Source organism: Pinus tabuliformis, chromosome 2_2 (genome assembly GCF_031772625.1).
Source record: "Pinus tabuliformis cultivar Carrire ecotype Pingquan chromosome 2_2, CPIR1, whole genome shotgun sequence".
Lineage (NCBI taxonomy): Eukaryota > Viridiplantae > Streptophyta > Pinopsida > Pinales > Pinaceae > Pinus > Pinus tabuliformis.
Window position 1 is genome coordinate 636,030,951 of NC_142300.1, and position 72,089 is coordinate 636,103,039.

A 72,089-nucleotide genomic window follows, 5' to 3' on the forward strand; every position below is an offset into this window, starting at 1 on the left:
TTTTTCCCCAAAACTAATCTAAGGGACCCATCACAACGGGCCCCCAACTCAAAGGTCATGACTCACCCTTGAGTCACTCAACTAGCGTGGTGATCTTGCTGTGAAGATCCTTCAGCTCTATCTATAAAACTGCTACTTGAGCGCGCTCTATGCAGCTTCCTGCTTTACTTGCTCCACAAAATGCTTTATGGCTGGTCCTTCACCGACTCACTTGATCTTTTGATGTGTAAGCTGCAAGTACACCAAATTTTCCTCAATTTTGGCCGAGACTAGATAGCCTTCATCCAACCAAGGACCCAACCTAGCCTTAAGGACTGCTTCCTTTCTCTGCACTTCTTTCACTTGTGCAAGGATTTGTTGTGGCCCCTGCAACTTGGCAAGGCGCTGTGCTGTAGCAATGGTGCGTGTCATCGCCCCTACTTCATTGTTATGTTGTTGGAGCTCGCGGATCACAGTATTCAATATCTGCAGTGTGGGATCTTCCTGGAGGCTCATCACCACTTCCATGGCATGTTCAAACAAAGTTGTACAATCAGAAACCACGACATCCACAATAGTTATCCCTTCCTTCATGGTAGCTTCGCACTGTTCCCAGACTTCGAGCAGAGTGGAAGGTTGTGACTTGAGTTCCAGCTCTGTGATTTTCATGTTGAGTTCAAACTGAACTCTGGCCACCTCTGCCTTAGCATCGCAGATGCCCGCAGTGAGTTTCTGGATCTTGGCCTCTAGTTGCACTTCCTCAGGGATGTGAAACTCTGGCACTGTTAGGCAAGCCTCTGCAACTATTTCCGCCAACAGGGCATTTTTCTCCTTGATTGTATCTCTTTCTCTCAGAGCCTCCATATTCTCAATGAACATTTGTTCATTGTTTACCTTTTACTCACTGATTAAATTGAGAGCACGCTACTCCCATGCTCTCAACTCCATTGTCACACCTGCCTGCAATGCGTGAAGATATTTGCTGGGGAGCGCTACAATGTTGAGGCCGATGTTCTTCAGAGTACTCATGATGACCTTCTCATCGACCGATTTCGTGCTCAAGGATCCTTTTGGTAGCTCGATTGTCCTGAGATCGATTGTCTTGACCCACTCTACAGCCTGACTGGTCCCTAGTGCCAGGCTCGTCTGCACAGTACTGCCTTGTCCTGCGCCCACATGAATTTGGCTAGTCTAGATCTATAGTTCGTGTAAATCCTTCTGAATATTGCCTAAGGACTGCAAGTGTTGTTGCTCAAACTATTGTATTAGTTTGATGGTAGTTTCGCGCACCTTGTCTCTAATCTTGTCGAGATTGCCTTCCGTCAGTGTAATGGGATCCAGCAGTGGCTTAGTCGTCTTTGACTTCTTCTGGGGCCCCTCCTTCTATTGTTCTTTGTACCTCTTTACCCAGAATGGAGTGCTCTATCCTTCATCATTGCCACCGCTCTGTGCGACTGTTCTTCCTCCTCAATCTGGGGCGAAGGGGATTTACTGCTTCGCTCGGAGTCACGTTGCTCTTATTTAGCTTGCTGCTTTGTAGCACACTCCTTTTCTAGTCAAGCCTTCTCCTCGGCCTCCTTCCTTCACTGCATGGCCAACTTAGGTACTACCTGTTGCGCTACATCCTTCCTCTTTTTCTCTACCAAACTCCCCATGCCTTTGCTGGTACCCACGGCCAAGTAAGACGGAGAGTGCCAATCTATTGACTAGCGCTTGATGACTTCCTGAATCACATCATCCGTGGCAAGATATGGTAGATCAAACCACTTCTACTTTGTGTCCTTCTGCGCATGGATATACACATGGTGGAAGTCTCCCTTGAACTCTGGGTACTCTGATAACTGCTCATACATGGGTGGGGAAAACCATTACCGCTGGTTGATAGCCATGCGAATGATTGTCTCCATCAAAACCCAGAATATTTTTGTTTCTATGACCCAGGCGGGGTCCTTCATTTCCCAAAGGGAGGCAAACTGTGCAGCCTCTGACAAACCTGCCTCCAGTGGGGGGGACTAACTTTCCTTTGGGAGCTCCCAAGCAACCAGTAGAATAGAGAGCAACAACCACGCATAGTGGAAGGTATTGCTCTCATCTTGAGCCTCATGACAATTCGCAAGGAACTCACTACATAGATATCACGACTAGTTAAATAACACACCCTTTGTGCATTGTGAAAGTAACGAGATCATGGGCGCCAGAACCTCATCCATGTGGTACTTCCTCATGACCTTACAAGCTAGTATATACATGGAAATTTTCACCGTGGGGTCGATGATGGATGTTATGGAGTACCCACATGACTTCTTGATAAGTTCAAATTTCTTCTTCATCTTTTCTGCCAAGTCGTGCTCACTTGTCTTTCCGCCAAACTCCTTGGCCAGATTCAAGCCTTCATGCGGTAGGAGTGTGATTTTGTGGACAAGCATGTATGTGATGGGGATAGGCGCGCCAAGCCATAAACACCCATCATGCACCAGAGTCAGCAGTTGCCTTATACATGTGGTATTGATATTGGAGCGGTGGTAGTGGGGCACCCACAGTAGGTTCAACAACCCTGATTTATTTACTCCATGGATCCACTCAACTGGCTCCAACACAGTGACACCAGATTTTTTGTAATACACCTGTTTCATGTAATTCTCCATTGCGATGTGGGGGAGCCTCTCATGGTTAGCCAAATCTCAATCCTCCACCTTTAAAAGGGAAACCCGCACCAAGTGTGGACCTTAAAAGGTGATATTTTTTGGAAATAAGGGCGTATGAATGACGAATTTCTTCGTGTCTGGGTCCTTGGTGACCTTCACCTTTCCTTTACGCGGAAGGATATACTATAGAAACTTGGAAATGGGCTCCACGCCCTTAGCATCTATATCTTTTGCACCCTCTTCGGCCTCCAAATCAAAAACCTTCTCAGTATGTTCCTTCTTTTGTGCTTGGCTAGCAGAGCACTTTCTAGGTGACTCGCACACTAGCACTGGCCTCTTCTGCTTGGATTTCTTCCGCTTTTGGGTCTCGCGTACTGGCGTAGGCTTCTGCCTAGGTGACCTTGGTGTCGTAGGAATAGGAGTTGGAGCCTCCATGCTCACCACTTCTGGGGCCGCTCCTTCGGAGGCAATAGTTCCTCTGATGCTTGTAGTCTCACCTATTCTTAACATAGTGCTACAAATGAACTATGGGGTTTCCTTGGGTAAAGTATCAAACACAAAGATTGTGACCAAATCCTCGAAAAACTTTTGATTCATAAGCGACGGACATCACAACTCAAAAGCTCTAAGGGTGCAAAGTGTTCTCTGTTGGATTTGCGTGTGTAATTTATAGGAGAATTTGAATTCAAATCCGACTTCTCCCCCAAAAATCCATCCATTAACTTTGAATTAGAGGTAGGTCTCCAAATATTTCAGCCTTAAATGCTGCCCCCTCGCTCCTCTTAACCATCTCATGGCTGTCAAATCGTGAACAATGACCCTAATGGTCATTTTCTAGCTATGTTGTGCGGTATCTCCCTCAATAGCACAACTCCCTTCGTGCTTCTAATACTGTGACATCAACCTTTTTCAGACAGCCAACCCTGTCGTGTAGTTCTACAAACTAGGTAGTGTAGTTTATAGTCCCCTGCTCCCTGCAGCTGCTTGGAGCACTAAGAATGTCCTGCCATCATGTAGTCATTAAAATGGATCTCCTTGATATTGCTTCAATCTCCTTCCATTCAACTTTTCAAGATGAATCGTGCCTCCATCTGTGATTTCTTTGATGACATATGGCCCCAACCAGTGCAGCTGAAACTTTCCGAGAAACTTATCGAACTTACTATCATATAATAATACCAAATCATTTACCTTGAATGTGCATAGCTTGATGTGTCGATCGTGCCATGATTTTTCACATTCCTTTCATACTTGCTGATGAAATCCAGCCAAGAATCTGTCCTCTTCAAGCTCCATTAACTACGCGAGTTGTTCTTCCAAGGCTCCGTGGTCTGCCATCCCTATGAAATTTGCTATGCGTAGACTAGGCATGATATATTCCATAGGCATCACCACTTCTACGGCATAGACCAACCGGAAAGGTGTCTGAGCTCTTAGTTTTTTGCAAGTAGTCTTGAATGCCCACAATACGACTAGTATGCACACGTCCCAATCATTCCACTGTGCATTGCGAATCTTCGTCAGCGCATTCTTCAAAATCTTATTAAAGGCCTCAACTGTTCGATTAGCCTGGGGGTGATATGGAAAACTCTTATGATGATAAACCTAAAACTCTTTTGTTAGCGCATTGATCGTTTTGTTAAGAAAGTGTGTACCATGATCACTCATCAACACTTTTGGGTAGCCAAACCTGGTCAACAAGAATTCAAATAAGAATTTAGTTGTTGTCGCTCATGTATCCTTCACAGGTCGTGCCTCTAACCATCTAGTCAGATACTCTGTCGTGGTGATGATATAATGTGCACCTATTTTCTTGCTTGGGGGCTGAATTGGTCCTACAAAGTCAATAGCCCATTTCTCAAATGGCTGTAATGACACCTGAGGATTCAGAGGCAGCTCATCCCTTCGTGATGGTATGTCCGTTCTTTGACATGCATCACACACCCTACAATATGCTTTGGTATCCTTGTGTAATGTAGGCCACCACAACCCAACATGTAGAATATTCTACACTTTTTCCTTTCCTATATAATGCCCTCCTGAAGCCCCTCCATGAGCCTCCACAAGGATGTTGTTTCTTTCAAAATCTGGCACATACTGTTAGAGTATCTCATCAAATCCCATCTTGTATAAATGTCCTGCAATTACCGAGAAATCAATCGTGCATACTACCAACTCTTTCTTCTGCTGATTGGTGTAGACTTCTAAAGCCGTCCCTGTGGTCAAAAAGTGGATAATATCTGCAAAGTGGTTATCCGCTACACGCACCGTGAAGAGCTGCACGTCGGGCAATCCTTCCTCCAAATTAGTAGGCTCCTCCCTTGTTTCAATTTGTGACAAATGGTTAGGTCCTACATTCAACCTTCTGAGCTTCACAATTACCTCAAAGTCATATTCTTGAAACAACTTCAGCCATCTGCATATATTCCCCCCCAACATAGGCTTATTGACTAGGTACTTCAATGAATAATCATCTATGTACACCTTGAAATTCCCACCCAACAGATAGTGTCTGAACTTTTGGAGTGTGTACACCATTGCCAATCCTTCGCGCTCTGTTGTGGAATAATTCTTCTCAGCCTTTGACAATTTTTTGCTCGCTAATGCTATAGGATGATCTATCTCTCCTTCACCAACTTGCGTCATCAATTCTCACAACACAACGCACGAGGCATCAATGTGCACATGGAATTCTTTCTTCCAATATGGGAAGACAAATATCAGCACGATGACCATCTTCTCTTTTAATACATCTAGACTGTGCTGACATTCTTCATCCCAATAGAATGTAGATTCCTTCTTTAGTAGCTTCTCCATAGGCACGGTAATCTGGGCATAATCCTTAATGAACTTTTGATAATACCCAGTATGGCCCAACATTGCAGACAACTGTTTGACACTCCTTGGGGCCTCCAAATTGACTATCACCATGATCTTGGCGGGATCCACAATTAGTCCTTGCTTGCTCACCACATGACCCAGCAAAATTCCAAAGGGGACACAGAATAAGAATTTTTTCAAGTTCAGAGGGATTTGATATCCTCAACATGTATCCAACATTAATTGTAGACTGGCTACATGGCACTTTACTAACCCAAACACTGTCCAGTCATCAAAATATACATCCAAGAATTTGGGAACGAACTCTTTGAATTTCGCGATGATTACGCGGGAGAATATCGTCAGCACATGCTTAAGTCCAAAAGGCATCACCATGTACTGAAAGCACCCCCATTCTGTCGCAAAGGTCATTTTTCTCCTCTCTTATGATGCGATCTCAATTTGATGGTACCCAGAGAACCCATTAGTGAAGGAGTAGGCCTCCTATCCTCCGACATTCTCCAGAACCTCATCAGTAAATGGCGTCAAGAAAGGATCATGGATGCAGGGATCGTTAAGATTTTTTAGATCTACGCAAATCCTTATTTCTCTGTTTTGATTCTTTTCCTGAACTACCATCGTGCTCACCCACTCAAACTCCTCCACTGGTTCGATAATGCTTGCTTCAAGCATCTTGTCCAATTCTAAGAGGAACTTTTCCTTATATTTTGGATTAAGGCGATATGGCCTCTACTTAACGGGCTTCGCGTCTAGTTTCAAAGTTATTTTCATCACACCCAAATTGCCTATGTTGCGTTTCAAGTCTAAACATTTTGTAGGGAAAATATATTAGTACTCGTAGAGTAACTCAACAAATTTATCCACCATGGCATCATCCCAATAATCTCCAATATTTGCAAATTTTGGCTCCCCTTCAGTACCAATGTTTACTTGCCTAGTCTTCAACAGCGTGGTGATATCCAAGTTCTCTATCTGCAGACCTTCGACCTCGCAGTGACCCTCCATCTCTGGGATATTGATATTCCTTGGATCCTCATCCTCCTCTTCAGCAGTCACATTATAACATTTCAGTGCATGGCACAGTTAGGTGCTCCAATCTAGTTGAACCAATTCCAAAGGGTTCCACTGAAATTCTAAAGATTGCTTCCTTAACCTCCTACAGAACCTCATCAATGTGTTTGAATCTGTCTTTAAAACTAAATATCATCAGAAAAGCCTTTCCTTAAGATATCCCACTTTGTGGTATTGTGGCAGAGCTCTGTTTCCAGGTACCAATTCATAGGGATTATATCCAAAGCGTGAAAGAATAAGTGCGGCCACTCTGGCTATGTTCCATAAAATTTAGTCCACTTTGCTAAATGATCGTGTGGATCATTCCTCCCATCATATTTCTTAGTTAACCGTGCTTTAGGACAACCAAATCGCATCCCCATCATCGTCCTGTAATTGTGCCATTCATCAAAGTTGTCTTTCTGCGTACCCCACCATCGAGCGGGCGTAGCGCGCAGTGCCAAATCAAATCCCTGAAAATGATGATCCTCTAGGCCTTCTCTTTCAAAACCATCCAAAAATGTATCAAAATCAGTTAAACCATCGTAATAAGGTAAATTTCTTACGTCCGATGACACCACATAGTGATTTAGTCATCATATTGCAGCGCAGCGTAGATACTTCATGCAGCTTATTCTTCCAATGCTCCAATTCTTCATCTGAGTTTGAGGTACAAGATCTTTTGCGGTCCCATGAAATCTATCCATTAGCTGTTGGATTAACCCAGTCTTGGTCTCATGCTATTATTTTATAGATCTGATCAAAATTTTCATCGCTTTTTTCATAGTCGCAGACTGGTTCAGTATAGTACGATCCTTCTGTAGGGTCCAAGGTTACTATAATGCGGAGAGAATTCCTTTAAAATGACATTGTATGCTTCTTCAAATTGATGACCCCATTCATGTCGATAGCCCAATCAATTCCAAGGAGTGTGGGGTATGGATTTTTGTCATCAACAATTTCTATCACTTTAAAATCAGCCAGCGTGCTTGCACCTTGTATATCTACGATCACCCCATGCAATCGTCCCATAGCGATAATCCTCTAATGGTTCGCCATCCTTAGTTGAATCGGAGACCATTGTAGCACTGGTCTCCCCATTCTCTCCCATGTCTATTTAATAAAGGCGTTTGCATCAGATCCCAGATCTAAAATAACCTAGTACATCTCATGGTCTCCTATTTGCGGAGTGATCCTCATCGCTTGTCCTGTCCTTGTCTTATGTTTGCCAATCTTTCTGACTACATAGTGTCCTTTAAGATAATTTTCCTTCTCAATGCACTTATTTTTCCATTCTTGTAGCGCTTTCACAACCTTGTTATCACACAGTAGTTTCATAAAAGTCTCCAATAAAGTGGTAAGCACAAATTGGTCAACCTCTGTAGGTGCACTGATTGCTAGCAGTTTGTCCTAACTTCTTGAGGTAGAGGCCTCAACAAAGCTTTTCTTCACCTTCATAAGCGTTTCCTTCGTGTGCTCTAAATCAAAACCAGTCTCCTTTTCCAAGGCCTCGCGGATCCATTCACCTTCTTTAGGTTGTTTTCCCTTATCATCGCCAGTCGTGATCTCGCTTCGCAACACGATATCCACATTTGGATCCTCTTCGCAGGGCTTGAACCCCATCATCTGTAAGTTCTAGGTAGGATGCTCAGGTAGCCCCTTCTTCTCCTACATCTTGGCCATTAGCACAAGACATTATTCAATTATGTGGTCAAACTGAGTGCAGTATTGACATGACAGGCATGTTTTATTCGCACAATCCCGCACGTAGTGTCCTAGAGTCCCGTAATTGTAGAAAATGACCTGTCCACGACCTCTACCAGGTCCTCCTCCTCGTTGATCTCATACACAGCCCTGATATCCTCTGCGTGCTCCCCCAATGCCATGATCTGGAGGCCGAGCTTTTGCTTGTATTTGATATGTAAGCATCATCTCCATCATTAATTCATAGTTATGGAAATGGTGTTCATTGTGGCCCACAGATTTGTAGAAATCATAAAACAATTGTTGTGGTGTCTGCACAAATTTTTGCAGCAAGTGACAATTATCTGTGACATGTTTTTTGGCCACCAGAAAAATAGCGAACCATAGCACGGGCCCCATACTTGGTCCTGCTGGGGCTTCCTGCCTCAAGGGCATTGGCCCCCCTCTTGAGATATGGTTCGCAAAGACAAGGAAATGATCCTTATCATGCCCTTGGCTCTTACACTTGAGGCACCAAACTTCTTCGCGCACCTCTGTCCTAGCCTCCTCTTTTTTCAAGCTCTACAATTCCAAACAAAGGTTCTGCAACTGCGAGTGAATTTATTGGACTCCCAAAGATGCGTCCTGAATAGGTGTTTCATGCAATCTCATCATGATTTCCAGAGCTTCTGCCTGAGTTCCTATCTTTTACTGCAATAAACCAATCCTTAGGTGGGGCACGAGTGCGGATGTTATGAAACCAGCTCACAAAAAGATAGAAAAGAGAGATCCACGCCTTAGGATTCAGCCTCTTCGAGGGGGCAACCTCCTTTACATTACATAAATGAACAATTCTTGGATGATACAAATGACAAAACCTCCTTTCTACATATAAGAGTCTAAGGAGTCACAATATAATCTAGCCGACCTAACAATAATAATATAAAGCCACAAAAATAATAATAGAGGGATTCTAAGGGGCACAAAAATAACAATATGGGGGTAATAGGGGCACAACAATATAAATAAGGGGTATAACTACAATAGTAATGGGGTAATCACTAGTATTATAGGGACCCAACATGCCCCTCTCCTTCAAAAAAGTGTTGTCCTCAACGCTTGAGTAGTTCTGGATACTTCTGCATAAAATTCTCATCCTCCCATGTGGAATCTTCAGCGGATAAGTTCTTCCACTTGATAAGATACTCTGAAATTGATCGATTTCGTAGCTGTCGAGTTCTTGTTTCTGTGACTGCTTCCGGTTCCAATATAATTTTTCCTTCCTCGTCAAGTTCTGGCAATATTGTTTGAATTGGGAGCTTGTCACCTATAACCTTCTTTAAACATGAAACATGGAAAACTGGGTGCAATCGAGAAGCTGCAGGAAGCTCCAATTTGTATGCCATAGTACCAATCTTTTGCAACACCTTGTACGGACCATAATACTTTGGTGATAATTTATTATCCTTCTTAGCTTGCTTTAGGGACATTTGCTTATATGGTTGTAGCCGTAGGAATACCCAATCACCTACATCAAAACTTCTTTCACTGCGATGTTGATCTGCCTGTTGTTTCATTCTATTTTGTGCCAACACGAGGTTATCCTTTAAGAGTTGGAGGACTTGTTGTTGATGTTCGATGTGATGTTCCACTGCCTGAACCTTAGAATTTTCTCTTAAATATGATGTGATGGATGGTGGTTGATACCCATAAAGTGCCATAAATGGGGTCATTTTTGTTGCTGTATGGAAGGAAGTGTTATACCACCATTCAGCCAGAGGCAACCATTTGACCCATTGTGTCTGTTTATCAGATACAAAGCAACGAAGATATCCTTCCAAACATTTGTTTACTATCTCAGTTTGCCCATCAGATTGAGGATGATAAGATGAGCTATGAGCTAACTGAGTACCAAGACAAGAAAATAATTCTGTCCAAAAATTTCCAGTGAAAATGGGATCTCTGTCACTTACAATAATCTTTGGGTTTCCATGTAGCTTTTGAACTGTTTCCATAAATGCAGTAGAAACTGTACTGGCTTTAAATGGATGTGATAATGCACAAAAGTGTGCATACTTGGTAAGTCTGTCAACTACCACCATGATGACACTCTTTCCCTCAGACTTGGGTAAACCTGTGATAAAATCCATTGAAACCTCCTCCCAACGTTGGCTTGGAATGGATAAAGGTTGTAATAGACCCGGTGTCTTAATTGTTTCAACTTTATTTTGTTGGCAAACCAAACATTCCGCCACAAACTTTTGAATATCTGATTTAAGGCCATCCCAAAAAAATTCCTTCTTAACCCTGTGGTAAGTTTTTAAAAATCCTGAGTGCCCTCCTAAGGGAGAAGTGTGCAATTCCATAAGAATCTTTTGTTTTAGCTGGGAATTCTTACAGAGGTATAAGCGATCTTTGTACCATAACGAATCATTTTGCCAGCTAAATGTATCAGAAGTACTGGAATCTTGTTGTAGCTTTCGAATAAGTGCCCACACTTCTTCGTCATTCTTCCATTCCTCCCTTGCTTCGTTTATCCAATCTGGTTGGATAATAGAAATGGCACACAACAATGCTTCCACATCCTCATCCTTTCTTGAGAGTGCATCTGCCACCACATTTTGCTTCCCTTTTTTGTAGATGATTTCAAAGTCATAACCCAACATCTTTGTGACCCACTTTTGTTGCTCTTCAGAGGATAATCTTTGTTCTAAAAAGTATTTAAGGCTATCATGATCCGTTTTTACCTTGAAGTGTCTTCCCATTAGGTAGGGTCGCCATTTCTTAAGTGCATGGAGTATTGCCAACATTTCCTTCTCATAAATAGCTTTGCTTAAAAACTTTCCCTTGATTGGACGACTTTCAAAAGCAATGGGTCTTTCATCTTGCATTAGAACAACACCAATTCCATTTCCTGAAGCATCACATTCCACAATAAAGGTTTTTGTGAAGTCCGGTGTAGCTAAGACCGGTGCTTGGCACATTGCCTCTTTAAGATGTTCAAAGGCCTTTGTTGCTTCCGAAGTCCATGAAAATGAATCTTTCTTCAATAATGTTGTTAGAGGTGCTGCTATTCTCCCATAATTCTTAACAAACTTGCGATAATACCCTGTCAACCCAAGAAATCCTCGCAGATGCTTTATGGATGTGGGGATTTTCCATTCCTTAATGGCTTTAATTTTGCTAGGGTCTACCTTAACTCCTTCATGAGATACAATATGACCCAAATATTCCACCTCCTGGACTCCAAAGAAACATTTGGATCTTTTTGCATATAATTGTTTCTCCTCCAATAGTTGTAGCACCCTGTCAACATGTTCAACATGATCCTTCCAAGACTTGCTGTAGATTAGTATATCATCAAAAAATACTAACACAAATTTTCTAAGGAATGGTTTGAAAATTGAATTCATCAAACCTTGAAATGTTGAAGGTGCATTGGTAAGGCCAAAAGGCATGACCAAAAATTCATAATGACCCTCATGAGTTCTAAATGCTGTTTTCGGAATGTCTTCAATCTTCATTCTGATTTGATGATATCCCGAACGAAGATCCAACTTGGTGAAGTAAATTGATCCATGCAATTCATCCAGTAATTCATCAATAACAGGAATGGGGAACTTATCTTTAATAGTGAGCTTGTTGAGCTCCCTATAATCTGGACACATGCGCCATGATCCATCCTTCTTGTGCACCAATACTACTGGAGCTGAGAAAGAACTTTGACTCGGTTGAATTATACCAGCCTCTAGCATTTCTGCAACCATACGTTCAATTTCACTTTTTTGGACATATGGATATCTGTACGGCCTGATGTTTGGAGGAACACTTCCTGGAATCAGATGAATAGCATGATCATGATCACGCATAGGTGGGAGACCTTTGGGAGTCTCAAATACCTTGGAATGATTGTCCAGGACTTTTTGGAGATCTGGAGAAATAGATGATTCCAATGTGGAAACATCTAGCGAACATAATTGTGCAATTACACCTCTTTGCTCCTTTTTTAGAAGCTTTGTCATGCCATTAGAGCTGATTATCTTTCCTGGTTTCCCTGCAATACCCCTTAATTCAACTTCCTTTCCTTCCACAGAAAATTTCATGAAAAGTTCTTGAAAATTAAAAGCTATTGTACCCAAGGATTGTAGCCATTGGACTCCTAGTACAACATCAGCACCTCCCATTGGAATGGAAAGCATTGGGCTAGTCAATACATATTCTCCCATGGATAGCTTGATATTATGGCACTTTCCAGAACAATTTATTGTTCCTCCATTTGCAATCATCACTTGACACTCTGGTGCTGGATATAGGAAGCAATTCAATTCTTTTGCTACCCTACAATGAATAAAATTGTGGGTGCTTCCTGAATCAATCAACACTATTACCTTTTTCTTCTTGATTTGTCCTTCTATCTTGATGGTTTGAGGAGTGGTAATTCCCGCCAATGCATTACAAGATATGGTCGGATTTATTTGTTCTTCATCTAGGCTTTGTTCCTGGAATATATCCTCTTCTTTTGACCTTTCTTGCTCCTTTTCTTCTTCCTCTTCACAATCTATGTAGAATAATTTCTTCTCAGCACACTTATGACCTTTTGTGTATTTGCTATCACAATTGTAACAAAGCCCTTTTGCTCTTTTTTCTTCCAATTGTTGTGGTGTCAACCTTGTAGGTTGTGGAAGACTATGGGCAACAACACTTCCGTCTTTATAGTTGTGAATGGTATGCTTCCTAGTTGCCATAATTTTGCTTTCCATTTTTCTTGCTAACCTGAATGCCTTCTCTAATGAATCAGGTTCCCAAAGGCGCACATCATGTTGGATATTATCCTTTAAAGACCCTATGAACACATCAATCCTATGCTCCTCTGGAATATCTTTTACCCTTATGTTCAATTTTTGGAACTCCTCAATGTGCTCCATTATTGAACCCTTTTGTTTGAGACTTATCAATTGGCTAAAAAAAGTGTTGCTTTTTGTATCCTCATAATGTGCTATCAATTCTTCCGTAAAAATTGCCCAAGTGATAAATTGTTTACGAGAACAAAGCCATTGATACCATACAAACTGATTTGGTTCCAAATATAAAGTTGCCATACGTACCTTTTGTGTGTTTTGCACATTATTGAGATCGAAGAATTGCTCCATCTGTAATATCCATGTGGCGGGATCCTTGCCATCAAACTTCCTCATATCGATTTTTGGAACATGGTGAGTCTTCGATCCAACATTAGAGTCTATGGAATCATGATTAACATTTCTTTTGTTCTCATCATGAGTTTCCTTTACTACCTTTTCACCATTAGTGACCCTTTCTTGTAGCAACTTCTTCAATTCTTCCATGTTTGTATTCAAATCTATCTTCAAATTTGCCATCGAATCCTCCATCTTAGCTTCCATGCCCTTTATCTTAGATTCCACGCCATTTACCTTAGATTCCACGCCACTTATCTTAGCTTCTGTTAGCTTTTGTGAGCGTGACATTTGTTGCACTTGTTCTTGTAATTTTGATATATCATGTAGCATTTCTTCCTCTTCTTCATGAGTCATGCTAGAGCTTTCAGGTTCCTTACTAGGTGTTTGCATTTTCTTTCCTCGGGGCATCAGTTACCGATAATAATGCTTTACTATGCCCTTTGAATTCCATTAAACCAAGCTTACACAAAAATTTAAAAAAAAAAACTACACACCTTTTTTCACTTTATAGAAGCCTGATATTGAATCTGATGTATCTCTGTAATTTCGGATCATCCAATTCTGAAATTGCTACCTGTAGTAGCCTTCTGCGTCCTCTTTCCAATGCCACAAGTCTGAGCCAAATTGGATTCTCCAAGGAAGAGTTATGTGAAATCTCCCACAGTGACTTGCTTTTAGACTGGTTCAGTAGAGCGAACTTGTACGACGTGCCACGAGTCACTGTTTCAACCTTTGAATCTGAAACACACATACAAGAAACTACAGTCCGTCCTCTTTCTGTACCTTCTTACGAAATTTCAATCCGATCCCCAGAGAGAAAGTTATGACGATTTTCCCCAGGTCACCTGTTTTGAATGTAATTCAGGAGTCTGCAAAAAGACCAACTTCCTCAGATCATATCTCCGCAAATATCACGCGAAAAGCTCTGAAATTCGGACCCAAGGTTCAGCGTGATTTCTTCTCAAATGGGTTTTTTTTGCGACTTCTGAAACGTCACAAAAAAAAATTTATAGCGAAAATTCCACGATGACCTGTTTGGAGCAGCGAAACCCTAGAATCCAAAGCTCTGATACCAAATGTTATGAAACCAGCTCACAAAAAGATAGAAAAGAGAGATCCACGCCTTAGAATTCAGCCTCTTCGAGGGGGAAACCTCCTTTACATTACATAAATGAACAATTCTTGGATGATACAAATGACAAAACCTCCTTTCTATATATAGGAGTCTAAGGAGTCACAATATAATCCAGCCAACCTAACAATAATAATATAAAGCCACAAAAATAACAATAGAGGGATTCTAAGGGGCACAGAAATAACAATATGGGGGTAATAGGGGCACAAAAATATAAATAGGGGGTATAACTACAATAGTAATGGGGTAATCACTAGTATTATAGGGACCCAACAGCGGATATAAACCAATAGCGGATCCCGCACTTCAGTCTTTGATATAACTCCTAGTGTGTTTCTCCAGGCCTCATCATGATTTCCTTAAATCCAATTACTAATTGCAAGGCAGACTTAGGCTTACCAAATTCTCTGTTCAAAGCGATCTGAGTATCTGTTAATGATGCCAACAGATTATCAATGCAGTACTTAACGTAACATGTCAATGTGCGATCCTGCAAAGTGGTAACCAACTACGCCTTCTTTATATTATCATCCATGATCTGTTGTGGTATCCACACAACCTTTGCAACAAAACAAAATTGATCTGGATCCTCACTTCCTAAGGCCTTGAATACTGGCAACTTCATTGTATTTGACACATTGAATGGTAGCGGGGGCAGTGGTGGTGAAGGTGGAGGTGGAGTGGATGTATCTGCAGAAAACCCTATCTTATCAACTAGATAGAGCTGTGCGGTGAAGCCTGTGCTGCCCCCTCGTCATCACTCACAGGAGGTCCAATCAATGGGCTATATGCAGGGCATGTTCTTCGCCTATCTTTGAAGAGGTTCCCACTTCACGTAGCTCTAAACATTAAGGTAGTGGCATAACCCGTTTCTCACACAACAACATCTTAATCCAAGAATTCAAAGATCTTAGATACTTACCTCGCAGTCCCTTGAAGAAGTGTCGCTCTGCTTCACTATAACTAACTGAGGTGTCAACTGTGAACTCTGTAACAAATTGTCCTATCACTAGATCAAGCCAATTCTCAATAGCACATGCGATCTTATCTTCAGAAGCTTCCAACCTCCGCACTAGCTCTAGACTCCACACTATTAGACTGTCAAGCCTCCACCTTCCTTGGTTATCTGCCAATTTAGCTATCAACTTGTATAGTTCAATCGGGAAGGTACAGAAGAAAATTTTGTATATTTCTTTGTAAAAATATCTGGCAAACCATTGTTCTCTTGTCAGGTGCAGATTCTTATTTTCCTGCGCCACGAATTCGTGGATATTTCTATCCAACCACTTCTCAATTTCCTTTTTTGTCAGATTCCAATGATGCGACATCACACATTTGTTTATGCAGATCTCGATCCCGGAAAAAGAAACATTTGTTGGCCTAGGGGGTCCTAACCCAGGTTTAGAGTTAGTTGCGCCAAACAAATCCCTACACTACTAACTCTTTCGGCATCAATCCGCGGTGTGCAGACTGAAGTCTCACCAGAAGCAGTATGTGAGGATGCTGGAACCAAGTTTCCGTAACCAGAGATTAGTTTGATGTCCCTTTCCTATCCTATATCTACCTGTTTAGTCAATTTAGTGTCATAAATTGATTGCATAAATTATCAACCAAGGTTTGCAAACTAATGAAGTGTGGTGCACTATATGTGCTTAGTTAACCTTTCTCTTACTTCATTGTTTTATATTTTATGTTTGCTTTTGGGGGTTTCTGTTCTTTGATGTCTAAGAATGTATAACCTGAAACTATGAGAAAATTTAAGTGCATCTAATGAATTTTAAAGGAAAGGACATGTTCCTAAGTTAATCTAATTTCCTAAAAATGGACCAAGAACTGTTGGCTAGTTAGAACCTAATAAGAAAACAAAGAATCTACCTTATCTTATCATTAGTCCTAATCTATGGATCCATTTCTTAAAACCAAGAGTGAAATTGATGCATAAGGTAACTCAGTAATTGCATTCATTAAACATTCAACCATTCAATTTTGGAATGTGATTAAATCAATCTCCATGAAATGATTTTTTGTAATATCAGTGCAACTAAGTAAGGATATTAAAACAAAAAGGTAAAATCATGTAAAGCTAACAATGTATTGAGTAAATTCAATCATTGTATGAAGTAGACATTTAACCATTTAGTTTAGGATCATCATCACCTTGAAATGGCTTTTGAAAACATCCATTAGCACAGTTAATTGACAATTCTATTCTAAGAGAATGAATGACAAAACAGTAAGAAATCTAAGCAACTGTGTATTCTTATTGCTTCAATCTTAATTTAGTTTGGAAACAAAGCCATTTTTCTCCACGAAATATCTTAGAAGAACAAGGCTGCATAGTTGTGATTTTATCCTTACACCATTGGTTAAAAACTGAAATAAAATATCATTCTAAATTAGAAAACAAATTCGCTGAAAACAGCGTAATAGAAATTAAACTGAAAACGAAAAATTAAAAAACTCCTTCAGTGTAGGGGCCCTCTGCAATTGATGTGGCTGGAATGCTAGCTACTTAAGGATGCACTTTAAACGATCATTGGCCACATGAAATTTGTATTATGAACAAAACAAAGTCTAAATAAAAAGTATCAACAAAAAGCATGAACGCAATTCCTTCTAACTTCTACTACTTCTCGGTTCCATGCAAACGATATTTATAGGAAAATAACATAACTGTTTATGAGATAAACTTGCTACAGGTGGCTAATTCAAATTGTTGTAGGAATGTTTAAACTCCTGATCAGCTACAGGTGGCTAATTCAAATTAAATCTACAACAGAACTATTAGACTCTTGATTTGCTATGAAAGAGCAAATCAAGAGTCCTACTGCTTCCGAATAACGTATTTTGACTCCATCTTTGACCATGACCTTAGGCTTGCTTTTCCGTCGATCTGGACCGAGTGAATAGGATAGAATCCATGTGGATATGATTCTAGAAATGCCCATGTGGCCCAATTCTTCATTTGACACCTGGAACCTACCAAACCATGAGAGTAGCTACGGAATCCATAGTTAGTTGTAGAATAGGCTGTGTTCTGTAGCTAATTTGCAAAAATCTATTTAAATAGAAAGAACATGAAAATATAATATGGTGATCATTTTAATGCTTTCCTTAAGACAAAACCTAACATTTATCATTGATTGGGTCTGTAATCCTATGAGAAAGTGAGAGAAAAACGTGAGAAAAATGTCAATGAGAGGGTAATTCTGAGGTTCAACACTAGCTTCGTGTAGATCTCTAAGCCGTTATGGCTTATCACTGTAACTTCCCTTAATCGACCTCTAGACCTCTGCTAAGTTCTATAACTAGATTTTTCATACCCTAAATAGGAAAATTATCTACTTACCCGCACCATAGCTTCTCCTTAGATCATTATTTACTCAGATCTATCTAAGTGTTCAATAACTTTAACAAAAAGTGTTATGGTCTTCATGTAATCACTTAGCATTAATTGGGTTCAGATAATAAGACAGTTAAGGTAAATTCGCGCATCAATACATCATTATTTCATAAAGACATTATTCATCACAACATATATCACATTCATACATGAAAACACAGGAATTTCTGCAACAGTCCTCTTTATTGATCTTCAATACAACCTTACAGACTCAAAAATTCCCTGCGCAATCAGCTGCAGGGGTCCTCACACTCAGCTGCGGACACAACCCTAAGCCTCTGCGCACTCAGCTGCAGAGCCTTTTCCTCCTCTAAGACTGCTATCTAAATCTTTCTTCTATTGACCCATTACCTTCATCCTCATAGATTATACCTTAGACTTTTTAAGACACTCTTATTTATACAATTTCATGGTCTGCAGACCATGGGTAGATCTTCAAAAACTGACTCAAGTTTACATAAAGGAGGGTAAAAACCCTTTTTGACTCTTAGCTAGTTACACACTCTACGACCACAATTTGTGGAGACTTTACATCTTTTTACATCAAATCTTGGGCTTTTGCCCCAAAACTAACCAAGGGGACCCCATCCCAGCACAACTCGTATTTTCAACTAATCTCCCTATGGGTTTTCTCAAATTTCGAGAAAAAACACTCGTTTGCTGCAAAATTTGATTCATCATCTAAGGAGTACCCATGTTGCATACGTTTTATGGACCCTATTACTCAAAAAATGATAAATACATGAAAAACGTGATTGCAGTCACATTTTTCATGTATTTCTGATTTTTCGTGTAGCAGGGTTCATCGAAAGTATGCAACATGGGTATTCCTTGGGTGACGAATTAAAATTTTCATTCAATGTGTACCTGCAATTGAAATTTTAGTAAAAACTTAGAGAGATAAGTTGAAAATACGAGTTGAAAAAGTAGTTTTATTATTTTATTATTTTTTTAGGTTTTTACTTTTTTACTCCAAAAATGGTGAATCGTCCCCCATGGTTGACATCATCATTTTGAATCTTATTGGTTCTTATAAAGTTTATTTTGGTTGTATATTTTTCTTAGGAGGCCCATTTTAGACCTTAAAATTCTTGTAATGAGAGTGCTCATCCTAGAACGGTGCCTTTGATGTTGGTGTTGCTTCTAGTACCAACTCAATAGAAAAGACTACTTCCCTATGAGGAGGGAATTCTGAAATATCTTCTAGAAATACATCTTGAAAATGTCAGAAAAATAGATATCTCTTCAAGGTTTCTGTATCCTTAACATCTTTACCTTTGTCACTAGAAACATGCACTACAAACAATACACACCCATTCCTACAACTGCAAACAATACACACATATTCTTGCAACTACGTTTTTCCTGCATAGATGTAACCATTCTCACTGACGTATTCGTCTTCTTACCCTGCAATATTATCTTCTCTCCATCATCATCTAAGCACTCTATAGTCTTCTCATAATAATCTACCTTTTTCCTATGAAGGTACAACCAATCCATACCCAAAAGCATACTATACGAACCCAACAAAAGCAGATTTAGATGTGTTCAATTAGACATACCATTCAACTCAAATTCACAAGCTCTTACCCAATGATGAACACCTTTCTTAGTACCTGTATCCAACTGCACCAACCAAGACTCTACATGCACTTCTTTTCTCAAACCACACTTATCCATTGGGTGTGGATTAACATAACTATAATTAGGTATTGGGTCAATCAAAATGGAAATAAATTAATCAAAGATCTTATCTTCCATCTCAATAATAGATTCCTTGTGATCAGCTTGATTGTTATAAAATGATGCATATATCCAAGGAATTCTCTGGCTAACATGCCCAACTTTCTATGCCTCATGAGCACTATAGGTATAAGGCCCTCCACTTTGATACAACGGAAAATCATTCCTGCGATGATCTTTTCCACATATCCAACAATGCAATGGTTCCCTACCACTACCTTTATTTTGATGCTCTCTAGGCTGAGATCCATGTCAATTCTCTGATATAGTGAACTTCTTGTAAGGAGAAATTTTTTCCCTCTTAGCTACATCCTGAGGTATTTCTCGGTTTCATGGCCACTTTCCTTTAGTCTTATCATTCCCTTTCCAATATCGCTTAGGCTCAGACTTACACTTTGATTTCTCATAACAATGCTTCACCTTCTCAATGACTTTCTTGAGTGACTGAGGCTCATCATACACGATTTTCTGTTTAAATGTTAATGGAAGTCCACTGATGAACCTTTGAAATTTTGTCTTCTCGTCCTTAAGAGATGGGACATACGTCAAAAAATCCAAGAAATTAGTCGTATACACTTCGTCTGTTATAGATCACACATGTAGCTCATAGGGCTCCTCAGCCTTACCATCGTAGTATATCTCTGACAAGTACTTCTTCCTGAAGAATCTCTTTAACTCATGCCAACTCAACACGTCTATCGTGATGATTGTTACACGTTTCACATCTTCCCACTAAATTTCTGCCTTTCCCTTGAGACTAAAAATAGCTATTCGAGCCTTCATATTCCTTGTATAATCATGCAACTTGAAAAACTTCTTCATTCCAAGAAACCATGCCTCTACATCCTCTAGTTTCTTTAGCTATCCATCAAATGTAGGAGTTTTGGTTTTCTTGAACTCATATGGCAAGTATCCTCTATCACTCATCCTATAAGGATGATAACGATGATGACCATGATACTTGTCTAAACCAGAACTAGGATAGAACCCATAACCAATACCTCTCCTATCAGGTGTATCAAAGAACCTACAATCGCTTACTGTATCATCCATGTCCAACATGTCCCCACCATGAGGCATACTACCATGTGCCCCATTAGTCTTATCCTCTTGTTCATAACTAACCTTTGGCTATCCCTATCTCTGCGAACTTGACAAAATCTGAAGGATAACCATATTAACCTCTATTTGTTTTTCTTGTGCCCTAGCAAGTCTTTCCTGTGACTGAACGATTCTATCATTTTTTGCCTTGAAACTCTTGATTTCTTTCTATGTCTCGAGAGTACTCATCTCTATGTTTCTCTATGGAAAGTCACATGAACTGAAATCCACCATTCTCTAATCATATTTGAGATTCTTCTTCCTACAAGCATATTGTATGCGATAATAAAATATAAACATAATCAACATACCTCAATGAAGTTTAGGGGGGGTTATTTCATATGGATAAGCATTCCATATTAACAAAACACACACACACACACAAACACATGTATCGACATCGTCCATGATAACATTAATTACACATAATTACATCATGCATGATAACCATAACCATCACAATGTATGCACAACAACATGCATCTAGCCATCCAGTCCAAGTGTTTGAACCATGCTCTGATACCACTCTGTAATGCCCCCTCCCTAGATTTACCCGATTCTACAAGCCCTCCAAGTAAATGTGAAACAGAGTACTACTATGACATGACCTGGCCTCCTAGCTCTAGCTAAGGTCATGGGGCATAGAATAGATACTTACTAACCACAAACTAAAAACCTAGAAGGACTACAGATCACCGAGGAGCTGAAGAAACACTCGAGGTGGTCAATACCTAAGATCGAACTTTGTTTCAGTGACCTAAACTCCCAACTGCACCCTTGAAACTACTTCCATGTGGTTCAAGGCCTTTAACCACACTCAAAAGCCTTGATCCATGCATTTGTGACCTAAATTGCTCAGTTCAATACTTGCAGTTCCGATATCTGAGCCACAATTCCATGTTAGCCTCAAGACCCTTGGCCATAACTTCCTAAGACTTCTCAGAATGAGAAATGACATTTGGGCGATGGTAATCATACAAAACATGAACAATAAATTAACCTAACCAAACCTAACCATGACAACCATTTTGACAAAGACTTGGTAAACATGTAAGATACAGGTCATGAATGCATATCTGATCATAGGAATCTAAAAAATATCTTAGAATCACCAAGAATTTATAATTCCTTCTCATAATAGCTTTAATAGCACTTGTTAACCATGCATTCATTAACCATCAAATACTTATCAAATCATGAATAAGTATAACCAACATATAACTAGATTATTAACCATGAAATAACAACCATCAAATCACCATAATAACAAATACAAGTGCTCATAGAATAAAACTGGAAAATACCTCTTCTTAATTGATGCAAAATCTAACCAAGTGAGGGAATTCCACATACCATCCAAACATAGATTAGGCTAAACCAAATTTATTTAAGCCAAACACCCTCATGCCATATTCCAAGCATGAATTTTGTATCTCAAGACATAAACCAACCAGGGCTTCCTAGAGATTCAACCACCTCCACCCTTAGGCTACTGCAATCTCGCCAAAACCAGTCACGGTACCATAAAACCCAAACAAGCTTGGATGCCTAAGAGTTTCTTCATAATTACCTTGAGTATTTTTGATGTCTCCATGCACTTGTTGAGGGCTTTCCAGAGATAAAACCACATCCACCCCCAACCCTTGGGAGTTTTCTAGAGACCACCTTGCTCAACTCGAAAACCTTTCGGCAATCCAAGTACCAAATAGAAAATAATCCCATCACACCATGGCTATCTAAGAAATGGAAAGGCAAGGATGAAACCACTATCAAACCTAGAAAATCCCATGCCAATGACGGTAAATGAACCAAATAAAAAAACACATGTACCATGCATTCACACCTCAGCTACAAAACCACACATACAATCTATTACCTGCAAATTCCTCCTCCTAAAGTTGTTTGATCAAATCTTCCTTGCATGTTCTTTGTCTTCCTTGTCCTTACTTTTCATTCCTTTCTCCAATGCTAGAATGCTCCAAGAATTCTCTAAGTGTGCAAGAGCATGAGATAATAGAATAGAGCTCCAAAACTGAACTGAAAAATGTTATGAAGTGATCCTCAGAACATTTCTTATCATTGATGCCTCAATTTTCTTCATTTTCCTTTAACTTCCCTTTCATGAAAATTTGTGACCTTTCACCTTCCTTTTCTCCTATTTTCCTTTATTTCATAAATAAAATACCAATTAATGTCTCTTTGCCTTTACCAATTTCCTTAGCCATAAATAAACCTAAAGTGACACCTGCTAGGATGTTTTTCCCAACATTTAGGTTGGAATACGTGTCCCATGACCTTGGTCTTATTTTTCCTTTATTAACCTTTATAACATGAACTTTTAACCCAGGGTTGTTACATGGATTTTACATCTTACTCATGTAAAGTGTTTGATTTATCTTCAAACACAAAGGAAAATATCATGTTATTAATTAGATGGCATATTGGTTGCGTTGGTTTTATGATTTCACTTCTTAATTTCATCTTCCTATGGTATAGTAGGATAGTAAAAATAATCTCAATTTTTACATGTCATAGGCTTCATTTATAAGTTCTCTTCGAAATTTTGATCTTGTGTCTTTACTTTTAATGGCCATTGAGAATGAATATTGATATTGGCATTCTGAAGCATTTTTTAATGAGTTGGGATTAAAAATATTTATATTGTGTGGTGAAGAAGTCAAATTCTAGATCTAACTCATTATGGATAGTGAGCACTTTGATTCACCTTGTAGACATTGTAGAAATTATAGATATATTTTTAATCCTATAAAAGAATATGATACCATAATGAGCACTTTAATTATTACATGTTCTAAATATAAGTTTCATTTTTTCATTGGAATGATTCTTTCACTTCTACATTTGGGGTCAAAATGCAATGTAAAATTTACATTTATAAAATTGAATAAATTTCAACATGAAAAAACTTAACATCAAATAGATTACAAGCTCATGGCATTACCTATTTTACATTTGTAACACCAACTACGTATTACAAACATAACAATAACTACAAGTAAAAAAACGAAATATTCAATTCATTACCATTATTTGTTCAATAACCAACATGAATTCAACATTAGATTGATGTTTGAAACATCCTTGTTATGTGAAATAACCCATAATTAGTATATCAAAGTTTTTCATTTCAAAATACATTTTGTGGTGGTTTTACATCAATTTGATTGATGTCATTGTACAATGGAATTTCATATGTTTAAGTTATTTATGAAACCTTATAGATTGAATATTTAAGGCCTATTTAATGAAAATATTGAACATTCGGTGTATATCCAACATTGAATTTTTTTTTTCAAAACATCAAGTTTACTCATTTTAAGAATTAATATCACAACTTTTTTTTATAAATATATCCGGTACAATGTTCATATCAACTAAGTGTAGATATACTACATTACATAGTTAAATTAAGAGGCTCAGTGCGGGCCCATGTGTCTCCTAATTTGAACTATGCAATATTGTGCATGAAAGACTAGCATAATTAAATCATTTTTTTAAACTAAATTTGGAAGACTCAATCAATCAATATAAATTTAACTATTATTTATATCAAATAGAAAATAACTGGTGTGTATTACCTCATTTATTAAAGGAATTCCAACCACTATATATATATATATATATATATAAAATAACAAATAACTAGTGTGTTGGCATTATAATACAGGTGTTGTCTTTGATGGCAACTCACTCAGATGAAATATCACAGTGTAGCGGGTCAACAACAAAGAATTACAGATCAGACTCCAAAGAATGAAGAAAGAGAGGTATACACAGGTTCACCTTGTCCAAGCTGCGTATACACGCAAGTTTACTTAACAAAAGGCGTGTATACGTACACACACACTTTCACAAAAGGAAAAGCGCGTATATCTTGGAAAACCAAAGTTTTTGGTCCAAGGTATTTGACCCAAGGTAATTAGTCCGAGGTATTTGGTCCAAGGTATTGGTCCTAAGTAGTTTTGGTCCATGGTATTGAGAAAGGCCTAAAACTATATAAGGAGGAGAAGATCATTAGGCCTAAGTGTGCAAGGGATTTGAATATCTTATGAAGTGTTGGATTATATATGCAGGTTAATGAGCTTCTGATGGTTCGCTTGATCTGATCTAAGGATGCACCTATATGGCTGATGAAGGTTGATGGATCGGGATCATAAAGCCTGAAATGAATTATCATTATGTGGTTTGATCATGGACAGTCTAGATCTAAATACTGACGCATGTTTTATTCCATAAATATTATGATCTGAGTGTGACTGAAGTCTGGAATGTCTGTGAAGTTTCAAGTTAGTATTTGCAGATGTGTACGTTGTTTCGCTTTGGTAAAGGCGCATATACATGCTGGTTCGACACATGGAAGTAGCGTATACCTTATGAAGTATGATGTTTAAAGTTTCAGTTGTTTTTGTTTGCTATTACAGAGTTCTGGGTTCTACTTTGTGTTCTGGTGACTGTATTCTGGTGATAGTATTCTGTATATTCAGATTGATTGATTGTGATTTGCTTCAGTGATGATGGATGAGAACTAATGATGGATCGGGATCATAATTATGTGATATGATAATGGATGGGCTAGATCTGATTTCTAACACATGTTTTATCCTTTATATGTGATGATCTGGGTATGTCTGAAGTTGGGAAATGCAACGGAGTTATAAGTAAGTATTTGCTAATATATACATTGATTCGCTTTGGTGAAGTTGTGTATACACGCTGGTTTGGCTCTTCCAAGTAGCGTATACACTCTGATGCATGGTTTTTGAGGTTACATCTAGTTCTGAATGATGATGCAATGTTCTGGGTTCAAATCTGTGTACTGGTTATAGTGATCTATCTATTCCAGTTGATTGGTTGATTTGATGGTTGCTTTGCAATGGTGATTGATTCTAAAGCTTCAATATTGTTGATGGGTCCAGTATGAAAATTGGATGAAACGAGGCCTTCATGTGTATTGTTGTGTACCAGGAGCATCTAGTCTGAAAATTTATGAAACGTGGTCCCTAGAGGAAGAAAGAAGGCCGTAACCTTCTGTAGGTCGACGCCTATGTACTAATAAACATATTGACTAGTACAAGAGCTAGGGGGTTGTAGCTCCTTTCTAGTAGAAACTGGAGAACGAGAGAAGGTAGTAATCTTCTGTAGGTAGAAGCTTACGTACTGGTATGAATCTGCACCAATACAATGTTGTAAACAGAGTTTCTTATTATTAAAAGAAGACAGAGACGACAACAACAGGTGGCTTTCACTCACATTGGGTTTCCACCTTAAATCTTGGTGTTCATGTGTGTTGCTTTTGTGTGATGGTTCATTATGTTATTAATTGCACATGGTTACTGTTTAATGTTTAATAAAGTACTGATGCATAGATTAAAGATCAACATATGATGAATTAACTGAATCATAAGTTCACTAGATATACGTCGGTTGCCTTAAGAACAGTTGCATGCACACGCGAGTTCCCTTCACTAAAGTAGCGTATATAAATCTGATTATGACAAGAAAAAGTTATTGATTTACAAATACTGATTCACCCCCCCTCTCAGTATTATTTCCAACATGGTGTGTATTACCTCATTCATTAAGGGAATTCCAACGACCTATAACCTTTAAATAAGTAAAGGAAGAATTTAAGTACATTTAATCAATAAACACACATTTCATACTAGGGATACCTAAATATTAAAAAATGTTTCATAATATAAATGTTATAATGTTCTTGAAGAACAACTTAAGGATCCTTCTCATTTAGGAAAACATACCAGCGTTATATTTGAGCTCAATTTGGTGGAATTGTGAAGGTGGAAATTGTTTTCTCTAGTGAAACTATTAACTAGGTATTTCCACCTATTCAATGGTTGATATACATAAAAACTTCAAATGAACCAAATTTATTGTAGAAAGTTTGAGGTTTATACTGGATCTTTTAAGGAAAATATTAAAATAACAAAATAAAAGTTATGGATTTTAAAATAGAAAGAAACAAAATTATAATTTTTAGTCATATTTTCAACTTACGTTTTTATAGGTTTACTCAAATTTAAGCCCCAAGGGTTAGCTTAGTTAGTTGAGTTCCTGTTGCTAAGTATCTCTCTTTTTGGGATGTCACGAGGTCAAATCTCTTTGATGCTTTTGCGGTGAGGCCCTGCTTGTTTCGCCGACCAATAGATGTATTTGGGTTGATCTGCTTAGATTTTCCCATGGATGTAGCGGCCACCCAGTATCTGTCAACCAGCTTAAAAAAATGTTTACTCAAATTTCAATGTGTACATAATTGTTGGATGTAGAATTAAATTTCGCATCCAACAAATACCACATTAGTATATGTTTTATATATTCATAATGAGATAAATCCTAAACACATAAAAAAGAGAGTATATTTTTATGTATTTTGTGCTTATCGTAGTAATGGTGTTTCAAGAGCGTGCAAAGAAGGTATTTATGGGATGCATACTTCAAATTTTCATCCAATAATTATTTACACTTAGAATTTGAGTAAACATATAAAGTGATAAGTTGAAAATATGATCTAAAAAAACTAGTTTTTCTTTCTTTCCCTCTAAAAATATTTACTCTTATATTTGACATCATCATTTTTAATCCTATTAATTTTTTATCATTTAATTTTCATAATAAAAAAAAATTTAGAACTATTTTTTAATCTAAACTCTCAATTGAGTGACAATTAACCTAAATAATCAAATCAACCTACAACAAGTGTGTCAAAACGTTATTTGTGAATATGTTAATTATATAAAATATTTTTAGGATAAAACTTGTAGATGATGTTTAAATCTAATTAATAAATAAATACTATAAGTTATAAAACATAATTACCTCGTTATTTATTTGATTATATTGAGACTCATTTGTTAAAAATATTAGGTTTATTGGAAAGACTCGTTTGCTAAAAACATTAGTTTTATTGCAAAAGCCACTACTTTATTTCCATCAAACCCCTCAAAATCAAGGTTCGCTATTCTTTTTTTTGTGGCTTCTAGGAATTGCATTACTTACAAACCTTGTCACATTTCATGAAGTTTTTAGCATTTCATCGTTAATATTCTTTTCTTTTATTTTGTCATAATTTTCATAAAAAATTGTATGTGCACATACTCGGAAAATACTAGGTCAACTATATCCAATATTTATATTTGTATGTTTCACGAACATACTCCATTAATTAATTTTTTTCTATTGTACGGAACATTTCCACAATCCATAGAAAAATAGCGTTAGCCCATGCAAACTATATGGAGTAATCTGGTACATTCTCTCGTTAATAAAAGAATCAATGTCTCACTCAATGTCTACAAACTATATGGAGCCATTTGATATTACATATATTAATTGTGTCACATAATAATTGTGTCACAATGACAATTCGTTTCCTCCATCAATCTGACTACCATGGGAGAAACTACCTTCTTTGGAAAGTAACAAATACATACAATTTAATAATTTACTTCTAATATTACCCACTCTTATTTGATTCCCCCCTCTCTCTTTCTTTAGAACTAATATCATACAAAGATCTAATCCAAACCTCTTATTTGATTCGCCCCTCTCTTTCTTTAGAACTAATATCATACAAAGATCTAATGGTTTATCCATGCCCATGATTAAAAGATAATCAATAATGTTTTAACATTTCGTTGGTCAAAAAACATTTTTAGTACAAATTAATATTACCATATCCCTCTTTAAGGGTGGGATTAATGCAAAGGCACTTTATGATTTTATCTCATATGCATATACAATATTGCTTTAAGATCCATTAATAATTTAAGTTTTAGAAAAATAAAATATTTTTTGAGTGAGCACCCATTTTCATATTAATTCATCACAAACTAGTTGGTATCACCACTTTTTTTACTTCACCAAACGCACTGAATTAAATATGAGTGGGTAGATATGTCATTGGAACTTTTATGTAAGGTATTCGTAAAATAGAATACTAAACTAATGTCACATTGCATGCTCTACCTTATGAAATGTGTCTCCATCCATATTCTCAAATTCAATTGGCTCAAATTTTCAACAACTATATGTGTTGGTAGTTTTCTAAATTACTGCAAGGCATGTTATTTGATATGGTTTCCTATTCCTTTTAAGTCTTATTATAAAAGGAAGTTAGGTGACTCATTTCTCAAAAGAATAAGCTTATAATTCTATTTAAACAAGGCTTACTGGCGTAGCAGCAGTCCTTGCCGATGTGCAAGATGTGTAATTTCAAAACAAAAATGTAATTTGAAAACAAAAATGCAATTTCAAAACATAATTTTTTGTTGCTTGAATGTAGTGATGAAATTGATAAACAAATAATTTGGTAAATTATTTGAAATGTTTTGTTGCTCGGATGTAGAGATGAAATTGATAAATAAATAAGTTGGTAAATCAATGTTCAAAACAGTTTTAAGTTGATTTCTTTAATTTGTATTTAAGATTTAAATTTCAATGTGCTATATATACATTGCACACAGCTTAATGGTACCAAATCAACGTTTCAAAATAATAATAAGTACACTTTACCTTTACCTTGTATTAAATATTTAACAACGTTTCAAAACAATAATAAATATGTTATCGTTTTCCATATTACGAAATATGACTCTACGAGACAGTGTCAGCGCATTGGAAAATGTCTATGAACGCGGGTCCATATGTGAAGAAAAAGATAACCACGTGGTCATTCATTTGCATGTACCCAACAATTGTCTTCGCATGGCACTTACATGAAACAAACAGTGTTGTCGGATGCCATTTCCATGAAATGGCAAGAATGAAGATAACAACATCCATTATTATTGACAATCTTTTGCTCTCGGCCTTTCGAATCTTTTTCTCTTGGCGTTTCGCCTCTGTGTGCAACGGCCATTATTGACAATCCTTTATGGCTACGTGCCCTTCACCTCTGTGCGTGTCTGGTGTTCATCTTTCGCCTCTCTCCACTGTTGAAGTTCGTGTTTAGGTTATAGTTAGCATTTTGTACCCAAGATCTCCATATTGTCCTAGTGTTTCAAATTTTGTTTCATTTTATTCAGTCTGATGAATACAATTATCATAAATGCCTCCAAGATTGACAGCTTGTAGCCTAGGCTTAAACATGTAAATTTCTTCAATCTTTTCGAGGTTTTCATGTTCATTTTGGCTTGTTAATGCATTATTTTTGTACCACTAGAATTTCCTGGTAAATAGTTTGAAAGGATTTGATGGTTAGATGGTAAATAGTTTGAAAGGATTTGATGGTCAGATGTCTCTAAGAACTTTTGCGCTTGCAGATTTTAAGGACATTGAGATTTAATAACACTGAGTGGCATATAATGACTTTTAGTTTTAAAAACAATTTGAATACAAGCTACCCTTCAATGGATCTTGGAAGAAAGATCTTGATATTTCTTCCAGCAACAACATTTCTGGACCTGTACACCTTCCTTAGCTTAGTGTTCTTAGTTGAACACTAAAATCTTGGGCATGACTGATTCGTTCTGCAAACACAAAAAAAACCCATTTATAAACTTAATTACGTGTGATAGAATAAGAATGAAATTACCTCCAACGGGTCCATGGTTTTGTCGTTTGTAATTTCCTTTTGAGAATGTTACCGTCAAGAAACTTAATTCTCTTTATTATGGATTATGGTTCAAGCTGCGAGTGATAGAAGAAAAATGTGAAATTAGGATATTTTATAAATTATGTTCCTGACTTTATGGTTTGAAGATCTTACCTCTACTCTGCTGGATCTTTCCTGCCCTATGCGTTGCTAGATATGTTATGCTTTGTTGGATATGTCTTGCCTGAGTTGGTTGATCTGCTCTAACTGATTGATAGACCGAACTGCCTTATTTGCCTGAGGTGAGTGACCTGCATTACCCACCAGACTTGACATCTGCCAAGCAAAGGGGTGTCGTTGCTTTACGAGAAAGCTTCATTCTCCCTCGCTTCTAGTGTTTGAACAAGGGGGTGCTTACATTGACACTCGAACTGAATATGCTACAGAATCTGTTCGAATTCCAACTTGGTCCACTACTACTAGCTATTGAACTGGAAGAGAGGCTTCAGGCTTTGCTCGGTAAATTGAATCAATAGGTGATGTGACCACCTTAGCTACGTATTGTGCTGCTAGTAATTATGTGCCAGGCGAAGCTAGTCGCAGAGACACCAATTGAAAAAGGAAGCCCTAGGATGGATGATCCTGAGTGGTTTACTCTTGGGATTCCCGAGCTATGTGGATCTGCAACTCTCGCCTTCACTCTGGAGTATAGTTTCCCATAAAAAAAGAGAGATTATAATATCTATCCCTCTCTTCTCCTTTCTTTTAATGGAGCCTTTGAGCGAGTTGAGCTACAACAAGAGAAGGAAAAGGAGCTACAAGAGTAGAAGGAAAAGGAGAGGCAATTTTGTCCCCAATCTCAAATGAATCAGGCCTTTGTTTGGATTTACGCTAAGGATATAAGCCATAGTAGAAGATTGGAGGTATTCAAATACAAGGCAAGGTGTTGAGGTGACAGGCGAGGCAGGTTAAGGTGTTGAGTGGTAGGCGAGGCAGGTTAAGGTGTTGAGCGGTAGGCGAGGCAAGTGTTGAGGCGGTAGGGACGCCTGCAGATGTAGGCATAAGTCTGTATATAAAAGAAAAAAAGAAAAACAATCACATTAAATGTTTCAAAGTAATGCTAACTTTCAAGTTAGCATTAGTTCAATTTCGTAAAGGTTTAAACTCAAATCAATGCGGGTTCTCCTAAGTTTTAATAAAAATCACAAAAACCATACATTATGGCTGGTAATACACTATGGCTGGTAATAAGAGGTCCAAACTAAAACTTTGCCTTAAATTTTGTTTTATAGAATCATTTTGTTAAAACTTAGGTTAAAATATTGAACATTCCGGTTGTCAACATGAATTAATGTTGGGTCAACCGTTACCGATCGCTATAATCCCTGCTATGCTGAAGGTAGGGACTAATAAGGAGAGAGGTAGTATTCACGTTAGTTATAGGCATATTCATCATTTTATCATATACCTATCATAAAAATTAAAGCCACAAAATGTATTTGAATATATTGGAAGTCCCTCATGGTTAGCTTACTCATTTGATTATGCAACTCATGCTTCAAATTATTCGCATTACCCTGGGTGGCTTCCAATTTTCCATGCATTATACTAATTGAAACTTTCTCTTCTCTCACGCAAATATTTTATGTGAATATTCTTGTCTTTAGTAAGGAGGGAAGGTTTTGTAATTATTTTATATAACAGTAATAGTAGTTCGTAAGGTCTATGGAGAAGAGAATGCTATATTAATGCTACATTGAATGGTCTACCTTATAAACAGGGTCTCCAACGATGATATCAAATTCATTTGCACGAAATTTGAACAACCATTTATGCGAGTAGTTCTCTAAATTACCCAAGAGATGTCATTTAATATGTTTTTCTATTATTTTGTGTCTTATTATACAAGTGGATCTACATGCACGGATTATTCCTCTACAAAATAGGCTTGCTATTTTAGTTATATGATGGGCATCGTGGGGAGGGGGTTTATTTGTTGTTATATTGAACATATTTTCATATATATATATATATATCACAATAATTAGATAACTTCAATGTTAGTCCTGAGGGTTAGTGCTATAGTTTTAAGACAGGGCCCTTAGCGGTGGAAACAGTGAGTGCATCTGAGCCATTGGAGCTGGCTAATCAATGGCCCAAATCCATAGGCCAAGCCATATGCTAGAGTACCCGGGCCCGATGGGATTTGTGAAGAAAGTTGCATAACTTTTGAAATCCGGTGGGAGCCTTTTTCCCGCGGCAATGTGCACGATCACCCACAACCGTTGATCCGCCCCGCCTAGATTGATGGTTATTATACATATCGGGCAAGCAAAAAGTACGAGGAATACCCACTCGATAAAGGCAATTTTTCTCTCTCCTTCGCCGCTACGTGTCAATCGCTGAATGTCATCGGGGGGGTTCTGACAATTCCCACTTACCACCTGGTCCCTGCCTGATGGAAACCACTTCTGCCTCCAAAACTACCCATGGCTGTTAACCACCACATACCTCCTTTGCCCGATAACCATCCGATCTGCCTGTAGGTGATCTAACGGCCCCGATTTGGTCCGCCCCTCACTGCGACTCCATGCCTCCGGTGATCAATCACCACCATTGATTCCACCAATCCGACGACCCTCATCCACAACCACCCTAACCTGTTCTCCGCCACCCTGCCATTACTCTATTCATCCGATTTGATACACCCAACGACCCATACACCCCTACTGGCCACTTCCCATCATCCACTCCCTGTCAGTTGTGTGAGGAGGATAGCCATTGGCTCTGCCAACCTTTATGACAGTGGGACAGTTAAGCCAAATAAAGGAATGCAGAGCCAAGAGGAGGAAAGGACACGAGCACGAGGCCGCCAAGTACCAGAAACAGTTATAGACATTATTCACACGAGCCATCAACCTGACAGTGCAACGTGGTACAGAAATGGTTACTGTTTTGGTTATGAAAGGAGACCTGTGTCCTTATTGTTTGTTGAGATATGTAATCAGGCAGTTAAAGGCAGAGGTGATGGGTTAGGATAGTTGGAGGTCTCTGAAACCCCCAGAGCATTGTAAATGGCCTATAAATGGCCCAAAATAAGAAGAAACAATGGTTTAACTTCTGGAGATTGTAGATACTCTATTCCTTGCAACTTCTCATCTTCATTCTAGTAATACAAGCTTCTTTTGTTGTTACATGTTCAATGTCCATTTCTCTTCTGTTCTAAGCGTGCACTTGGATAAGTCTATTCATGATTTCCTCTATGTCTAATGCCAGATAACTGTCATCTTATCTTTGCATTGATAAATTGGACTTGCAATTGAATAGGTTATTCATGTTTCTTCTGTGTCTAATTCCAAATAACTGTCATCTTATCTCTGTGTTGATAAATTAGATTTGGAAGTTTCTTTTACTTCCTGTAGATAGCCATTCATATATGTTTATGTATGTATCTGCTAGCACAGTCAATATTCTCCATCTATCCATTAAATCTATAAACTATTGAGCATTAGTGGTCTAAAGCCTTGTCAAGCTGAGGGTGTTCATGTATGTCTAGAGTAAAATAGAGTTGAAGAGGTTATCTGGCTTGATCCAAACCTTCATCCATTCCAATAGTTCTGAGAATAATATTGAATATTATATGTTACCAGGCATCTCCGATCTACAACCTAGGAGAGTTTCCTGGAGTTCTAACATAATTGGCACTGTTGCCGGGGAGAGGAGATTGAAGCTCAGCTTCCCTAGGAGACAACATAGATCCAACTTTGATGATAGACAAAGTCTAGACACTATTTTGGTTGTAATCATCTATTTAGTGACTCTACTGGAGGCCGAACCTCTTGGTGACTCCACTTCATAGTTCTGGCTCAGTTTGGGAGGCATACTCGGAGAAATCCTCAGAAGCCACAAGCTGATCCAGTACCTGACCCTGAAAAAATCATCAAAGAAAGAAAGGTATTGCAGAAAGGAGCATCAGGTTCAGGTAAATCTAAACAATATTCTATATCTCTTCAAGAAAGGCCTGTAATAGAACAAATACATGTTGAGAGTATAGCATCTAACACTAGCAGTGAAGAAAAAATCTCAGAGATTCATAAAGCTCCTTATTCCTTAGGTTCTCCTTTTGTTGTAAGCCCAAAGGAAACCTCACCTCTTATCCATCATACCCCTTTAGTCCTATCAGTCACTCCTCAGCCTTCTGTCATTTATACTGCCAGTACTCCTATAGCCACCACAGCTATGGCAGGTCCAAAAGAACCTACCAAAATGGAAAGAATCATAGCTGTTAGGTATGGACCTTTAGCACTTCCCACCCCTTTGAATGCCATGCCTATTGGAGAATATCAGAAGTATATGCGTAAGTTCACTAGGACTGAAGGTGTTACAGCTGAAGAACATCTTGAATCATTCTATAGCTATGCTGATAACCTAGACATTAGTGAAGATGATGTATGGATGAGAGTCTTTGTCCAAAGCCTAGATGGAGAGGCTAGAAAATGGTTCAGAGAACTAACCCCAAGGTCTATAGCAGATATTGAGGCTTTATATGATTCGTTTCTAAAGCATCGGGGGGATAAGAAGGATCTACTTTACTACCACACCGAGTTTGGCAACTTAAAGAGGGAAAATGGTGAGTTGTTATCTGATTTCAATAAGATGTTTAACCGAATGTACAACGAGATACCAGCTGAAGTAAAACCCACCACCACCTTTGCTAAACTCACCTATGCCAGTGCTTTTGACTCTAACTTCTGCCTACTATTGAGGGAGAGGCGATGTGCTACTTTGGCTGATATGTAGGATGTAGCCTTGGAAGTAGAATCAAACATCATGGTTACATAGAAGCTCAGAGGTAATGTTGATAGAAAGATACAGAGGGGAAAATCTTCATCATCTTCAAGCCCCAAGATAGATAAAATGACCAAGATTATAGAGTCACTAGCCTTTGAAATCTCCAAATTAAAGGTTGAGCAGCACCCTAGGAAAGGAAGAGTCCCTAATACCTTTTCTCCTAGAAATCCAAATCCATATAGAAGAGCTAATGAGCAATTGCAGATTCTACAAAGAAGAAAAGAGGCCAATGAAGACCAAAGGGTGAAGATCCCTTTCCAGAATATAGTCATGGAAGAGGAGTAGTTTGAAGAAGAGGATGAGATTCATTGCATGGAAGACAAATACAATGCCTCCTTTTTGACCCTAGCTGCCTATGAAAAGTCATTTTTCAATGACTAAATTAGCCAAGAGTGGGATTGTGAGGTTGTTCTACAAACTGAAGATCAACAAATATATAACCTGAGGTCAAAGATGTATAATGCCAAGGAAACCCCTATTCAAAGAGTTACTGTACCTGCAGAATAGCCAAGTAATAAGAAGAAGAGACCAACAACTAATCCTATCAGCCTAAAAGCTCCAGCTCATGAGGTAATAGGCCTTGACAAGTCTCCTTCTCCTTTCAGTTTTCAATCAGAAATTTAGAAGCTAAGGATACCTATACCTTTAGTTTAACTAGTGAAGAATGAGTCCTTCAAAAGATCCATCCTAGAGGCCCTTGAGCCCAATTCCATCCAAGCCTCCACTGACTATGTAAATCTACAAGATGACAAACCAGTTGTTGTTCTCAGCCCAATGATTAAAAATTATGGTGACAACTCCCCATCGTTCTATGTCTCTTTAACTATTCATGACAAAATCCTTCACAATTGCCTTCTGGACACAGGAGCCAGCCACAATCTAATTCCCAAGGCTGTCATGGATGAGTTGGGTCTTGACATTACCAAGCCTTATCATGACCTGTTTTCTTTTGACTCCAGAAAAGTGAAATGTTTGGGATTAATCAAATACCTAGCCATCACCTTGTCTTAGCTGCCTATGAAGAGCATGATGATGGATATTGTGGTAGCAGATGTGCCTGCCAAGTTTGGCATGTTTCTTTACAAAGGTTGGATCAAGAGATTAGGTGGAACATTGTAAAATGATATGTCCTATGCTACTGTCCCAGTTTTTGGAGGTGAGAGTAGGAGATTATACAGAGAAGCTCAGTTGGCTTATATCATCAGTGATGAGAAGAATCCCACTAATCATCCCATCTATGTTGTTGACACTGATTTTGGATTCGTATTCTTCAAATTGAAGAATCTCGATTAGCCTCCATGCAGCTAAGGAAACCAGTTGACCAGATCACAAAGAAAGAAGGCCCACAAATTTGGGACATGTTCTTTGATGGAGCTTGCTCTAAGGAAACTGCAGGGGCAGGTGTAGTCCTTGTATCTCCCACACAAGAATGCATTCATTTATCTTTCAAGTTGACTTTTCAGGTCACCAATAACATAGCAGAGTACGAGGCTTTGATATTGGGCTTAAATTCTGCTAAAGAAAAGGGCATCAAAGGTCTAAAGGTGTTTGGATATGCAGACCTTATCATTCAGCGGGTGAACAAAACTTTCCAAGCAAAGAATCCAAGGCTGAAAGCATACAGAGATGAGGTATGGAAGCTCAAGGGTTCTTTTGATAATTTTAGCATTTTTTATATCCCTAGAATGAAGAACCAGCTTGTTGATTCCCTTGCTGTGTCTGCTAGAATGTTTATCCTTCCTTTGCCTCCTAAATTGACTTATGAAGTTTAGGTGAAATAAAGACCATCTCTGCCTGACAATGTCAAATACTAGAAACTTTTTGAAGATGATGATGAGATTAATAGGTTTCTACAAGTCATTGATGATTTTTTTGAGATGCACATTGACCAAGAAAATGAAACAATAGAAGAATGTATCCAGTTCGAGCTAAAGAATAAGATTGGCCAGGATAACATTGTCCATCTACCTAGTAACCATATACCTAAAGGATTGGTGCCCCTAGAAAATCTGTTTGACCATAATGATGTACCTTATAAGCCTGCCAAAAAGGAAAACGAGTCTGCAGTTCACCGACATAATATAGGGAGCCCAGATCATCCAAAATACATAAATCTGTCCACCCACTTGTCTACTGCCCAAAGGTCTAAGTATTGCACCCTGATGAAGCAGTTTGTTGATGTCTTTGCTTGGGAGTACAATGATCTTAAGACCTATGACACAAACATCATTCAGCATAAGATCCCACTGGAGAAGGACACCATCCCTTTTAAGCAGAAGTTAAGACCTATCAACCCTCTCTTACTGCCTTTGATTGAAAAGGAAATTAAGAAACTGTTGGATGCCAAGATCATAGTTCCCCTAAGGTATTCAAAGTGGATAGCTAATTTGGTGGTAGTTAGAAAGAAGAATGGGGAAATCAGGTTGTGCGTTGACTTTAGGAATCTGAACAAATTCTCTAGAAAAGACAACTACCCCATGCCTAAGATGGAACACTTGGTGCAAAAAGTTTCAGGGGCTAGAGTCATGTCTTTCTTAGTTGGATTTTCAGGTTACAATTAGATTTCTGTACACCCAGAAGATCAGGAAAAGACCGCCTTCACTACTCCTTAGGGAACTGTCATGTACTCCAAGATGCCTTTTGGACTGATGAATGCCGGGGCTACTTTTCATAGGGCCATGGACATAGCCTTTGTGGGAGAGAGGGACAAGTTTGTCCTTATTTACCTCGATGACATAACAATTTTTTCCAGTAGTCACAAGGACCATTTGCAGCACTTGAAGAAGGTGTTTCTAAAGTGCAGACAGTTTGGAATTTCTTTGAACCCAAAGAAATCACAGTTTGCTCTAGAAGAAGGCAAACTTCTGGGACATATTGCTTTTGCTAAAGGTGTGAAGATTGATCGAGCCAGAGTTCAAGCAATTCAGACATTCTCCATCCCAAGGTAAAAAAAATATATTCAATCTTTCTTGGGTAATATTAACTTTTTCAGAAGGTTCGTTCCAAAATTTGTATAGTTAGTGAAGCACATCACTTCCATGCTGAGGAAAGGGCCAGAAATAAAATTGAAAGATGCTGCAAGAAGCTCTTTTGAAGCCATTAAACAAGCTATCATGGAAGCTCCCACTCTAATCACTCTAGATTACACCAAGAAGTTTTTTATCTTCCCTTTTTCCTCTTATGATACACTTGTAGCAGTTCTATTGCAGAAAAATGATGAAGGTATAGAGCACCATGTGGCCTTTTTCAGCAAAACTCTGAGGGATGCTGAACTAAGGTATGACCTTATTGAAAAGCAAGCTTATACTCTCATAAAACCTTTGAAGGCCTTAAGAATTTATATTCTGCATTCCAAATTGATTGCATATGTACCTTCAACCTCAATAAAAGATATCCTAACTCAACTAGATATTGATGGAAAGAGAGCTAAATGGATTGCAAAGTTCATAGAGTTCAACATAGAGGTGAAGCCCACTAAACTGGTCAAAGGCCAGGGCTTGGCTAAGCTCATGGCTAAGGAAAATTGTAGCTTGTTGGGCATAAATTGCATGGGTTCAGTTTTAGGTAGTGAGTAGAAAGAGGAAGCAGCAGAAGAGCAAGAGCAGAATCAGTCTTTGGCAAAAATTCTAGCCACCTGTGAATGGTATTCCAGCATAGTTTATTTTTTGCAGAAGCTAGAGGTCCCTCCACGGCTTAGCTTAAGTCAAGTCCGAGCCATTAAACATAGATCAACCAAATTCTGCATTAATAAAAATCTGCTTTATTGGAAAGACCCATCAGGAATCCTCTTGAGATGTCTAGATAAAGGACAATCTGTGGAAGTCATGCACTAGTTCCATTCTAGCATTTTTGGGGGGCATCATTATTGGAAAACCACAGCCCACAAGATCCTGAGAGCTGGGTATTATTGGCCTACTTTGTTCTCTGATGTATTTTCTTTTGTGAAATCTCGTGACAAATGTCAAAGGTTTGTAGGAAGAAAACAGCTAAAATCTCTACCGTTGAAGCCAGTACATATTAATGGTCCCTTCCAGCAGTGGGGCTTGGATTTCATAGGTGAGGTTAATCTACATTCAAGTGGTCAGCATAAATGGATCTTGGTAGCCATTGATTATTTCACTAAATGGATTGAGGCTATACCCACTAAGAATGCTAATCACCAGGTTGTCATAAAGTTTTTGAATGAGAATATTTTCACTACATTTGGTTGCCCAACCAGACTAGTCACTGATAATACAGCAGCTTTCAGGGCAAAAGAATTGGTGGACGTGCGTGAATCCATGGGCATTCAGTTGGTGCATTCTACCTCATATTATCCCCAAGGAAATGGCCTAGCAAAATCATCTAACAAGAGTCTTGTGAGGATAATTAAAAAGTTGTTGGAAGAAGACAAAAAGAGTTGGGATTCCAAGTTGAAGTTTGCATTATGGGCTGACAGGGTTACTAACAAGAAGTCCATAGGAAATTCTCCATTCAAGCTGGTTTATGGCACTGATGCTATTTTTCCTATCCAATTGATTCTCCCTGTGTCCAAATGCCTGCAAGAAGACTAAGATGAAGAGAATGACATGGTAAGGAGGATGAATAACCTGGTTGAATTATAGCAGATCATAGAGCAGCTGGGCGAGAAGTCAAAAGCTCATCAGAAGAAAATCAAAGAAACCTTTGACAAAAAGGAAAAAGTGGACAATTTCTAGACTGGGTTCTCAAATGGGATGAATTTAAGGAAAATAATGGTAATCATGGTAAGTTTGATTCCTTATGGATAGGTCTGTTTGTCATTGCTCAGGACCAGAGGAACAATACTTTCATTCTGCACGATTTGGAGGGGGGAGATGTTTTTGGTAGCCCAGTCAATGGGCGGTTTTTGAAACTTTATTTCATTTAAGGCTTTAAATCCTGAGTATTGTAAATATGTTTTTTCAGTTTTTATTTTTGCAAAATAGGTTCCATGCCCAATGGAACACTAGGAGGAAGATTTGATTTAGGTTTTATAGGAAAGGCATCATTCTGTAGTTCTTGAAACCCCACAGGGAGGCTTTCATCCCAGAAGGAGCTAGTGTTAGTCTTAAGGGTCAGTGCTATAGTTTTAAGACACGGCCCTTGGCGGTTGCAACAATGAGTAAATCTGAGCCGTTGGAGATGGCTAGTCAACGACCCAGATCCATAGGCCAAGCCATATGCTACAGTATCGGACCCGACAAGATTTGTGAAGAAAGCTGCATAACTTTTGAAATCCGGCGGGAGCCTTTTTCCCATGGCAACGTGCACGATTTCCCACCACTGTTGATCTGCCCCGCCTAGATCGATGGTTATTATACATATTGGGCGAGAAAAAATTACGAGGAATACCCACCTGATAAAGGCGGTTTTTCTCTTTCCTCCGCCACTACGTGTTAATCGTTGAGTGGCATCGGGGGGGTCCTAACAATTCCCACTTATCGCCTGATCCCCATCCAATGGAAACTAGTTCAGCCTCCAAAACCGCCCATGGCTGTTAACCACCATGTACCTCCTCTGCCCGATAACCATCCGATCTGCTCGTAGACGATCCAATGGCCCCAATCGGGTCAACCCCTTGCCGCGACTCCATGCCTCCGGTGATCAATTTCCATCGTTGATTCCACCAATCCGACGACCCTCGTCCATAGCCACCCTAACCTATCCTCCTCCACCCTGCCATTACTCTATTCGTCTGATTTGATACACCCAATAGCCCATACACCCCTGCTGGCCACTTCTCATCAGCCACTCCCTGTCAGTTGCCCGAGGAGGAGAGCCATTGGCTTTGTCAGACTTTATGAGAGTGGGACAGTTAAGCCAAATAAAGGAATGCAGGGCCGATAGGAGGAAAAGACACCAGCACAAGGCCGCCAACTACCTGAAATGGTTATAGACATTATCCGCACCAGCCAGCAACCTGACAGTGCAGCGCGATACAAAAATGGTTATTGTTTTGGTTATGAAAGGAGACCTATGTCCTTATTGTTTGTTGAGATATGTAATTAGGCAGTTAAAGCCATAGTTGATGGGTTAGGACAACTGGAGGTCTCTGAAAGCCCCAGAGCATTGTAAATGGCCCAAAATAGGAAGAAACAATGGTTCAACTTCTGGAGATTGTAGATACTCTGTTCCTTGCAGCTTCTATCTTCAGTCCAGTAATACAATATTCTTTTGTTGTTACATGTTCAATGTCCATTTCTCTTCTGTTCTAAGCTTGCACTTGGATAAGTCTATTCATGATTTCCTCTGTGTCTAATGCCAGATAACTATCATCTTATCTTTGCATTGATAAATTGTATTTGCAATTGAATAGGTTATTCATGTTTCTTCTGTGTCTAATGGCATATAACTATCATCTTATCTCTGTGTTGATAAATTAGATTTGCAAGTTTATTTTACTTCCTGTAAATAGCCATTCATATATGTTTATGTATGTATCTGTTGGTACGGTCAATATTCTCCATCTATCCATTAAATGTATAAACTATTGAGAATTAGTGGTCTAAAGCCTTGTTAAGCTGAGGGTGTTCATGCATGTTTGGAGTAAAATAGAGTTGAAGCAGTTATCTCGCTTGATCCAAACCTTCATCCATTCCAATAGTTCCTAGAACAATATTTAAGATTATATGATACCAGGCATCTTCGAGCTACAACCTAGGAGAGTTTCATGGAGTTCTAACAGTCACAAAATGTATTTCAATATATTCCAAAGGCCTCATGTTTCCCTTACCCATTTGACTATGCATCTCGTACTTTAAATTTAATATTGAATCTTCGTGACTTCCAAACATTTTGCTACTCTTTTTCAAAAATCATTTTCATTACAATATTTGCTTCCTTGCCAATAATGTAAGGAAGGCTTTACCTTTCTCGTAGAGAGGGTAGGTTTCGTAATTATTTTGTGTAATTATCACAATTGCATGTAAGTTTTGTTAACAGTGTTGGACTTGCCAACATTCAGGGGATCTCACTGATATGAAGTCCCAACTAAATATCACACCATTTGGAGTAAGAGTTGTTGGCTTAGGGGGTCCTGACCCAAGTTCAGAGTTAGCTACGCGAATCAACAAATCCCTACACTACTGGTCCTTTCAGCAACAACCCGTGTAACGCTAGCTACAGTCTCACCCAAAGCAGTATGGGGGGATGCAAGGACCAAGTTTCTGCATCCAAAGACTAGTGTGATGTCTTCCAGCACCTTCGATCTGCCTTCACACAGAGCGATACACTCCCAAGGCACACTACTTCAACTCCATTAAACAACCTTCAGATCTTCGCGAAGGTCTACGGTTAGTCTTTGCTGACCTTTAACAATAAATCTATCTACTTACGCGCATCACAAAGCAATCCCAAGTTAGGGTTCGTGCAGGTTTACTTAAGTTATTAATAAACACCCGAGAATTCATCAGAGTCTGCACGAAATTACTTTAACATGAATTACGTATATCATAAACACGTTTTCATGAGAATCGCATAAAATTCAATCAATATTTCATAAAACACATCATTCATTGACAACACATATCATAAACAGAAATATGCAAGAATTCTTTGGAAACTCTCTTTATTGATCTTCAATTCAGGATTACAGACTCAAAACTACCATGCACACTCAACTACAGGGGTCCGTGCTATCAACTGTGGACTCTACGTAGGCCTCTGCCCACTCAGCTGCAGAGCCTTTCTTCTCCTATCTGACCCACTTCTCTTTGCTATCAATTCTCTTCTCTTGACCCATTGCTTATCAATCTATTGCCTTAGACTCCCTAAGACACACCTATTTATAGTCTTTTTCATACAATGCTATGGTTCACGGACCATGGGTGGATCTCAAAAATGACTCAAACTTTACATAAAACAAGGGCTAAACCCCTTTGACTCCTAATCCTCTATGCGTTCCACATACACAAATCGGGGAGACTTTACATTAATTGCAAAAATGTATCAAAACTTGGTTTATCTTAACCCCAAAACTAACCTAGGAGACCCCATCCCAACAGGAGTCCCGACAATGGGTGGGAAGATTATACCTTAACTGTGAAAACACGAAGAGTGAAGTACGTAAAATTAGGTGAGAGAAAGTGTGTGACTTTGTGAAGAGTCAACTGTAATGCATGAAGGTTCCAACGCACGAAGGGAAAAGGAAGCGTGCCCCTTGGAAGCCTGTAATAGTACAAAACTTGAAAGGAACACATGAGAGTAATGACATCACAATATAAGATGTGGAATAGTCCATAAGTTAAAGTGATGAATTAACACACATTCAATAAGATTCATACAAATGTAAACGAAATAGTTCATAATCATAAGTGTAGGTTAAATAATCTACATTGAAAATACAACAAGAATAGTCCTACTATATTCACAACATATGTATGAGAGTTTGATGACTCTAATTTTATTATAAGTGAAAGTTCCATTCATACATTCATCGTTAACGAACCACTGGCCCCAAGAGTGGAACATTAAAGTCAAGAACACCTGCTCCTCGAAAGAAGTATATTCAATCTACGCTACGAAGAAGTCGAGGCTTTTCACACTACTCCCAAGCTCCTTCTAATCTTAAGCCTAGCCAAAACCTTGGCTCCCAAAATCTTGTTACATGAGTTATGAGGTTCTATTTATAACAAGAGGTGGTGACTCTTCAACTCCCCTTTGTGACTTTTCGACTACCCTCGTGACTCTTCAACTTATTTACAAAATGACTCATTACATTACATCATGGTTCTTCATATTCCAATATTGAAACTTGTAATTTCACTTACAACATAATTACAAATAATATTACAATTTACACTTGTGTCCATATAAGACAAAATAGGGTAGAGATAAATTGACAACCTAACAAGACCAAACACTATGATTCTTGAGTTTGGGGAAACTCTAGCTCAACAACTTTCACTTGATTCTTCTTGGTCACATATTGGTGCCAAGTTTTGTACTGTGCAATGACATCCCAAAAATGCATGATGGAGTCTAGTTGGAAGCAAACTCTAGCCTCTATAACACTCGAGTACAATGACTTGGATCCAATTTTAACATCCCTCTTGAGCAAGAGAAACATTGTTCTAATATGGAGAGGACCACCGATGTAATTCTACATGTTCTATTTGTTCATCTCCAAATCCTCCTTAGTGGAAATCTGTCTCAGCTGCTCCAAGTAATCTTTGATATCCTACTTGACCTGGCGTCTGTGTTTGGCTTCAGTGAGTGAGCCCACTAATGGGATCTTTTGTGTTTTCCCCATGAAATTTAAATTGTTGTATAACTGTACACATGAGGCCTCAATACTTCCAATGAATGAGGCGAGCTACTTGTTGCTCTAAATCAATATTCGAAATCTTTCTTTCTTCAGCTCTGCTTGTGGCTCCATTTACTTTGTCAAGTTAAGTGATGCCCCTTTGTATCATAGTGTCCATTCCTACATGGTGGTAATGGCAGCTTGTATATTCTTAAGAGTTTTAAAAACGTCTCTTCTCTATTGCTGCAAACCATGCAAGTGAAAAAATGCCTTATTTCTGGTTATGATCCCCTCATATAGGTCACACATGGTATCTCCATGTGTTGATGCTTCGCCAAGTATCGTTGCTCTCATTTTGTGTTGTTGTGTGGAGATGTTTTATCTTTTGTTGGGAAGCCTATAAGTTATGTGCCAATTGTGTATTATTGACCATTAAATATTGAGTGTTTGATCTTGCTACACCTTCAAAGGACAAGTTGGCTTCGAAAATGGAATTTGGATTCTTTTTGGTGTCTACCACTATCACCCTCTCAATGGTGAATGCTAGTGATGTATGATCATCTGTAAAATGATTTATCCATGCTCGTACCATTCTCTTCTGGAATTAATCATAAGATAGATTATACAAATCCATTAACAAATGATTATCAAGATGAAAAACATCCCCTTCTTTGCTCGGAGCTAACTCTACTGTTGGAGGTGACAGAGACTGAACGGTGACCTGTGGTGCACTCGACATCAGGTCAACATCCTCATTCTGTGGCTCCAATTCCAACTCCATATCTGCAATTTCAATCAAGTCTTCAATTTGCTAAGAAAGCTCCTGATCCTGCATTTGTTCACCTTCCTCCTATGCTACTATCAATTTTTTTCTTGCTCTTGAACCTGCATTGGCGTTGTTTCATTCACTATGGTGCCTTTCCTTTCTTCTTCTTCTTGCTTCTTCTTCTCTTCTTGTTATTTTCACCTCATCTTTCGTTCTTCCTTTAGTTCTTGTTCTACTTGCTTCAATCTTAGTTTTTCTTCCTGCAAGCTCTACTTTTATTCTTCTCTGCTCTTCTTTCTGCATCATCTGCTTCCTCTTTTCTCCTGTTGCTAATTCTAATTTCATAAGGATTGGGTCCACTTTCATTTTGCAGCTTTGTTCTCCACTTGGACTGTCAACAACCTTTCTCCTTCCCTTATCCTGTACGATATTGTTGCTTTCTGTTGGTGTTGCTTCCGGAGTTGTCCTTTAGATTTGCATCAAGGATCTTTGCTAAAAGAGCTTCATTAACTTGCTTCCATGTTAGTGTTGACTCCTTTTATATAAACAATTGAGTGTCTGCATATACTTGCAAGTCTACTAGTGTTTTCTCAACTCCTTCCCTAGTACTTCTTTCAGTGGTTTCTTTTGAAGTAGTTCACTTTGGTGTCATGGTAACAATGACTGTTGGGAGAAAGTGCTTCACAAGTGTGGTACCTATGGAACAAAAAGGACACTCATGGCAAGAAAAATTTAGCTTCAACAAATATGCCTTCAAAGCATGATCAAGCAGCAAGTTGGGCAACTGGAGTGAAGGATTGCACAATTTTTATCAACAAGGGAGATTTGCTAACTATGAGAATTGTGCACTACATAGTCCTCGTAGCCAAGGGTGAAGCTTGAGACTTGGGACTATGCAAAGCATAGTTCCATCCTGAGAAGAGATTAGGAGAGACTGCGCATTGCGTAGTCTCAGTGGCCAAGGTGACAAGTTGAGCCCTGGAACTACATAGTGTGCATTGGAGCCAACCTATACTATGCACTCTGCAGTTCCAGAGTCCAAGCTTGTGGCTTGAACCTTAGGATTGCATAGTGTCCAGGTTGACAAGGCAAGATCTAGCCAAAGCGAGTGCAGATCTGCCAGGTGGAAGTGTGAAAGATGAGTAGAAGTGAGTGATGTTGTGAACTTGAGTGAAAATTTGACTAATTATGAGTAAATCAACATCAATCAAGTGAAGCAACTAACCAAACAAAAGGAAAATAAGGTATGTGAGGAGAGTCGCCCCAACAAAGACCATCGATGAAAAAAAAGGAAAACCAATGCGATGCTTGTGAAAGGAAAATGAAAACTTAAATCAACACTTATAAAAGTTAAAATATGTTGAATCACCAACAACCATGATGAGAAATAATTAAAACAACACTCACCCAAGTGAAATGAGAAAAAGCAACAGAAAAAGCAGCAAAAGGTGATAAAAGTGAAAGTCACCCAGTAAAGCAACGACGAACCACCAAAGGTTCCTTGATATCCCTAGGAATGATATAGATCCAATATTGTATGTGAAAATGAGCTCTACAGCTATCAATTAACTAGATTTGAGAAAACGAGGGTTTATGACATGCATGCCTCATGTAAAGGAAAAGTGACACTTGCAGAAACTTCTAAAAATAACAATATGCCACCTTCAGGAAACTAATAATAGATCCCTACTTCCTAGGGATATTTTTACCTTTAGTTTTCTTTCTTTTACAGGGAAAATTTCCATGCATGCTGCGGGGAAATACTACATATTTATGGGGAACTGGGAAACTTTCCAACTTAGTGCACTGTGGAGTTTCTAAGCTCAATGAGGGATTGCGCAGTTTCTGGGCTCAGTGTTGGCCTGCCTTCCATGACTGCGCACTTTATGAGCTGAAGTCTAACTTATTTTCTAGACTACATAATTCTAATCATGAACGCTGATTGGCTTCAGGGATTGCACAATTTCTGGAGGCAAGCCCAGAACTGTTGTGTGACCAATTCAGGAGGTTATCTTGTGACGTAGAAAGATTGGCTAAGTTTAAAAATGAGCAAACAAAAGCACAAATGAAAATAAAAATTCTTAGTCAAATGACAAGTACTTGAAAGATTACAAGATAAGCTCTTATGGATAGGATGGAAGGCCCCAAAATTGAAGCATGGGAAAAATTTTGGAGGTTGGTTGTGGCTGCTACCACAAGTTCTTTCGAGAATACAATGCTATATCAATCACATCATATGCTATAGCTTACCAAATGGGTCTCCACACATTTTATTAAATTCATTTCGCCCAATAGCAACAAATGTTAATAGTTGGCGTGGATGAAAATTTTCTGCCTCAGTCACTTCATGTCAATAAAGTTCACTATGCCCAATCTCTAGCAAGAAGGTTCTTTCCTCACCCAATTAGGGAAATAAATTAATCTGGGAGGATTTCTTTATAAAACCACTAAGTTTAAGAATCATATAAATTACTAGGCGCATGGGAATAATCCCCTACAAACTATATGTGGGCCAAACTCACTTTAGCACAACATGGGCCTATACATATATGACCTTCAATAATGATTTTGAAACAATGGTATTCATATAAGAGTGTGAGGGGGAAATCGTTTCTACAATATAAAGGTCATGGAGAATACCTATTACCTTCTTTTTAATACAGTCTCGATCCTTCTCGTAACCCTTCCTCTTTAACAAGATCCCCTTTTAGCTACTCGTATTGACCATAGGCATAACCAACTAACTTAAACCACATAACTAACCAATTTGAATATGAATTCATTTTAAAATTCCCAAGGAGAACCATCGGAAAGAATTTCCTTTGAGACAAATATTCCTCTACAACACTTGTTAGGCTTCCTTCCATCATTTTCAACTATCACTCCCTTGCTTGTTGACTCTTAAGTGCTCATCTAATAAGTGTTGTGACCATTAAAAAAACCACCACACTAAATCTCAGGACCAAAATATTTTCCTTTGGTGTCCACTTTTAAAACTCCTGAGGAGAAAAAAGATGAGAAGGATATACTAAATTTATTAACATAAAACTCTCCATCAGATATTGTCCCTAGACCTCAGCTTTTGGAAAAGAAGTTCCCTTGTTCGTATTATTAAAACTTTTAGGGTGAAGTAGTCCACGACAGGAATATTTCCCATTGACTAATGACACTAGTCTTCGTTAAACGATGACCCTAGACTCCTTCAAATGATAACCCTGCAAATTTGACTTTCTCTATTACTTTGACTTCTAAGATGTGAATTCCTCTCTATTTCTCTAATCTTTTCTTAATGACGAACTTCTCCAGGCTTCACTTAAATTATGTCCCAACCCTTCTTATTCTACTTCAAAGGAAAGCATGGCTCCACCACAGGAATAACACCTCTTCCAATATACTTTCACGCCTCTTATATCCTTTATTGAATTTGGATCATTGATCACACTATTTGATCAACGATCAACAATCTTAATCTTTCAAACCATAAAGGAAAGAGTTTGGACTTGTTTCAGAAGGGTTTTGGGCTCCTCTGTATTGGTTCTAATGTGTGTTCTTGAAACGTTATCCTTCCCGAGCTGAACATATTCACATTCACTACATATCATAGGTCTCAACATCAAATAATAACAGACTTTCAAAACAATCAATAAAATCTCATTTCACACAGATTGCAAACCATTCAAAACATGTTGTTTTCTTTTTAATACACACATAATTTACAAAGGAATGTATGCTCTCTTAGTCTCGATTTACATGTGATTGGCACATTTTGGCCCGTTCTGGGACACTTGACCTCGCTCCACTAATATTCACTCTCCTCTTTTTCACACTTACATATATATACCATCTCCCTCTTGGCTACATTTTATACAAAAGGATTCTGAAACTATAATCAGTTCAAATCCACTAATCACTGAACAAACAACTATCTCTAGACAATCTAAATCCATATTTCTTTCAAGAGATCTAACTCTAAGATCTCACTAACTCTTCTAAATATTCTCAAGATAGATTCTTATGAATTTTCCTCATTCTTAATCACTCGTACAATTCATCTATAATATAGGTAAATACCTTTAATTTAAATAATCAAACTCAATTAGGGAACTAAATTACCTTGGTAAATGAAATACCCCTTAGGCCTAGTAAAAATGTGTTTTGAATTGTAGGTAGGATGCTCCTACATCAACTTAGGGTATGAAGTATTTAATCACTTTGGGGTATGAAGCCTTTAGTTGTGAAAATTTGTTTTCAATACAAGGTTTGGTCTGTAGGCTTAGCTGGTTAATCCATAGCCAACTAATCTCAATAAGTGGATTTCTATTTTATGGAAACCTCTATTTTACGATGATATATATATTTACCCTCTGGCTTGGTTTTTATTTTTATTTTTTTATTTTTGTATTTGATAATATTGAGCATAAGAAAACTATTTGGGATTTTGTACCCTCCTTATAGGACAGAGGCACTAGATAAAATTTTAAGGATGGAATTTTATATTAAAGTTTAGCATCCTTGGTGAATATTCCTAGTCCATAATATGAAAATTATAAAATGTTTGGTAATATTTTGTAAAATTATTTAGATCTCTAATCATTTTATATTATTCTATATAAAATTTTGGTGATTTTTGAGGTAAAATAATTCTTTCCTATCAAATTTGGGAAAACAATTTTTAGAAAAAATGGAAAATTAGTGAATATTTTTTTGGAAAAAAACATGGAAAATTAACCCACTCGCGAATATTATCCCCTAAAATTTTCTTTGACGTTAGTCTCTCCATGAAACCTTGGTCCCGTTTATTTGATCCAACTATGGAAACAATCTCCTCACCTCTAGTTTGGGTAAGGCTCCTGAACCATCCCGTACATCTTTGGAATCTCCCTTCATCATCTTATATTGGAAATGAAATAGGGAAATTTTGTTGAAGTAGTTTATAAATTGAACATTTCCTCAAGAATTGAGACTGAATATGCTTGGAGATGGACTTTAATAAAGGTTTTCCGATATAGATAAATCTAACAACTCCAAATTAATTTTGGGTTCAGAAGCTTTACTAAACGTTGATGGTGTTGGAACTGACAACATTCTGGGGATCTCCCCAATATGAAGTCCCAAATAGACCTCACACTATTTTAGTAGGAGTCCCAACGGTGGGTGGTAATTTTATGCCTGGACTGCAAAAAAGCGCAGTGGGAAGTATGGTAAATTTGGGTGAGAGCAAGTGTGCTACCCTATGCAGAGTGAAGTGCGATCAATGAATATTCTAACACATGAAGGGAAAAGGAAGTGTGCCCCTTGGAAGCATGTAAAAGTATGCATATTGAAAGGAGCACACGATTAGAATGAAATCCCAAGCTGAGATGCAGAATAGTTCACAAGTTAAAGTGATGAATTAACACAAAAGCACGCATCCAACAAGATTCATGCAAATGAAAATGAAATATTTCATAAGCTTAAGAGTAAATTAAATAACATATATTGAAGATTCAACAAGAATAGTCCTACTATATTAACAAGATTTGCATAAATGTGTGTTGGCTCTAATTTTATTATTATAAGTGAAAGTTTCATTCATACATACACCATTAAAGACCACTAGAAAGAATAGTGGAACAATACAGTCAAGAACTCTTGGTCCTAAAAATAAGTATACTCACTCTATGCTACGGAGAATCCAAGGCTCTTCACAATACTCATAATATCTTTCTACACCTAAGCCTAGCCAAAATCTTCTCCCCCAAAATCATGTTACATGAGTTATGAGCTTCTATTTATTAAAAGAGGAGGTGAGCCTTTAACTCCCTTTTGTGACATTTGGGCTACCCTCACGATGGTTCATCGTCTTTACAAAATGAAAGATTACATTACATGATGACTCTTCATATTCCAATATTACCACTTGGAATTTCACTTACAACATAATTACAAATAATATTACATTTTATACTTTTACCCATATAAGACAAAATAGGGTAGAGACAACTTGACAACCTAACAAGACACAACACTATGATGCTTGAGTTTGGGTGAAGTCTAGCTCAACAAAATCCACATGCTGCCTACAAGTCACTATAGGTGCCAAGCTTGATAATGTGTGATGATGTCCCCCAACTGCGTAATGGTTTATGGTTGGAAGTAGATTCTAGCATCCATGGAATCCAGGTACACTATCTTGGAACTTGTGTCTAGTTCATTTTGAAGCATGAGCAACATTGTTCTAACTTTGAAAAAACCACTGATGAAATTCTACATGTTCTGTTTGTTTAGCTCCAAGTCTTCCCTAGTGGCATCCTCTCTCAATTGCTCTAAGTACTCTTCAATCTCCTCCTGGAATTTGTTCTTGGATTTGGCTTTGGTGAAGGAACTGGCTAATGGGATATGGTGCATTCTCACTAAGGCATCTAAAGTATTTAACAACCGTACATATGAGGCCTGAATGCTACAAATCAATGAGGTGAGTTGTTTGTTGTTCTGAATCAACATTTCAACCTTCACTTTCTCCACATCTTCCCGTGGCTTCATTTTCTTCACTAAGTAAGGAGGTACCCCTTTGTATCACATTTTCCACTCATGCGCATAGGTAATGGAAGGCTGTATGCTCTTGAGATTTAACAAAAAAATAAATAAATAAATAAATAAATAAAAAAAAAAAAATAAAAAAAATTGGTGCTATAATTCATGGAAATGGAAAATTGCTTTATGTATGGTGAAAAACTCCTCATAGAGCTTCTGCATGGTTTCTCCAAGTGTTGATACTTCAGGAAATATCACTACTCTCATCTCCTCGAAGTAAACTTGTGCAGAAACTACCTTTTGCATTGCTCCACAGAGTTGTTATGGCTCTTTCATCGTCGCTTGCAAGTTCTACACCAATTTCTCATTCTTGGCCATCAGATACTGAATGTTTGATCTTATTTCTCCTGCATAGGTGAAGTTGGCTTCAGAAATGGCATTGGGATACAACCTAGTGTCCAACACTATCACCATTTCTCTAATGAATGTATGTGATTCTTTATCATCTGGAAAATGATTTCTTCGTGCTTGTACATTCCTCCTTTAGAAGTCATCAAATGATAGATTGGACACATCCATTACCGGATTAACATCAAGGGGAACAACAACCCCTTGCTCGCTTAGGGTTGGATTTGATTCTGGAGATGGTGGAGACTGAGGGATGACCTTTTTTGTTTTCGACATATATCAACATCTTCATTTTGCATCTCATCTTCCCTTTCCATGACTATTGTTTAAATCAATTTCTCAATCTATTGAGCAAGCTCCCATCCTGCATCTGTTCGCCTTCCTCCTTAGTTGCTGGTTGGTCTTCTTCTTGTTCTTCAACCTATATCAATGTTGTTTCCTCTAACATTGCACGTTTCCTTAGTTCCTCTTCCTACTTCTTCTTCTCTTCTCGTTCTCTCCTCCTCAACTCATGTTCTTCCTTCAACTTCTGCTCTGTCTCTTGCAAATTTAGTTCTACTTCTTGAAACCTCTGATTTTCTCTCTTCCCCCACTCTACTTTCTATATCCTCTTCTTTATCTTCGCTTTTGTTTCCAAATATACTTTCATCTTGCAGCTTTGTTCTTCCTTTGGATTGTGAGAAATATTCCTCGTTCCCTTGTCCTGTATGGGATCGTTGCCTTCTGTTGCTCTTTCTTATGAATTTGTTGTCATATATTGAGCTGCTTGTGATGTCCCTGCTAAGTTGGCCGGCTCATGGAGCCTTGAGGGATTGTAACAGTGATGAAAAATTGACCTAACTTAGAAGGGGGGTTGAATTATTTTGGTATATTAATGGACATTAAAATTGTTTTCATCAAATTTATTATCCGAAACATTACATGAACATCTTAACAATTAATTCCCAATAGACTGAATATGTGAACAACAAGTAATAGGAAAACCTAAATCTCACATCAGCATATAATAACAACACATATTAAGACGTAATGTCTGTGAAAACTCATAAAGGTAGAAAAACACAATTTAATTATTGTTTTGATGCAAAGTCAAGCTCCTACTACTTATTACATCTGATTTTCTGTAGGCTCTAGCCAGAAGGTGGCTTCTACCTCAATTTTCTACAAGTTGCAACATGCAAGGAAGCTCCAACTCCCATATGCTTATTGTAGGCTACAACCCATAGGAGGCTTCTACCTCAACAGGATCCAACCTGATGTTTATCAAGCCACTACTTGAAAGGAGACTACAATCCCTTGATGCAAACAAGAAATAATAATGTGTGGTTTACCTGGTCATAAATTCTACATATCTCCATCTTCATTTCTTCCTCTTATTCCCTTCAAATTTGCTTCACATTAGCTTCATATGTTATATGTAGCTAATGCATAATATCTCAATCAACTCTCGCACATTCTCCCACTCTCTAACTATTTAGAATTGCAACCTCACAATTTTTTCTATGAAAACATTTATGGTTGTTGGTATTCCACATAAGAATATGAAGTGAACACGCTTGTCTCTTAGCCTTCCAATCATTCATTTCCAAATTCCTCTTATTTTGAATATTAGAACACAATAATAAATGCTCCACCAAATGTAATGATTAAATTCATCAACATAATGCCAACATCATGCAACACTATAGAATATAATATGACTATATAATTAAGCATTCATTCCTCATGATAACCAACAACATTTGTCATTAATGCATCGCAATAATGTCTGCAACATATTTTCCTTTTCCTTGGACTTCCATCATAACATATTCATGTCATTGTCTTAGCAACCTTACCTTTGTTGTCAGGGAGTCTTGCCTTTCCATTCTTGTCATGGAGTCTTGCCTTGCATCACAAAAATTTTCTTCCAACAAACCAGTCTTCAAATCAATGTTACACACAACACATACAAGCATCAATATCACATATGTTGCTGCAACTTTGTTTTTCCTTTTCCATCACCTTCATCCCTTGCTCTTGCCTTTTTGTTCCTTTGTGATCACATATTTTCCTTGTTGTTGTTTCTCCTTTGCTATCACATATTTGCATTGTTATTCCTACTCCTAGCCTTACTACCTCTTCTTTGTTCCTTTTCTAACACATCTTTGATTCTTTGTTGCCTCTTCATTGCCCTCTTCACTACTCCTTTGTTGTCAATGACAACAATTCCATCAATATCCCCCTTTGGCATTGATGGAAATCATTCTGATCCTAGCTCTGCTTACCTCCCCCTTTGACATCAATGGAAAGGGGTGATAGTGGCCAAGTATTCTACTTGTTCAAGTCATCTGACAATTTTTTTTGCGATAGAAAATAATAAATAATGAAAAATATTTCTGATAATGTCGCTTAGAGAAAAATATCCAATTCAATGTTGCAAAACTTTCAAGATGTTAAGGAGGCTACTTATTATTTAATCTCTAGTTGCGTAGCAACTTGCACAATATTCCAAGTTATGCATACATCTGGTCCATATCTGAAAGGACAAATCTAATGGGTTGTATTTAAATTTCCCTTAGAAGGTTACGAACACATCAAACAACTTTAAAACTGAAAACATGCCTTTGAACTGCTATCTCTCTTTTGTTATCAAATGTGTAGGAGACTTGAACAACACCTACAACATCTCCAAAAAATTGACCATGTGGTGATTTTCCTAAACCAAACTCATTAAGGAAACAACCATTAGCTATGATAACCTTCTAACATTCCATAAAACTATCCAAACCTCAAAATTTCACCTTCTTTATCAAAATGGGAAATCATGACCAACACACAACATCTCGTGTCGTGTTTCTACATTTTTCATCGAAAATCTAACCTCCATGGTTTTTCTGCCAATAAAAACGTTGGATGCCATAGTAATATACAAGCATCATAGCAATATCCTATGAACAATGTAGCCTTTTGAGATTATTTGTAGACTGCATATTGCATTTTGGCATTAAAACAAACTTGCAACGTTGATTTCTTGGTCCAGAGGATAAAATAAATTACCTCTAATTTAATTTTTGAATCCTTTTGAGATATTCAACAAGATTTCTGGGTGCCTTCAACTTGTGCCCAACTTATTTCAGTCTTTCCGATCACAGGCACACAATCTGTGGATCCATTTCCTCAAGGTATTTCAATCTTCATTTGTTCATGATACACAAATAATCCATGCTTGGCAGCCTCATTTGGAACTTCGAAGAGTAGCATATCCTCCGAGTCATTCTCCTTTAGTGGAAGCATGGAAATATTACGATTCAAGCATCTTCCTTCCTGTCCATGATTACTATGAGCAACTGGTTGTAGCTCGTTGTGTATTGGTTGATGAGTCCTGGTGGAAATGAAATGAGCCAAAACATCTTATAAATCCCTCTCTCAATATACCACTACAGTATGATGACAATAACACCCTTCTTCGCCATGAGGAAAACCATGGCTTGAGTATTCGATATAATACAACTATCAAATATATAAAGCTCTTCAATATGTGTTTTTTTATCTCACTGTTTGAACAAAGGTTGCAAATTGGAATGGTCGCATGAGGTAAAATATAATACATTATTCTCATCCGGATAAATAAACATTTAAAGAATGTATTGAAAAATGTACAGCTCCCTTCCTCTCTCATGAAACAATGTAGGTTGTGATTGAGGTTTGATTAAAAAGGGACTCTCCAGATGAAGAGAGAGAGCAAGGAACCACTCACACAAAACCGAAATGAATCATGGATAGACGACCCATACACAAGTATTATTATACTTGTTTTTATGTAGAAATTAGATTAGAATACCTATAAAAATAAGGATGCATGCACTACACTTGTCCAAAGGTTCACGTAAACTCTTAAGGTTGCAACAGGAAATAATTTTCAATAGTGTGACAAAATATCAGTGACGGATAATTCAAAATAGAATCAAAGAAATTTCTACAAGGTAGACAGGGATGATGAGACTGCAATATTCAAAACATGACATAAAGGAGTTACACTAAGTTGGGCAGAAAACCTAACAAACCAACCCCTAATTTTACTCAAAATATGTGTAGGAAATACCCACGTGATACCTATCGAACATGTCTAGGGAGTTCTCAAAAACCATATATAGAAAATGTCTGAAATGATTTTGAATGCAAGTGGGGTGAAGTCTCCATGGGACCTGTCAAGCACATACTTTGAGAAAAAACAAACACGTTCATTACTTGTGCAGTTTGGAGGCATTTATGTGACATATTACGCATTACAGCTTCATTCTTTGTGTATATTTCATGCAATTTCCACCATGCCAATTTCAATAGACACCACAACTTCCATCACTGATGCTTTTTAAGTGGAAAATATGATTGAAATATCCACTCCAAGAAATTTGTCATACTATCATATATACATATCCATTACTTCATTGTAATATTATAACAATTTTAGGGTTCAGGGCATTAACACCACAATATTCTAAGTCATCATCGATAAAGTGGTTACCATACTCCATTCATGCCACATTCAGACTGCTTCATTCCATACTCAATCTAACGTCGGAGCCAACCCTTATATTTGTCGAATATAGTTGTTATGTAGCAAGACATGGTCTAAATAATTTGTTCCTTGCTTTACTCAACCTTTCAAGCTTAATCACTGCATTGTTGGCATTGTAACCTACTCCCAATACAAATAAATGGTGCTCCAAGATATTATATTAAAGCCAAAAATGTATATATTTTATAATTATACATATCAACAATTGAATACATTGCATTATACGATAAAGTGAACCATCCAATAACATATATGCCAACACTCCCACACCTATTATTCAACATTAAATATCAAATAATGGAAAATTTGGAATCCAAAGTGCACCAACATAATTCATAACATGCTGCCACAATATATCAATGTCAGTGACCATGTAATAATCGCCACTACAAAACTCAATGTATAGCCAACACAACTCCATAATAATATAATGCATTATTGTGTATAACTTGTAAATCACACCACAATGATATAACATCAACTACACAAAAATTAAGCAATATTGATAATGAGGAATAGGTCATGGCCAATAAGCCTTTGGTCGTGGCGTACTCACAGGGATCGATGGCAGTTTGACTAGAAAAACGTGCAAAGGCTAACAATAATGCTTCTTCCTCTTAAATGTAATAAAATACTGCTACCATATATTAATGCATGATGACTTTTCACTAGTGAAGTTACCAAAAACAAAGGCACGATATCAGGAATAAAGAGAGCAGGAACGACGGTCTTGCAGAGACAAATTAACTCTACATTGGAGAATACCAACCACTCATAATCACCTCCAATTTCATTTTCCCATGATTGATAACATGGTTCAGAGATTCGATGGAACATTTCTATTAAGATATTAGATAGGCTCTGTAATGTTCTCCAAACATTATATTTTACTATAATGTTCTAATGTTCTGCATGCAATGTATGTTAATGACCTTCTATTGGCCAAATCGTGCATTTCTCATCCATCTCATCAAAACTTTTCATCTCTGGCATTCATGGAAGCATTCAAAGAACCACTGGACTAGTCATTCAGTCAATCTAACGTAAATCTTTTTTGAGTTACTTCAATATTTGTCTACTTCTTGAAAGCGATAGCATTAGTTTCCTCTTCCCATGCCTTAGTTTTTAACACCAGGGTTTCCACAATAGAAACAAAATTTGCTAATGAGAAATCAAGCTCTTTATGCCTGTTTATGATTTCATGCATACCTTTACCAGTGTTATGCCTATTATGATCCTTGTTATAGTTAACATGGTGAGTAACTTTTTGTAATTAGTGATTTTTTCAATTATCTCTTTATTTTTTTGTCTCAGATTCTCCAAAGTAAGTGCCATGGAACCAAGTTCATCCCTTAATGTGTCTTTTTTCCTATCCACTTCATTAAAGAAAGAGTGTTCTCCAAATGCAGAAGTGAATATGCCAGTTTGACCTCAGATTGTGTGAGTTACAAATGAAGTCGAGCTTTGAGCTTGCCAGCTTCATCCACTCTCCTCATATAATCATCTAAGAATTCATGTTACAACTATAAAAGAAACTTGTTCCTCTATGATTATGTTATTGCAACATTTAGTAACAATAGATGACTGTAAAATCCAAATAGAGTAATTTCCCATGTTTCTCCAGTGTACATAAACATGGCAGTGTCCCATAATTTCTTAATTGTATTTATTTTGTACATGGTTTCCCTTCTAAGGAATTTTTGGGGCTGCTCTCCCCCTAAGATGATGATGCTCTGACATAAGATAAATTCTTCCTTGCTTCTCTGAGTAGTGCCCCTTGAGATTACGTTGACTTTATTTTATCATGAAGTCCCAGGTCACTCCTTTGTTCTTTCTCTTCCGCACTTTCAAAGATTTTATTTTGTTATTTAAATTTCCTTCATTGTTTTGTCTACTCATAGTTTCCTTCTTCTATCTATAACTCTTTAAAGTATATAATAACTTACAATCTTTGGCTTTGTAGCCACTATTGTTACATCTATAACATCTTGTTTCGCTTAGAAATGTTGCAAATGGTGTGTGATTTATTATGCTCAACTTCTTCTTTTGATACAATTTACATTCAACAAATCTATGTCAAAATTCATAGCACACATAACAGTAATCATAAAAATGATTTGTGTACCTTGTGAATGATTGTCTTTTCTGTATGCCTTCTTGAGTGAGTCTTCTCATTTGATGCATATTTTGCTGATTAAACTTGATTTTCTTGATCTTACATTCTGTTGTAACATGTCCTCATTCATGACAAGAAAAACACTTGATATATTTCAAGGGAGCAAAAAATATCTTTTGTGATTTTCTAAACATTCTCAACCCATTTCTAGGAGAAAATTACCTTCTTGCAGTGAATCCTTTCTTCATCTCATTCTGTCCCTTTTGATCTTGCTCCTTGTTTTTCTTTTCAATAATGCTGCAACTGGCTTCTTGTACATTTGAATTTGAATTTGTTTTTATCTTTATTGATGATTTCATTTGATTTATTGTTCTTCTCTTCTGATTCCTTCATGGAGTCCATCTCCTCTCCTAGCCGCTTACACAACTTGTTCTTTTCATCTAATTCTCTTCTAGCTAAAATAATATAAGACTCTAATCTTTCACACTGTACATATTTCCCCTTTAGCTAATTATTCATCAACTCCTCTATTCTCCTTACCTCTTTAAGTTCTGTCTTCAGGCTTACAATTTATTCCTTGAATTTAAGTTCTCTTTCATCACATATTTGCAACAGGTTTTTATAATCTCTTCTCTCATTCTTCAATCTTTCTATTTTAGCCAAAGCTATGTCAAGTTTGGCTTGTTCTTTAGCTAGATTTCCTTCACAATATTTAGGTGCAGAACATGTTTGATTTGATTGCACATTTTCCTTTTGACAAGAATATTTATTCCTGCTCTTTTTCTTCTCCTTTTTGATAGTACAATTACTAGTGTCTTTTTCATGAATAAGTTGCAATCTATCTCCTAATTCTTTCGTTGATGCTAAATATATTATTGTATCAAGATCCTTATTACGAATATTATTAGACATAACACATTTTTCATTAGCATTCCATTGTTTTTCTTGTGTGGAGAGGGAGTCTTTATAGTTGCCATCACATACAAGTTTTCATACACCATCTCCATAAGCTATCAGTTCATATTTTACCTTATCTCCCCATTCATAAAATTTTGTTTCACTAAACATAGGTACACGTTGATAGTCCATGACTCAACCAAACCTACCTTCACGATGTTAGGATTATAAAGAAGGAAACTGCTCTAATGCCTATTGATGAAAACTTGACCAAACCAAGGGGGCGGGTGAATCAATTTGGTATGTTCATGGACATTAAAATTATTTTCATCAAACTTTTTAACTAAAACATTACATGAGAAACTTAACAATTAATATCCAACAGATTCAATATGTGCATAACAAGTAATAAGCAAACCAAAACATCACATCAATGCACAATAACAACACATATTCACACCAGATATATGTGGAAACCCATAAATGGAGAAAACCACAATTTTATTATTGTTGTGATGCAAAGGCAATATCCTACTCCTTATTACATCTAATTTTCTTATAGCCTCCAACCTACAGGAGGCTAATACCTCAATGTTTTGCAAGCTGAAACATGCAATGAAGCTCCAAATCCCATATGTTTACTATACACTACAACCCATAGGGGGCTCATACCTCAACAAGATCCAACCTGATATTTATCAAGCCACTACTTCAAAGGCTACTACAATCACTTTATGCAAACAAAAAATAACAATGCGCTGGTTTACCTAGTCATAAATTCTGCATATCTCCATCTTCATTTCTGCCTCTTCTTCCCTTCAAATTTACTTGACATTAGCTTCATATGTGCTAGGTAACTAATGTATAATACCTCAATCATCTCTCACACATTCTCCCACTCTCTAACCACTTAGCCTTGCAACCTCACACATTTTTATAAGAAAACATTTATGGTTGTTGGTATTCCACATAAGAATATGAAGTGAACATACTTGTCTCTTTTCCTCCCACTCATTCGTTTCCAAAATCCTCATATTTTGAATATTAGAAGAAAATGTAAATGCTCCACCCAATGTAATGATTAAATTCATCAACATAATACCAACATCATGCAACATTATAGGAATAACATATGACTATATAATTGATCATTCATTCCTCATGATAACCAACAACATTTATCATTAATGCATCACAATAATCTTTGCAACATCTTTGCCTTTCCCTTGGACTTGCATCACGACATATTCATTTCATTATCTTAGAAGCCTTGTCATTTTTTTCATGGAGTCTTTCCTTTCCTTTGATGTCATGGAGTCTTGCCTTGCATCACAACAATTTTCTTCCAACAAACCAGTCTTCAAATCAGCCTTATACACAACAAATAGAAGCATGAAGATCACATATACTGCTGCAACTTTGTTGTTCCTTTTCCATGACCTTCTTGTCTTGCTCCTTCCTTGTTGTTCCTTTTTCATCACATGTTTTCCTTGTTGTTGCTGCTCCTTTGCCACCACATCCTTGTCTTGTTTTTGTTGCTTCTTTCCTTGCTACCACTTTGTTGTTCCTTTTCCATCACATCCTTACTTCTTTGCTACCTCTTTTCTATTCTCCCTCTAGTATGTCAGCAATATTCCTCTTTCCCTTGTCTTACAAGGGATTGTTGTTGTTGCTTCTAGAGTTCTTTTCATTTGTGGAGCAACTTATGATGTCCCTCCTAAGCTGACAAGCTCATGGAGTTTGGAGGAATTGTAACAGTGCCTCCATGGATCCTCTTGTGGCTAATGAAATTCCCCGTCGATCCACGAAAAGTTAACTCTCGCACATTGGTCTTTAAAAATACTGTGGGGATCATATGGATTAAAGTCCCGTGTGCCAAATTAAAATCTCACTATCTACTTTGCCTCAACATTGACAACTTTTAAGTTCCTTATCTCGTAAAATCGAATCTGGAAAGAAAGAATGGGTCATGGGGATTTATTCATCCCATGCAACACTGCTGATACCCTGGTGGCAAGGTTGTATGATACTTATTGCATGAAATTTTTTTTAGTGGCATACTTTTGTAAAACATGTGAAGGCTTCTCTCTGCCAAAGACTCTAATGAAGATGCCATTTGGTGAGGCATACCAATATGTGATGTGTGATATTGCCTCCATTAATTCTCATGACACGCAAGGTTGAAGTTATTCAAAGATAATCTTGTAAAGCATGAAGATAAAGTGGTCATTTAGTCGTGCCATTACTCCTCGATAACTGCATTTTGAAAAAATATTGCAATATATTTGCATGGAAGTTTCTCGTGGTGTCCATGTTCAGTTCATCCCAAGGAACTCTTGTTGTGAAAAAATTTCATCCAGTAAGTATGCAGACATATAGAACCTTGTTCACTCACCCATGGGAGGATTCTAAGCCTGTGCTACATGGGCCTTAAATTGTTGAGCCAACAGATCTGACCATTTGAATGACTTCCCATCATTTACCACTTGGCCCAATAACACTGCCCACCTTTCAAGAAAGGTTTCCATGCTCTCTTAACCATGGATCCTGCAAGCAAAGGTAACCAAGAGCTCGTAATCCTTCCTAAGGGACTTTGTCTTGTACACATGGGTGGGTGTTTGTTGAAACTTCAAAGGCTCCTTCACCCATTATTTGAAAATGTCTCTTGTGTTCACATGGTTGTGGGTGGCATAGAAGACTGATTCCATGTGCTATACTGGCTCGAGAAATTGATACATTTGCTGAAATTTTTCCGCCCAGAAGTTGGCAAGATTCTATCGGCTGGCACTGCTCAATGTCATGGTCTTCTCATCAATGTGTGATACAATCCATCTATCGACATTTGCACACGGGAAGGTTGGATACTTTCATGCAACCTTGTATAGACATGACTATCGGATGTGAGATAAACCTGTCAGTCGTCTAAGTATGACTCAAATTCCTTTGCAAAAGTATATTTAACTTGTTGCCATGTTAGTGATGATCCAGTTTCTATAAAAATGTGAGTATCTGCATACACTATAAAATCAACTAATGTTTAGCCAATCATTTCCCGAGTAATGATCTTAGTGGTATATTTTGAAGGAGCTATATTAGGTTCCATGGTAACAATGACTGCTGGAGAGGTGCTCAACAATTGTTGTGCCTCTGGGACAAAATGACACTCGTGGCAAGGAAATGTCAATCTTAAGCAAATCTACCTACAAGGCAAGTTCGAGCAGAAAACCGAGAAATTCATGGGAATGATTGCACAATTCTTACTCGAAAGAGGGACTAGTTTCTAATGGGAACTACAGACTATGCATCCCCAATAGCCCAGCTGGAAGTCTGTGGCTTGAAACTACACAATGTGCAGTTCATCCTAGTCAGAGGCTTGGGAGAGACTGCACATTGCACAATATCAATGGCCAAGATGACAGGCTAGGCCCTAGAACTATGGAGTGCATAGTTGGAGCTATCTTGGACTATGCACTGCGTGATTCCAAGGACCAAGCTTCTAGCTTGAGCCATAAGATTGCACAATGTTAGCTGGGCAAAGTGAAAACTAGCCAAGGGAAATGAATATCTACCGAAGGGAAGTATGGAAAACAAGTACATCTAAGAGATAATGTGAAGTTGAGTGAAAATCTGACTAAGTGTGAATAAATGCATGTGAATCAAGTGCATAAATCAATCAAACGGAAGGAAAATGAAGTATATGAGGAGAGTCGCCGCAACGATGACAATTGGTGAAAAAATAGGGAAACTAATGCAACACTTGGGAAAAGCAATCTAAAACTTAAAACGACACTTCTACAAGTTAAGACAAGTTAAACAACCATCAATCATGAAGAGAAACAAGTGAAACAACACTCACACAAGCCAAACGACAAAAAGCGATAGAAAAAGCAGCAAAGGTGGACAAAAGAAAAACTCAAATGAAAAAGTGACGACAATCACACTGAAGTTTCCTTCATCTCCTAGGGAATGCTAGATATCCAAGATTGAGTGTGAAAATAAGTTGTAGAAGTGTTGATTAAATAGATTTGGGAAAATTAGGTTTTATGACAGGAATGCCTAAAATCAAGGAAAAAGCGATACTTGGGAGAAGTTTCTAAAAATACCGCAAGTGTCTCCTTTGGGATACTAAAAGTAGATCCCTATTTTTTAGGGATTCTTTTTTATATTTTTTCCTTTTTGGGGAAAATTTCCATGCAAACTGTTAGGAAATACTGCAGAGTTCTAGGGAATTGGGAAACTTTTCGTGTCAGTGCACTACACAATTTCTGAGCTTAGTGAGGGTTGTGCAGTTTATGGACTCAATGTTCGACTGCCTCCAATGAATGTGTAGTTTCAGAGCTCAAGGCTAAATTCTAGTCAGGACTCCGTAATTCCCGTCATGAAGGTTTCTTGTTGTCAATGATTGTATAATTTCTGGAGGCAAGCCCATAACTGTTGTGAGACCAAGTTGGGAGATCATCCTTTGACTTAGAGGAATCAACTAAGTGAGCAAACACAAGAGAAAATGAAAATATAACTCTCAGTCAAAGCATGAATACATGGATCAGTGCAAGATAAGCTCTCGTAGATAAGAATGGAGGCTCCAAAATCAAAGCATAGGAAACATTTTGGAGGGTGGTTTTAGCCGCTACAACATTGGCGACACACTGGTGGAATTCCAACTCTCTGTATGGATCTTGTCTCAGGAAAAGAAGGTCTAAATCTTCCATAAGTATTGTTTAGTTCATTGATTACCATAAATTCTTCACTTAGCTTGAGTTAAATATATATTCCTTACCATTCTCTTCATCGGTAGCACACATACCAAGCCAAGTCAGATTGAGTTGTTTGGATTGGGGATGAGTATAGAAATGCACAAGTAAAAAGAAAATTGTGAGAGCCTTAGATTTCATCTTTGGTGTTGCCTGTCAGCAGGCCTAGATAGTACCCCGACAGAGTAACTTCAAGAACACAAGCATGCTCTGCTGCCACCGAGCCTGGACAGTACCCTAACGAAGTTACTTTCTTCAACTCTATGCAGAGGAAGCCTTTCTCTTATTTATCAAGCCCTTTTTTTTACATTTTATTTATTCAAAGAACTATGCATAGGAACTTATTTATTCATGAGGCCAACAGGAGTCTTGGATTAATGAGAGCATAAGAGGTTGTCCCTTTAGAGAAGGATAATGACATACTTGTTAAGGTTTTTCCCCCTCCTTACTCTACTAGACTTAGTTCACAAGGATTAGCCAAAAATAGAAGACGATTAGAGTAGGAGGTGCTAGTTAAAAGTGTAAGCATCGTGATTTGACCATGAATCTCTCTGAAAGGAATAGATTTCCCATCAGAGTTTCATCTACTAAAATAAATTCAATATGATAGATAACCAAGGTTAATAGCAGTACAAATTCCTCTTGGATTTCACCGAGCTTGTCTTGGAATCCAAACATAGTCTCATGTGGAAAGTAACCTATAACTAAAACAGAAAACAAAGAAATAAAAGAAGCAGAGTGAAATCAAAACAAAGTAAATAAAATGAAAGGAAACAACTAAGAAAATAAAAACTTCTGCTACTCCTAACCTAAACAATAGGCAAAACTTACGTAAAGTGATACTTCCAATGTAGCCATCAGCGCATTGGCTAGCCTATGTAGGAAATGGAATGCATGTCAAGAAAAATATAGAAGCATACCAACAAACAAGAAAGGTAAGTCAATACAAACCAAAATGTTTAAAGTTTGAATGAACCCATAGATAATTAAGAGTGAAAAGTGCATGAAATACACTCTGTGGATATAACATGGTGCTCAAACACATTGCAAGTCTAATACATGTAGGAACAAACTTTTGAACTTGAAAAACGAGAAAACATGAAGAAAGAAGAAAATTTCCATTTTGCAATAGTGATTGCTATGTACGACCACCAATTATTGAGCCATAGGATCATGTGATACATATGGAGGATGCAAAATTTATCAAATATATTGATTTTCAATGTGTACAACAGAGTGATGAGGAGCCTGGAAAGATTCAACACATTTCTAATCAGAAGTGGAATTGACCTCAAGTCTATGAGAACCTAACATAACCATCATCTCGGGATGAAGTGCCTCGACAGCTTGGGGAGGTTCAAATTCATTAGAAGATGGATCATCGAAGACTAGTGGCTTGGAAAGATCAATAGTGGAAGAATTAGAAGCATGAACAAATGAATCAATGAAAAAATCATGACCGCCACATGATCCTACAAGATTACAAACATAGGCATCCTCATGATCTGATGAATCGTAAAGAGGGGATGATGGAGAATGGGAAATTTGACCCTCTATGTTCCCCGAAATATAAGATGAGAGATTGGGAGGATCAGGCAGAAAATATTTTTCCTCTTTGCATTTAAATGAAAACCTGGAGTTCCATGATTCCTGCAGATGATCGAAAGTAGTAACATCAGAAGATGAATTTTCACAAGATTGAACAAGAATGACAAAATCATGAAAAATGTCAGGATAATGTGGAAGAGGTGCAGATAGAAGGAGGTCATCGTTCACCGCAGATTCTTGTTCACACTCCCACACATAGTGATAAAAAATTATATCGCTGGCTGGATGTTCAACACCAACTCCATCCAGAACTTGATCCTCGTGAACATCAGAAGATAATTTTCACACAGGAGAACAAAACACATCACAATCTGGAGAGTCCAAACTTGTGCTAAAATTATGAGTATGTGGGGTAGGAGAATATGGTGGTAGATCAACGAATGAATTCTCAACTTCTTCCACCTTGACCTGTGGAATTAGAGTTGTTTGATGAGAAGGGGATGGAGGGCCACATGGAACAACAACCTTGTTTGTCTCTGATTTAGAAGCTCTAACACCAAGGTATGTTGGGATAGGTTCAAAAGATTCTAACTAGCGTGGATTTTCTTAAATGTGAATAAGATATAAAAATGTGTCTACCAAGAAAGTCCAATCAACTTCATATTTAGTAAATTCAAAGCAGTAATGCATGAAACAATCGTGAAAATCATGAAAGGATTCATCAAGCGATTTTCGCAAGTTTAAAATTTTTCTTATTAAGAGCTTTATGATCATAGAAATTGAAAGAACGACATGACTCTATGAAAAGTTGATCAAAAGAGTGGATGGAGTCTTTAGGAAATGTGTTACACCATTCTCACACGTGCCCTTCAAAGATCAGAATGAAAAACCTATAGCCAACATCCTTAGAGTGGATGTTGTACTTTGTGATGAAATCAATAAAATGTGTGGTATGTTCAAATAAGGTTGTTTTTCCCTTGCCATTAAATTTCATATTAGACAAGTCATCAATAATTGTCACCGACACTTTCAGATTTGGGTGTCTAGAAAAACATGTTAGGGTTATGATTTGGTGGGAAGCCATTAAATGAGTGCAAAAACTCAAAACAAAATTCTAGGGCCCATATTATCATCTATCCCTCCTTCTAGCACTAGAAATATTGACGGTGTTGGACAACATTTAGGGCATCTCCTCAATATGAAGTCCCAACTAGATCTCACGTTGTTTGGAGTAGGATTCTGAGTAGTGGATGGTAATTTTATGCCTTGAATGCAAAAACGCATAGAGGGAATATGATAAATTTAGGTGAGAGAAAGTGTGTGACCTTGCAAAGTTTCAAGTGCAATGCATGAAGGTTCCAACACACAAAGGGGAAAGGAAGTGTAGCCCTTGGAAGCCTATAATAGTGTGAAGCCTAAAAGGAACACACGAACGGGGTGAAATCACAAGATAAGATGTGGAATAGTCCACAAGTTAAAGTCATAAATTAACACAACAACATACATCCAACAAGATTCATTCAAAAGAAAATAAAATAATTCATAAGCATAAGCATAAGTTAAATAACATATTTTGAAAATATAACAAGAATAGTCCTATTATATTCACAACATATGCGTGAAAGTGTGTTGGCTCTCATTTTATTATTATAAGTGAAAGTTCCATTCACACATACACCATTGATGACCACTAGCGCCGACAGTGGAACATTACAGTCAGGAATACCTACTCCTCTAAAGAAGTATACTCGCTCTATGCTACGAAGAAGCCAATGCTTGATGGGCCTCTAAATTAGACATAAATTAAGGCCCATGCCTCTAACTTAAACAATAACTTAAGGCCTTTTACACAACAAATAGAAGCATGAAGATCACATATACTGCTGCAACTTTGTTGTTCCTTTTCCATGACCTTCTTGTCTTGCTCCTTCCTTGTTGTTCCTTTTTCATCACATGTTTTCCTTGTTGTTGCTGCTCCTTTGCCACCACATCCTTGTCTTGTTTTTGTTGCTTCTTTCCTTGCTACCACTTTGTTGTTCCTTTTCCATCACATCCTTACTTCTTTGCTACCTCTTTTCTATTCTCCCTCTAGTATGTCAGCAATATTCCTCTTTCCCTTGTCTTACAAGGGATTGTTGTTGTTGCTTCTAGAGTTCTTTTCATTTGTGGAACAACCTATGAAGTCCCTCCTAAGCTGACAAGCTCATGGAGTTTGGAGGAATTGTAACAGTGCCTCCATGGATCCTCTTGTGGCTAATGAAATTCCCCGTCGATCCACGAAAAGTTAACTCTCGCACATTGGTCTTTAAAAATACTGTGGGGATCATATGGATTAAAGTCCCGTGTGCCAAATTAAAATCTCACTATCTACTTTGCCTCAACATTGACAACTTTTAAGTTCCTTATCTCGTAAAATCGAATCTGGAAAGAAAGAATGGGTCATGGGGATTTATTCATCCCATGCAACACTGCTGATACCCTGGTGGCAAGGTTGTATGATACTTATTGCATGAAAAGTTTTTCAGTGGCATACTTTTGTAAAACATGTGAAGGCTTCTCTCTGCCAAACACTCTAATGAAGATGCCATTTGGTGAGGCATACCAATATGTGATGTGTGATATTGCCTCCATTACTTCTCATGACACGCAAGGTTGAAGTTCTTCAAAGATAATCTTGTAAAGCAGGAAGATAAAGTGGTCATTTAGTCGTGCCATTACTCCTCGATAACTGCATTTTGAAAAAAAATTGCAATATATTTGCATGGAAGTTTCTCGTGGTGTCCATGTCCAGTTCATCCCAGGGAACTCTTGTTGTGAAAAAATTTCATCCAGTAAGTATGCAGACATATAGAACCTTGCTCACTCACCCATGGGAGGATTCTAAGCCTGTGCTACATGGGCCTTCAATTGTTGAGCCAACAAATCTGACCATTTGAACAACTTCCCATCATTTACCACTTGGCCCAATAAGACTGCCCACCTTTCAAGAAAGGTTTCCATGCTCTCTTGACCATGGATCCTGCAAGCAAAGGTAACCAAGAGCTCGTAAGCCTTCCTAAGGGACTTTGTCTTGTACACATGGGTGGGTGTCTGTTGAAACTTCAAAGGCTCCTTCACCCTTTATTTGAAAATGCCTCTTGTGTTCACATGGTTGTGGGTGGCATAGAAGAGTGATTCAATGTGCTATACTGGCTCAGGAAAGTGATACATTTGCTGAAATTTTTCCACCCAGAAGCTGGCAAGATTCTGCCTGCTGGCACTGCTCAATGTCATGGTCTTCTCATCAATGTGTGAGACAATCCAGCTAACGACATCTGCACACGGGAAGGTTGGATACTTTCATGCAACCTTGTATAGACATGACTGTCGGATGTGAGATAAACCTGTCAGTCCTCTAAGTATGACTCAAATTCCTTTGCAAAAGTATATTTAACCTACTGCCATGTTAGTGATGATCCAGTTTCTATAAAAATGTGAGTATCTGCATACACTATAAAATCAACTAATGTTTAGCCAATCATTTCCCGAGTAATGATCTTAGTGGTATATTTTGAAGGAGCTATATTAGGTTCCATGGTAACAATGACTGCTGGAGAGGTGCTCAACAATTGTTGTGCCTCTGGGACAAAATGACACTCGTGGCAAGGAAATGTCAATCTTAAGCAAATCTACCTACAAGGCAAGTTCGAGCAGAAAACCGAGAAATTCATGGGAATGATTGCACAATTCTTACTCGAAAGAGGGACTAGTTTCTAATGGGAACTACAGACTATGCATCCCCAATAGCCCAGCTGGAAGTCTGTGGCTTGAAACTACACAATGTGCAGTTCATCCTAGTCAGAGGCTTGGGAGAGACTGCACATTGCACAATATCAATGGCCAAGATGACAGGCTAGGCCCTAGAACTATGGAGTGCATAGTTGGAGCTATCTTGGACTATGCACTGCGTGATTCCAAGGACCAAGCTTCTAGCTTGAGCCATAAGATTGCACAATGTTAGCTGGGCAAAGTGAAAACTAGCCAAGGGAAATGAATATCTACCGAAGGGAAGTATGGAAAACAAGTACATCTAAGAGATAATGTGAAGTTGAGTGAAAATCTGACTAAGTGTGAATAAATGCATGTGAATCAAGTGCATAAATCAATCAAACGGAAGGAAAATGAAGTATATGAGGAGAGTCGCCGCAACGATGACAATTGGTGAAAAAATAGGGAAACTAATGCAACACTTGGGAAAAGCAATCTAAAACTTAAAACGACACTTCTACAAGTTAAGACAAGTTAAACAACCATCAATCATGAAGAGAAACAAGTGAAACAACACTCACACAAGCCAAACGACAAAAAGCGATAGAAAAAGCAGCAAAGGTGGACAAAAGAAAAACTCAAATGAAAAAGTGACGACAATCACACTGAAGTTTCCTTCATCTCCTAGGGAATGCTAGATATCCAAGATTGAGTGTGAAAATAAGTTGTAGAAGTGTTGATTAAATAGATTTGTCAAAATTAGGTTTTATGACAGGAATGCCTAAAATCAAGGAAAAAGCGATACTTGGGAGAAGTTTCTAAAAATACCGCAAGTGTCTCCTTTGGGATACTAAAAGTATATCCCTATTTTTTAGGGATTCTTTTTTATATTTTTCCTTTTTGGGGAAAATTTCCATGCAAACTGTTAGGAAATACTGCAGAGTTCTATGGAATTGGGAAACTTTTCGTGTCAGTGCACTACACAATTTCTTAGCTTAGTGAGGGTTGTGCAGTTTGTGGACTCAATGTTCGACTGCCTCCAATGAATGTGTAGTTTCAAAGCTCAAGGCTAAATTCTAGTCAGGATTGCGTAATTCCCGTCATGAAGGTTTCTTGTTGTAAATGATTGTATAATTTCTGGAGGCAAGCCCAGAACTGTTGTGAGACCAAGTTAGGAGATCATCCTTTGACTTAGAGGAATCAACTAAGTGAGCAAACACAAGAGAAAATGAAAATATAACTCTCAGTCAAAGCATGAATACATGGATCAGTGCAAGATAAGCTCTTGTAGATAAGAATGGAGGCTCCAAAATCGAAGCATAGGAAACATTTTGGAGGGTGGTTTTAGCCGCTACAACATTGGCGACACACTGGTGGAATTCCAACTCTCTGTATGGATCTTGTCTCAGGAAGAGAAGGTCTAAATATTCCATAAGTATTATTTAGTTCATTGATTACCATAAATTCTTCACTTAGCTTGAGTTAAATATGTATTCCTTACTATTCTCTTCATCGGTAGCACACATACCAAGCCAAGTCAAATTGAGTTGTTTGGATTGGGGATGAGTATAAAAATGCACAAGTAAAAAGAAAATTGTGAGAGCCGTAGATTTCATCTTTGGTGTTGCTTGTCAGCAGGCCTAGATAGTCCCCTGACAAAGTAACTTCAAGAACACAAGCATGCTCTGCTGCCACCGAGCCTGGACAGTACCATAACGAAGTTACTTTCTTCAACTCTATGTAGAGGAAGCCTTTCTCTTATTTATCAAGCCCTTTTTTTTACATTTTATTTATTCAAAGAACTATGCATAGGAACTTATTTATTCATGAGGCCAACAGGAGTCTTGGATTAATGAGAGCATAAGAGGTTGTCCCTTTAGAGAAGGATAATGACATACTTGTTAAGGTTTTTCCCCCTCCTTACTCTACTAGACTTAGTTCACAAGGATTAGCCAAAAATAGAAGACGATTAGAGTAGGAGGTGCTAGTTAAAAGTGTAAGCATCGTGATTTGACCATGAATCTCTCTGAAAGGAATAGATTTCCCATCAGAGTTTCATCTACTAAAATAAATTCAATATGATAGATAACCAAGGTTAATAGTAGTACAAATTCCTCTTGGATTTCACCGAGCTTGTCTGGGAATCCAAACATAGTCTCATGTGGAAACTAACCTATAACTAAAACAGAAAACAAAGAAATAAAAGAAGCAGAGTGAAATCAAAACAAAGTGAATAAAATGAAAGGAAACAACTAAGAAACTAAAAACTTATGCTACTCCTAACCTAAACAATAGGAAAAACTTACGTAAAGTGATACTTCCAATGTAGCCATCA